This window comes from Rhamphochromis sp. 'chilingali', assembly GCF_963969265.1.
Source record: "Rhamphochromis sp. 'chilingali' genome assembly, chromosome: 8".
Taxonomy (NCBI): domain Eukaryota; kingdom Metazoa; phylum Chordata; class Actinopteri; order Cichliformes; family Cichlidae; genus Rhamphochromis; species Rhamphochromis sp. 'chilingali'.
Genome location: NC_137935.1, coordinates 5,075,454 through 5,140,582, shown reverse-complemented (window position 1 = coordinate 5,140,582; position 65,129 = coordinate 5,075,454). Strand labels below are relative to the sequence as shown.

Genomic DNA, 65,129 nt, shown 5'->3' with positions numbered 1-65,129 from the left:
TCAACACCCTGGTTAAGAAAGCCCGTCAGCGTCTCTTCTTCCTCAGAAGACTTAGAGACTTCCATCTGCCACTGAGGGTGCTAAAGAACTTGGTGCAAGTCCAAAGCTAGGAAGATTATGATGGACCTCTCCCATCCCAACAATGGACTCTTCTGACTGTTGAGGTCTGGGAAGCACTTCTGCTCCCTTAAGACCAAAACAGAGAGAATGAGGAGGAGCTTCTTCCCCCAGGCTATTCGGGCCCTGAACCAGGTGTAGGACTGGACTCTCCCACACACATCACATCACCACACGCACTCTGGTTTTTCTTCTTGCACACTTCCTATAATATATAATTTCTTTTGACTAATAACATCTTGCGTAAACTGTTATTTGCACATTTTTATTGTAAATTTCTAAGTTGAAGCTGTAAATTTTTGTAGTAACCTGTAAATTTTTTCTGTAAATCTTACTGTAAACCTACTGTCATTTAATGGTCACAGCTACAAGCGTTTCACCTCATGTCATACTGTGTATGGTTGTGTGTGTGACAAATACAATTTGAGTTATTATAATACATTGGAAGCAACTGGGAATGACAGCAGCTCAGCCATGAAGTGGGAGGCCACAGAAAATTACAGAGTGGGGTCAGTGGATGCTGGGAGCGCATGGTCCGCAGAGGTCGCCGACTTTCTACAGAGTCAGTTGCTAACGAACTCCAAACTTCATGTGGCTTCAGATCAGCTCAAGAACAGTACATAGTCATGTGATGAGCAGCTGCATCCAAGCCTTACATCATATGCTGACTGCCACTGGACTCTAGAGCAGTAGAGACGGATTATGGTGTGGAGTCGTTTCTCAGGAGTTGGTTCCATACAACTTCATGCTCCCAGCTTTGTGGCAACAGACTGTGCACCAGTGCACCAAGCAAGGTCCATAAAGACATAGACAAGCGAGTTTGGTGTGGAAGAACTTGTCTGCAAAGTCCGGATCTCAACCTGATAGAAGGCTTTTGGATGAATTAGGGTGAATACTGACAGCCAGGCCTTCTCCTCCAGCATCAGTGTCATAAATACGCTTCTGGAAGAATGGTCAGAATTCCCATAAACACTTCTCAACCTTGTGGAAAGACTTCCCAGAAGTGTTAAAGTTGTTATAGCTGTAAATGGTATGCTGATATCATATGAAACCCTGTGGATTAATAATGGGATGTCACTGAAGCTCATACGCGTGTGTAGGCAAAACATTTAACAAATGCATCCTTCACAGTTTCAGTTGTGTTTTTTAATTGTGCTTCACTGGGGCATACTTTCTATTTATTTAAATATTTAGCAATATCACCTCAAAATATTTCATTAGTGTCAGAAATAAAATTTTCTGCTCTTTGTTTTGATATATATGCTGTGGGTACAGTATTGTGTTCATTCATCATTTCTTTATATTTTGCCTCCAAGTAGCCAGACTTTCTTGAGGAACAGATCTCCAGGCCAACAACAACAACAACAAAAAACAACAACAACACCAACAACAACAACAACATTTGAAAAGGTCTGAAGATGCTTTTTGAACTCAATACAAGGTTTGGAGTTTAAAGAAATATTTCAGGAGCATTCTGAATGTTTTATCTTTTGCAGTATTTATTTTGGATGTATGTGGATTAGCATTTTTTTGCCGAGTTTTTGTTCCTTGTTTGCTTTTAGTGCGTGTTTCATGCTATATTTTTCTTTTGATTGTTTCTTTTCTTACCTTGAAAAATCTTTTGAGCTTTTACACCATGACTATTTCTGTTTTACTGCACAGGCATTTTTCACAGTACAAATGACAACAATAAATGTCTGACTTTATGGTTTTGCATTTACAGTCTACAGGCAGCAAAACCTGGAATTTGTGACGTCTTATGAAACAGGCCAGACTACATTTTACATTTCACCTTTGTCCAATATATATTTGACCCCCTGTTAAAGTAATTAGATGCCCAGTGAACACTGGAAGGATTGATGATGAAGTCCTGCTTTGTACCATCCATTCAGGGCTTTCATTACCTCATAAGAGGATGTAAACCAGCGAGGCGGCTCGACAAACTGCTGACCTGTGGATTCATTTAAGAAAGCTGTTTGAGCAGCTTCACATTTTAATCACAGAGTCCAACCTGTAGTCCCTCAGATGTTGGTGCCTTTACTTTCCTCCACACTTCTTTAATGCAGTGAAACATGAGAAAACCATCTGTTCTCAGTTTATAAAACACAGCTGAGATCTGGTTAACTATATCTTTTCCCTAAGAGTTAGAAACCACAATGAGAGGAAAAGCAGGAATTTTAAAGGACAAATGTGATTTCGCTGTATAAAGGAAATTAGTAAATATAGATTTATCTATACATGCAGAAGCAAAGCTGGAAAAGAGGAGCATGCTCAGCAAACACACACGTTTCCCAGGACAAACAAAGCCTGTAAATAAGCTGGAGAGACACCAGAAAATGAGCAAAGTATTGATCCAAATCTGCAATGGGACACAAAAAAAGCTGCTACTTAAAATGTAACAAATTTGCTTCCACTGCAGAAATAAATGATCAAACTCTCGCTGAAAGAAACCTCTAGTTATATAAATTTCTGCTAAGGCTGCAAGTGAAGTTATAATCAGCTGATTGTCATTAGAGGTTAGCAGGTTAAGAGATTAATGTAGGTTTTTCCTCAACATATTAATACAGTAAGCAAGACTATCTAAATGGGAAGATGTTTCCACCGAGAGAAACTCTCAAAGGTGACCTTTCCTGCTCATTTCCAGCTCCGTGTGTTTAGGTTTCAGGGACATTTAATATGATCACCAACTACTGTAAGAGTAAATATATGACAGAAAATAAGGGTGACGTGATAGTTTCATCTCCAGACAATGAAACCGGGAACAGAAGAGGTGTATGCACTTAGTATTGGCAGAAGAAATCTGGTAAATGCATCATATGAAAATTTGCTGTTCAATAATAAAACATTCACAGAAACGTACGTCTTTGAGAGTAAAATAAAACTTCACAGTTTAGTTCACAAATTTCATTATTATTTTTATCATTTCTGAAACTAATAATGACATGACTCTATTAGTGTGTGGGGAACAAAAAGAAAACTGTTCCCTCTCTCATCAGGCCTTTTTGAAAGCCCCTCCCCATGATGAGGACGCCACAGAGCAAAGCTTGACAGAGCAGTGTGTGCATTTGATCACTAGGGGTCAGTGTTGTGCAGATGAAACTGCAAAGAGACTGAGGTAATATCCTGGCTTTTACAGTGATGAGGGGAATGTGGTTAATGACGTAATGGTGTCGTTTACTTGTTTTTAAACAAGATTACAAATGTTTTTAAAAGTTGCAATTAATTCTCAATGTTAAGTAAAAATTTACATAATTATAGATTTACATTTTTCTTTAGTAGCTAAAGTTGAAAAGTGATACTGCAGAAAAATATGTTCATCCATCCATTCATTCATTCATTCATTCATTCATTCATTCATTCTAATCCAGATCAGCCTGATGCTGGAGCCTGTCACAGGGTGAGAGGCGGAGTACACCCTGGACAGCTGGCCAGTCTATCACAGGACTATTATACATTATTTAATCATTTTTATTGAATTCTGCTTCACTGATGTTGCTGGTTGAGGTCAAGCTATCATAATGTAATTTACCCTGTTGTGTAGTTTAATCTGTAGCAGCACAGGAAATTCTGATGAGATCATCATATACATGGAAACTAATAACTTGCTGCTGAACCATGAGTTTACATGGTTCATGGAATATTTCACTCTTATCATATCAACTAAATAGACATGATTTTACGTGGAATCAAATATGATCAATCAGTATATACTAGAAAAGATCTGTAATTGACAGTATGTTGCATTTACATTTTCTGAAGTAAAACCATTAACTTTATGTTTGTATAGTCAAAAATGTTAGATTTTTTTTATATATATAAACCCAGTTACTAGTTTAACAAACTGGTTTATTTGCGTAGTAAATCATTTTTTCACATTATGAATGGACTGAAAATACAAAATATTGCATAAATTACAAAGTAAAATTCAACAGTACTTTTCTCTTATTTTAATTGGATTAATTAGTTGGACAGTATTTGAACTTATTATTGGGTAACATTGTTGTTTATACAGATTTAAACATCTTTATTAAATATAAAAAGAAATCTGTAAAAACAGACATTTTTCATGTAACTTAAAAATATCTGTATTTTAATTTACATGATTTTATTTTTTTTAAATACAACAAAAAATTGATTATTATTGTACATTTCGGGGGATTAATTATTCTTTGATTAATACAAAGAGCTTTTTTTGTATCACAGATGTGATATAGAAGCTTAATTTGTTTTTTAAAAGTCTCTGTCTTCAGATGGCAACATAGCAAAATCAGGGCTTTCAGTGGCAGATTAATGAATATGGTTGTTTATACAGTTCTAATTCATCTTAATGCCAAACAGAGACACTTTCTCTGGGTCGTTCTCGCTGCACTGCAGTGCTGCTTGGCATCACTGGGGTGTTTTTTTCTGGACGGTAAGCATACTGTTGCAGTCCCCTTTAACAAACTCGTGAGCAGCTCTGAACCAGCTGTGATGGAAATGGTGAATTCACAGATCCCCAGAGTATGCAGATGTGTTATTCTGGGATAAGGTGAGGATGTTCTGTTTCAGTGTGTTTCTGTGCAAACGAGCTGGCCCCAGTGTTTTCTGGCATCTTCAACTCCTCACTGCAGGCATGTCATGTGCCTGCCTGCTTCAAGTCCTCTACCATAATCCCTGTCCCCAAGAAACCTAGGATCACTGGACTAAATGACTACAGACCCGTGGCTCTGACATCTGTGGTCATGAAGTCATTTGAGCGCCTAGTTCTCTCCCATCTCAGGACCCTCACGGCCCCCCTCCTGGACCCCCTGCAGTTTGCATATAGAGCCAACAGGTCTGTAGACGACGCCATCAACATGGCCCTACACTTCATCCTGCAGCATCTGGACTCCCCAGGAACCTACGCCAGGATCCTGTTTGTGGACTTCAGCTCTGCCTTCAACACCATCCTTCCAGACCATCTCCGAGACAAGCTTTCCCAGATGAATGTGCCTGATCCCATCTGCCGGTGGATCACTGACTTCCTGACGGACAGGAAGCAGCACGTGAGGCTGGGAAAGAATGTCTCGGACTCCCGGACCATCAGCACCGGCTCCCCTCAGGGCTGTGTTCTTTCTCCTCTGCTCTTCTCCCTGTACACCAACTGCTGCACCTCCACCCACCAGTCTGTCAAGCTAATCAAGTTCGCAGATGACACCACCGTCATTGGGCTCATCTCGGACGGGGACGAGTCTGCCTACAGGAGGGAGGTTGAACGTCTGGTGTCTTGGTGCAGCCACAACAACCTGGTGCTGAATGCCCAGAAGACAGTGGAGATTATTGTGGACTTCAGGAAGCACACAGCCCCACTCCCCCCCATCATCCTGACTGACACCCCCATCACCTCTGTGGACTCATTCCGCTTCCTGGGTACCACCATCACCCAGGACCTGAAGTGGGAGCCCACCATCACCTCCGTCATCAAGAAAGCCCAGCAGAGGATGTACTTCCTGAGGCAGCTGAAGAAATTCAACCTGCCAACACGGACGATGATGCAATTCTACACTGCAATCATCGAGTCCATCCTCGCCTCCTCCATCACCGTGTGGTACGCTGGAGCCACTATCAGGGACAAACAGAGACTGCAGCGTGTTGTGCGCTCTGCTGAGAAGGTGATTGGCTGCAGACTCCCATCTTTGCAGGACCTGTACACCTCCAAGACACTGCGGCGTGCAGCCCGGATCTCAGCTGACCCTTCTCACCCTGGACACAGTCTGTTTGACCTGCTCCCCTCAGGCAGGAGGCTCCGGTCCATTCGCACCAGAACCTCTCGCCACAAGAACAGTTTCTTCCCCTCTGCTGTTGGACACATGAACAATAACCACATGTTTGTCCCCGCCACTAACACATGACCCTACGCTGTGTCACTGCATCATTTCATGTTTGGCACTGATCACCACCTGCACTCATGTATATATCTTTCTACGTAGCACTCATAATTCTTATTCTCATGTATATATCTCATGTATATCTCATGCACATATCTTTCTTTCTACATAGCACTTTAATTCTTATTGTCTGCACTGAAGCACCGCAGCAATTTCCTAATGTTGTAAACCTCAACATCTGGCAATAAACCCATTCTGATTCTGATTCTGATTCTGATTCAGACACAGCTTGTCTGGGCTGTTCTCACTGCAATGCGGTGCTGAAGCTCAGCAGAGAAAAACAGTTCTTCTTTGTGAATGTTTAGCAAACATTTGCTTTAGCTGCTCTAAATTACCCTGAACTATCCCTCTGTTGCCCTGAAGCTTCTTATGGATGATCACCTCCACCTGCAGACTGTCACATATCTGCACTCCTCACTGTGCAGCTAGCTCTCTCCTATCTCTCCACCCACCTTCCTCGCTTTCCTCATCTCCTACAGCAGCAACAGCAGCAACAGCTGCAACGCGATGACTTGTCCCTGAACTTATACTGAGGAATGATGTCGCTCCAACTTTGCCTGGCACAGAAAGTCAAATTGCATCCAAGTATCTGTTCTCAAGGCTGTAGTCCCACCTATCCATCACCACCTCTGCATCACACAGGGCCCAATAGGAGCCTGGCGCTGTATCAGCAAGTTTTGTTCCCGTCTCTCCTGGTGAATCATCAACCAACCCCATTTGCCACAGTTTTATTTACTAAAGTTAAGATAAAACCTACCATATGAGCTCATAGTGAGGTTGTTTGTCCCTGTTATTGATTGAATTGTCTCTGTTTTATCAGAATTTACTGCATATTCTACATATTAATGCATGTACGTATGTGTGCCTGCATTGCTTGGACATGGTAGATTAAAAAAACAAAACAAAACAAAACTAGCCACCCCCCAAAAATATATTTGACAACATGGTAAAACTGGAATTTCTGTTTTTGGTGTGGGACCCCAGTATTTTTAGTGGCCCTCTATGAAAAAATTCTGGAGGTGCCTCTGCATGAGACTCCATCAGTCCCGCAAATATGACGATTGGCTACATTTGTAAAACAGACTGTTTTGTACCACTGTGTTTAGTCACTGTAACATTAAAACACACTCTACTGCCATGAGATCAATACATTTCTTCTAAAAATTGTATTTTTTTGTTTGTTTCTCTTGTTGTAACCTTACATTAACTCTCAAGATATAAACTTAGACAATTCTCTTATGGAAAGCATCTTGAAGTGGTTAGCAAAGGGGTTTACTGAAAGGTTCAAATTCCCAGGTTGGCTGAGACCTTTCTGGAGGTTTGGAGTTTAGATGTTCTCCCTGTGCCCTCGTGGGATCTCTTCTGTTACTCCAGCTTCCTCAAACAGTCCAAAGACATGCATGTTAGGTTAGCTGGTGATTTTAAAGCAGCTGGATGTAAGGTATATGGAGAGTGCAGAGCAAATCTTTGTCATGCCAAGAAGAAGCCATATGTGAACATATCATTGTGTTACAGCAGCGGGATAAAGAATAAAAATAGTGCAGTCTACCGGTGGGCGGTAATGTTTACCAACCACAAAGAAGAAAAAAAAAAAAAGCCGAAGAAGAGTCGTCTCCCGGTAGCCCGTCGCTAACTCGGTTTCCATGGAGATTGGTTTCAGTTTCCCGGATGTTCCAGTTTCCTCTGTTCAACATGGCGTCGGGAAAGTAAGACTTCGGCTAATATCACACAGTTTGCCCTGAAGTTAGTCCGCTCCCGCCCTTCTGATTTTTGGAGAGTTTCCAAGTACGTCGCGGGGTCGGCAGAAAAAGTTTTCCTGGGACATCCCTGGTGAGTATCCCCGCGTGGCTCTGACTTCGGTTACCGGACCGTGCTGTGGGTTAGCTTGTGGCGCGTCTCCGCTCCCCGCTGAGCCGCTAACGGAGGCTAGCGTTAGCTGCGCTCTGGTCGGTCCGGCCAGTCCGGGTGTGAGGATACCGGAGCAGCCTCCTTGAGTCTGCTCTCCTTGTGTTTGTGTGTTAGCTGATGAATCACTCAAAGCGTAGACTAAAGCGAATCGTGTCTGAGCTGTGGAAAAAAAATCTGAGGGCCACTTGTGAAAGTTGTTAAACAATTAAAATGTGAAGCTAACTTTAGGTTCAAACTGTCTTTCTTTGCTAAGATCTCATAAGCTCACAGGATGGCTCATTTGCACACCCAGGAGACAAACGGGTTCTGGTAACTCTGAGTCTGCTAGTCTGCTTTCCGATAAGTTCAGCTGGTTCCTGATAATCAGGATCACGGTGAACTTCCGTTTTCACCTGTGAAGGAGGACTGAGTTGTTTGTGTGGGCAGGCTAAAGCAGGAAAATAGGATATTAAGCTGCTCCCTCTCTCTCTCTCTCTCGTGCATGAATGAATTCTCCTTTTTAGTCTCTTTTTCCCCTCCCGCTTCTTTTCCTCTTGGCTGGCGGATGTCATGTTATGGATTGCATTTGTGTTGTGCTTCATGAGTGTGCAGTAAGAGGAAAGGGGGGTTTGTGTTTGTAAGGTCGTGCGGTTGGTGCTGGGCACACCATACATTCCTGGGATGCCAGAGAAGCTGTATGAAAGGGTCATTCCTCTCTCTCACATATGCACCATTCCCAAACAGCAGCGGGAGCATCTACATCATATATGGCAAAATATTCATCAGGAATATTCACGTGTTAAGTTGCGAGATGGGATGCAGCTGCAAGACAGCTGATATCCATCTACTAGTAAGTGAGATAAACAGTTAAGTTTATCTGCTGGAGAGTTCAAAGGCAGTGTAATGAAAAGGTGAAAGTCTTTTAAAAAGATGTTAGTGTTTATAGCACAGAAGTGGGAACAAATAACAAGAAAAGTACATTTAAATAAACTGTGGGTACATGAGGATAGGATTTAGGCCAAAGTCTTTTAACAGTATCAGCTCAGAATTTCACAATCAGTACAGCCATATTGAAAAGTTATATTTTTGTTAGATAGTAGCTAACTGACTAATATCTGTAATTACGACAACTACTACAACTATTGTAATTACAACTAATATCTAAATTACAGCCTCAACTGAATCTGAAAGAAACAAATGGCAAGTTTACTGGAAAAAATTGGACATGTGTGTGTTTTCTTTGAGTGATTGTTCATTGTGAACAAAAACACAGCATATGTGCTGAATATGAATCTAACAGTGTTGAGATAACATGGTTTTAAAATACCTTGTTAGGTCCCTGATAATTTTAAAATTATACAAACCAAAGCCCAAAGGGACAGGTGAAAGGAAGTAATTAGCTTTTCTAGCAGAAAATGTTTAAGTTGTGTTTACTTTTTCGGGTTTCCAGAACAGCTTTAATAAAAAGCATCTTCTTCTGTCTGCTGCTAGTTGTAGAAACATTGGAATTGTCTGCTCTGTGGTGAAAAACGAGGAGCCAACTGAGGTAATCAAACAGGAAAAACAGGCTGGCAGGTTAAACAGTCATCCTCACTGACATGATATGTGGACCAGATAAACCAAATCCACGCAGGTCATAGAAGCAGCAGACAATCAACAAGTGGAAAAATAAACGACTTTGTGTCTCTGCATCACACAGGGCCCAATAGGAGCCTGGCGCTGTATCAGCAAGTTTTGTTCTCGTCTCTCCTGGTGAATCATCAACCAACCCCATTTGCCACAGTTTTATTTACTAAAGTTAAGATAAAACCTACCATATGAGCTCATAGTGAGGTTGTTTGTCCCTGTTATTGATTGAATTGTCTCTGTTTTATCAGAATTTACTGCATATTCTACATATTAATGCATGTACGTATGTGTGCCTGCATTGCTTGGACATGGTAGATTAAAAAAACAAAACAAAACAAAACAAAACTAGCCACCCCCCAAAAATATATTTGACAACAGCATGGTAAAACTGGAATTTCTGTTTTTGGTGTGGGACCCCAGTATTTTTAGTGGCCCTCTATGAAAAAATTCTGGAGGTGCCTCTGCATGAGACTCCATCAGTCCCGCAAATATGACGATTGGCTACATTTGTAAAACAGACTGTTTTGTACCACTGTGTTTAGTCACTGTAACATTAAAACACACTCTACTGCCATGAGATCAATACATTTCTTCTAAAAATTGTATTTTTTTGTTTGTTTCTCTTGTTGTAACCTTACATTAACTCTCAAGATATAAACTTAGACAATTCTCTTATGGAAAGCAGGAAAATAGGATATTAAGCTGCTCCCTCTCTCTCTCTCGTGCATGAATGAATTCTCCTTTTTAGTCTCTTTTTCCCCTCCCGCTTCTTTTCCTCTTGGCTGGCGGATGTCATGTTATGGATTGCATTTGTGTTGTGCTTCATGAGTGTGCAGTAAGAGGAAAGGGGGGTTTGTGTTTGTAAGGTCGTGCGGTTGGTGCTGGGCACACCATACATTCCTGGGATGCCAGAGAAGCTGTATGAAAGGGTCATTCCTCTCTCTCACATATGCACCATTCCCAAACAGCAGCGGGAGCATCTACATCATATATGGCAAAATATTCATCAGGAATATTCACGTGTTAAGTTGCGAGATGGGATGCAGCTGCAAGACAGCTGATATCCATCTACTAGTAAGTGAGATAAACAGTTAAGTTTATCTGCTGGAGAGTTCAAAGGCAGTGTAATGAAAAGGTGAAAGTCTTTTAAAAAGATGTTAGTGTTTATAGCACTTTGTGTGGCAGACAAGGGGCATATAGAGAGTCTGTTGGGAAAGGAGCATAAAGTGTATGCTGCTGTTTGGTTTTTGTTTGTTTTTCCTTAAAGTAGGATATCAGTATTATACTTTATTATCATCCTGAAAGGAGGCTCCAGTTGGCTCTCCCTGCAGGGTAAAAGAGGGGGTTTTGTGGTACCCTGGAGGTTTCTCAAAAAGCCTTCATCCCAGTATAAATAATCAAAACTGGTCCCAAAAGATACCGCTTAGTGTTTATTCTGCTTGCTGGCAGGAAACTTATAATACTACCTGGCAGGATAAATACATTTAACAACACTTTTTTACTTAAATTTTACTACTTCATAATAATTTCCTTTGGCTAACACAACAATAAACTACAATGTCTGCGGGTAGAAGTCTGTTGGGAACCATTGCTGCATCCATCTCTCCTTCATTTCCTGCCTTCAGTGCCTGCTGGCACTATGTAACAGGGCCAAACCTAAGAGAGCCCTGCCAGTTTCAGTCACTGACTAGCAGTTTCACTGGCTGAAATGAAACCTGTTCCTGAATTTATTCCCAAGACCATATGATTTATCGAAGTGCTGTGACTCATTACTGATGATGATTGAAATGATGACACAGATCTTTGGGGGGACAAAACAAAACTAGAACTTTTGGCCTATGGGTTAGAAATGTGTCTGGAGAAGGAAGAATAAACCGACGTATAGTAAAGCATGATCATGGCTCAATGATGTCAGAGACTTCTTTGATTCCTCAGGTAATGCAAAAGCCTACAAAGTATAACAGGCAACATGTAGTAAGTAAAATATCAGAAATCCTGGAAGAAAATGTAATGCTGTCAGTGAGGAATCATTGATGGACCTTTCAGTAGTAGTACAGTGACCCAAGCATACCTCAGAATATTGGCTTTGGGTTTCAGAAGAGGATAGATAGTGTCTGTCTGAACCATTAATATGGAGAAGCTGTGGTGGGACTTGACTAAGGTAGTTAGAAAGAAGTGTACTTATAGTTACACACTTTGAGGTGCTGTTTTATGCAAAGTTTACTGGACAAAGCTAGACAAACTTCTTCCATAATAAAGGCCCATTTGGCAGCTATTTCAGTGTGCAATGTAGGCTTTGGTGATAAACCTGCTGGACATTGAATTTATGCCAACAAACCTAATACACAATGGGGCTAAAGAGTTTTTGCTTGTAACTGTATTTAGCAGTAAAGAAGAGGCATTCAAAAATATGTCTGATCACTCACTATATGCTACTTTTTTCAAATTCCTCTGCAGTTTCTGTATTTCCTTTGCTCATATTTATAATGCAAGCTGCAGTACCTAAAATCTACTGAGTCTGAAGGATTCACTCCAAGCAGATTTAAGAGTTTTTCTTGATTCCTGGCCAGTTTTTAGGTGAATCACAGCAGAGGAGTCGAGCCATAAAGGTGGAAATGATCAGAAATCACAGATGACTGTTGACAGATGTGTCCAGCAGGAGACAGAGCTGCTGGCAGGAGGGATGTTGTCATTGCTTTGATGCGAACTGACCAGAAGGGCCCGAATGCAGCTGCTGTTCAGGCTTCTTCTGTGAAGTCCAAACAGCTTTCACAGCGATGTACAAGGTGATGGCTGGAGGCAAAAGGGCAATAACAGGCAGGAGCATGAGGTGTGTGGGGGATTTGTTATTGAGTAAGAAAATGATGGTATTGGGGGGCAAAAAAAAATAAAGAAACAATTTTCTGGTGTGGTCTGAGTAAAGGGCAACAGGGTGTCTATTTCAAAAAAGAGATCAGAAAGTTGCAGCCACTATGTTTCCAGGTATGAAACTTTGAAGACATGACGGCTGTCTGGCACATTTGATTACATTTGACTAGTCTGCGATGCACGGTTTTCCTTTTTCACTTAGTTCTGATCTTGTGTGATGACTTGAGGTGGAAAAATGAACTTCTGAGCCTTTGAATAGTTGAATTGTAATCAATTCAAATTTTTAAAATGTAGGAAATTAATTTCCTTCATTTATAAATAACCGTGAAGTTCATTAGTCACCACCACCAACAGCAATTAAAGCCTCTACAACCCCACATTTTAGTTTGTAATATATAGAATAATGTGTTAATAAAAAAACAACAGTTTTGACCTTTAGTCAACAGAGATAAAAAAATAGGATACACTCCTCTTATCTTATAACTAATACTATGGCTCAAGCTCAAATTAGCAGAAGAAATGGTTGCCTAAATGTTTAATTGGGTTAAAATCTTTACCCGATGAAATGTACCATTATAGGCTGAGCTTTATAAGGCCATTGCGGAATATAGTAAGTGGAGTAAGTTCCCCCTGTGAAACCAGAAGCCTATGAGAGTGGGAGGTCTTGACTATTTAGAAGTTCTTTGTTTGTAGCCACATGTGAAGTTGCAATTACCTCCATTTTCTTTCTGTCCTGTTTGTGTCGTTGCTTGTTGAGTTGATGCTGTAGTGGAAACATTAAAATCTGACTTTTCTCATGGGGCCTGATCGCACAGATAAAACTGTGTGTGAGAGAGGAATCAGAGTTTAGTGAGTAAAAAGAGGGAGAAAAGGGGGGGGGGGGGGGGTGTTTGTGGAGAGGTGAGCTGCAGAGGTAACGGTAAAACAGATTTAGCTGCAGGCTAACAGCCAAAGATCTGCCCATACTGAGAAAAAAAACCCAAGACTTTAAAACAAGATCGTTTTAATTCATTAATTTCTCCTTTATAAGCTCTGTTTTTTTGCAAGTATATTTTATAGATCAGTGTTTAACAACCACATGTAAAATTTCTGAAACCAAGCTTGAAATCGTGACATCAAGCTGCCAAAAAAAGCTTTGGAACAAAAACCTACTTGTCTTACTTTTTCTCCCTAAACATAAGTTAATTTTTTATTAAAAATCTGCTCTGTGTATAGGGCTGCCACGATTAGTCGACTAGTCACGATTACGTCAACTATCAAAATCGTCGACGACTAATTTAATAGTCGACGCGTCGTTTGAAGCTTTGTAAGATCACAAAAGACGCAGGAATAAGTAGCAGGATTTAAGAGTGTAATAACGGACTGAAACAGAAGATGGCAGCACATATTTTTAAAAGCGCTCCGACGTTTTCAGAGACGTCTGTTACCCACTAGCTCGATAGCTAGCCGGGGGCAAGGCTCATTAGAGCCCGTGAGAACACCGGACTCCCGGCTAATCGTTTTCAAACCCACCGCCGTCTTTCGCTACTCAGGTTAAATATATATGAGTCACTTAGATAACTTAAAAATGTTATTGTTTGGCTTTTTTTTAGTATTTTATTTGTTCCTGAGTAAATCGGTTTGGCTGAGATTAAAGTTATAGTTTTTACACAGCTGAATAAACGTCAAGCAGACAGCTGATTATCAGAAGTGTGAGATGCTCGAGAATAGAGCAGGGCGAAATGGCCAAAAATATTTATCATGATATATATTTGAAAATTTGCGATAACGATATAACCGACGATATAATTGATGCGAGACAAAATACAACTCCACAACATTACTAGCGCAAAAAGACAACCTTCCATTTATTTTCACTTAAACAAGAAGCTGGTTTTTATGTACATTAAAGCTTTATAAAAATGTAACAGTGCAAATGCAAATTCCTTGCTGAAAGTTTAACCAAAAGGCATTTCCAGTAGAAATGGGCTGACATATCCTGAGCATAACCATGTATAATATCCACTGAAGTTAAAAAAAGGTGCTTTGCAACATTAAACTGCAGTGTGCAGTACGCATTTTTCGGACCATAAGGTGCACGGGATTATAAGGCACATTAAGCGAAACAAAGCAGTCAGATAAATCAAACTTTATTAAACTCATTCTTCTTGCTTCCTCCACTTCTGTACCATTCATTCATTAATGTTGAATTCTCTGGCAGCTGCTCTATTCCCATGTTGTTGCAGTATATTAATGACTAACCTCGTATTGTGGATGGATTATCTCAGTTGTTCTCCTGACTGAAGTTTGGTCCGTTTACAGCATCCTGCCATGCGATTGCATTTGTCTCTAACCATGAAGAACCTTCACGTTAACTTTTATAAGTGGAAAAGTGTTAGTGTTCGTCCTCCAGCTTCACTGTTTATGTTATGCTAACATAGCTTTGTCTCTAGCGATCACGTAGCACATCATTATATACCAGCTAGCCCAACTTCAGTAACCCTACAAACGTCACTGCTGTTTAGTTTCCTGTCTTCATTTATGTTGGAAGTGATAGCAGAGCTGTACGTTTGATTTTTTTCAGAAATCTCTCAGTCAGAACATGCTATATCATGCTTAGGTAACTAGCGAAACTAGCGAGCTAACTTCCGCTAGCTTCCTGCTAACTTCTAACTCCGTTAAATGTAATAACTTTTGTTTTCATGGATGCCTGGAAGTTAAACTTTATAGTTACACCTGGTAAAGCAGCAATGCTGATCGTTTTATTAAAGATGAAAGAATTTAGACAGTTTTTAACTCTTAAGTGATGCTGCAGCGTTGTTTGACCTGAAGATTACGGAGTTTAGGACCCAGATTACTCCCAGATTTAAGAGCATCTTAGTCCGACAAATATGACAATAACAACGGCCGCTTGCATGTTCTGCAAAAAAATGTGCTTTGTTGTGTATCTGACGGACAAACACCAAACCAGTTCCACATCACGGAAGTTGCACCATTTTTACAAACCAATTCTGGTTCATCTGTTTCACTCAACAATCGGCCATGTGCGTATGAAAACAAAGGCACTGCGCATGCGCGTTTTACTCCCATTCTATCACGATATTTCATTTTCCTATCGTTGCCTAACATTATACCGGTATTACCGTGAACGGTATAATATGGCCCAGCCCTACTCGAGAATATACTCCGGTGTCCTGTTATATTTTAGATAGCAAGGAGTTTATTAAACTTCACCGAAACAATCTGCAAATTTCATTAAAATGTAATAAACTATCATCTTGTCTTTATTTTTAGTTAGCACCTTAAACACTTAAAGCTGTAAGCTAATGATAGTTATATAAGAGCAGATGCTGCTGGTGCAATAAGGTGTACGTTTTACATCCAATGGATGATGATCTGATTAGTCGACTAATCGCAAAATTAATCGGTGACTAGTCGACTATCAAAATAATCGTTTGTGGCAGCCCTATCTGTGTAGGACTCGATTAGCTGTTTGTGGTGTGCTCCACATCCAACTTCAACCACCAAATGCAAATTATCATCTTTAAAAGTGGAAGATGTGGACATTATCAGTACATATGACAAGATTTAGGTGAAAAATCATGTTCAGGGGGTGGAAAAAAAGGAAGGGAAGATGAGGGATAGGGGAAAAACAGAAATGATACACTTACATCAGATATTGTGATTCTCACTGTAACAGGGAAAGAGGTCCAGGCTTATTGCATTAGAGGGGGGAAAATCCTCTGTGGAATGACTGAAGGAGCCAAGATCAACAGAGCCCTGTAAGTGCTCAGGAACAGAGGCAAGAACACACGAATAACATGAATAATAATAATTGTCATCATCATAATAACGCAAAAAAAAAAATCAGTATTAAAAAAAAGGAGCTCATTTTTGACAGTTTTTGGTGGTCTGTGTCTGGAAAAATTGAAATACTTTACAGTGAGTTTGTTTTGCAATTGATATCATCATTTTATCTTTTACACTGAGTGAAGCTTGAAATCTGCATTCTTAGCCACAGTTGAAGACAAAATAGGACTTTAGAGCTTCTTATATCGAGTCTTTTAACGATGGTCAAGCAAAGCAAGTCAGTTTCAGCACCATGGGGCATCATTTTCTGACATTTTGTTGATTAAATTGAATTGAATCCCAGCATGCACTTATGTTTGCTCGCACAGTTGTCCTACTTTAAGCTGATAAGGCAAGCTTGCTCATATAGAGATTTTACAAACGATATCGATATTTGTGGATTTTGGCTGTTTTTTTGTTGTTGTTTTTTTACCTGAGTTGTGCTGGTGTATGGCAGAAGTGCGAGGGCAGACACAAGGGAAAAGCAGATTTTTTTTTTTGTTTTGTTTTTTCACTTGCATAACTTTAGATACTTGGGTGTGTAACATGTTACCTTTGCCATATATGTGATGAAAAATAAGGATAAGCCTGTTAAATCCCATCAAGATGAGAAAACTACATTAGAAATTTAAAATTTGATCTTTTTTAATACAAAGGTTTGAGTTTTTCATAATCCCTTCAGTGGGATTTCTGAGGAAACCACTGAATGTAACTGGAATGCTTTTTTGGCATGGAAATGTCCAAGCTGTCCAAACGTATTAATGTGAGCCTTTGCTTGATTACGGACTACACAGTGGTAACTGCCTGTATTTTCACAGCTAGCGTTAGAAGGATATTTGCCAGCTTCTGATTGCAGTTTCTTACCTCTGCTGAGTTTGGCGGGCGGCTCTCTCCGGTAGACCGTAATTCTTGGATCAGATGAAAGCCGGCCTCGCTAAAGAAAGAGCAGACTGGCATGAAGTTTGGCTTCTTCAGCACACCATCATCTCATTGCCTCTGTTTTCCACAACATGTCGTCATTATGTAATGATGGTGCTGTTCTGAGTCACATGCTTTACACTATACCTCAATGTTTAACACAGCTCTAACACTGAAACAACGCTTTTGTTGATGGGACTGTAGCAAATTATGATGAGAGTAGTTGAAGCAGAACTATCATGCTTGCTGAGTCTCAAAGAAAAACACAACGTTCTTAAAAAACTTAAGAAGCCACTCCAGGTTGTCAGACTAGTTGTTAGTAAGCAGTGTTTTTGTGTGTGGCGATCTCTTATCTCTCAGCTAGTCCTGCAGCTTAAGTCAATAAACATCAGTGCTGTCTGTACTGCAGGTGCTCGATAGTTTGGGCTCTCAGGAGTTTGCAGCGTGGTTCAACCCTGCAGGCTCTTTGTCACGTCCTGCTGCAATTGGGGAGAAAAGTTAGTGTAAGGCCCTCTGCAACAAAGTTTTAGGCAGCTGGTACATAATCAGGATTGACCTGTTGGGGGACGACTACAAACATGAGCATGATTGGTGCAGTAAAGGCAATAAGTCGTTAACTTAATTTACATCATTCATTTAATTTTTCTGTTATTTCTGATAATTCGATAAACAAAAAATAATACTAATAAAATAATAGTAATAATGCATAAGTAAATAAAATGTCAACATAACTAGTGAAAAAATAATCTAATATTGATTGGTGATGATAAGTGTGGTTGGTTGTTTATTAGGATTACTCAAAAGGTTTGGATTAGTGTTTTTTGCTTGGAGGGTCTTGGCTGAACTGGATTAAGTTTCATAGTTGATCGGGATTCCGGAATTTTTTAGTCTTCTTCACCACGATGAGATGAGGCTAAATTGGACATTTTGTGTCATATCTTCACAAATGCAGATGAGATGTGAATAGAGATCATCTTAATGTTAAAAAGAAAATACCACAGACTAATCCCGATCCAGCTATCCTTCTGAATCCAGAAGGATCCTGGATTCATTTTTTCTTTTCTTTTTTTTTATCTGGTGGTCTTAATGAAAAATTTTCATGACGTTGGAACGAGGTTAAATTTTCCTAAACTAAGCTTCCATAAACCTCAGTACTTCTGCATTTGTCAGTATGTGCTTAATGAGCAAAGGTCCTTCAGGTGAGTTCACAGCCAAACTAGCTCGTGTTCACAGTGTGTGTGTGCTGGGAGCTAGCTGGTGTGCTCCATGTAGCGCTCTATCTCTTTATCATTGACCTTTCCACATTCCACAACCTGCCTCTGGAAGTCAGCCCTCATTGGCTGCCACACTGCATGCTTTGTTTGAAGTTGCCGTCGGGATTGGCAGGTTTGTATGTTCCTGGATCTGATACGTTGAGTGGACTAGTTCCTGCTGTATTTTTACTCTCTGAGGAATGTGCCTTATCCTTATGGAGGCTGACACTTTGTAGTCTGTTGGAAAGCTGATAAAGCGTTGGCTTCACAGCACTCTGAGAAACTCCTGATATAAACTGATCTTGTATTCTGATGGATAAATGGGTCATATTATTATGAACCAGCCAACGGACTATTGTCTTGATGCATGCTAAATCATCCAGGTAAGTAAATCCCAAAAGGTTGATTGTGTTGATCTGGACATAGTGTGTTCAGTGGGAGAAACGCTTCGTCACTCATCCAAGTGACTTCTTCAGTCTCAGCTGACTGCAGGTTTCCCTGTGATCAGTGGTTGTTGATCAATGGTCATGACAATTTGCATGTTAATGATCAAGGAACTGACCTCACAGCCCGTTGTTCCTTCAGTGGGCTAGTTTCAGTTACTGTGCAAATGTACTGTTTATAAGACTGGGGAAACCTGCAGTCAGCTGAGACTGAAGAAGTCACTTGGATGAGTGACGAAGCGTTTCTCCCACTGAACATGCTGCGTCCAGATCAACGGAATCAACCTTTTGGCAATCGAGTATTTATTAAACTACACACCTTATAATTTTATGATTTAATTGTTCTTAGCTCTGCACTGATACTACAGAATGCACAAAATAATCTACTTCCAAACTATCTAAATTAGAGTTACATTGTGAAGTCATGGAGGAAAAAACTGTTTAAAAAAGTAAACTGTGTACCTGTCAAGGGCATAAACCTGTAGAGTAGTTGTGACTAGAAACTCCAAAAACATATACATAAAAGAAATAAACAATGAGGTGGGCCTCTCAGTGTTCATGACAAACTTGTCTTTATCTTTTTACTCTTTCAATGTCAAAGATTTGCCCATTTGTGTTCTCGCCCTGAAATCTGTTTATTTCCCTCTTTTGAAACTAAGCAACCATATCACAATTTTTCTATGAGCAGCTTTTAAATGTGTTTTTAAGCAGCGATGTTAACACAATACATTGGCAAGATTTTTGAGTCTAAGATAATGTGTTTCATCGTGTAGTCTTGACATACTCGGCCTCCGCGAGTCCTCCATGTGTTGATGGTTCTGTTGACATTAGCAGGCAGACGTGGTATTTCATAGCAGGCTGGACAGCACTAATTTGAGCCGTACTGGCAGGTCCTGCCATGCCAGAGTGACTCATATTGTCATGTGACAACAAACAACAACAGAAAGACCTAAAAATGTTTCAGCCAGGAAATAGCTCATCATTCATCCTTTGTTTTAACTTTACTTGGTATTTCAGAGTAAATGAATCCATTTTAGGGCTCAAACATCATTCAAACTATAGATTTACAATAAACACAACTAATACCTTATTGATTAGTTGAGTAAATAAACAGATTAGTTGTGACTGTATGTGACTGTATGTTGTGTTGACACCAAACACAAGGCCAAGTTTTCACACAGCACATCTGCACACAGTAGCTTTGCAATGAGGCAGACTGAGGTGAACTTCAGCTTCATGTGATGTGAACATGGGCGAATCTGTTTGCCTGAGTTAAAAATATAATGCTAAAAAACAGTTAAAGGAACACTTGAACAATTTTAACCCTGAGGGCTGGACTCAAAATCCCACCAAAAGGATTGATGATTTTGGTTTCTTGGTGGCTGTTTTTTTTTTAATTGAATAGTTCATTCATCAAATCCAATCTGAGATTTAAACGTTTCCTTTTTTTTCACAAGTATAGTTCAGCTTTGAATATTTTACTTCATTTTGATTCTTTTTGAACCACTTTTGTGGGAAGATGGAGCTGTGTAGTTCAACCTCACTTTTAAATAGAGAGGATGAGAAAGGAGAGGGCCTGGAGAAAAGTAAGTGAAATTGTAGAACTTCATGATAAGGTCTTCAAATTATGTTACTGTAACTTGATTCCAGCTCTTCTTCGTCCCATTAGCTGTTAGGGGGTTTTATGATTTGATTTTATGGAGCCAAACAGTAGTTCATTTTAATCCATTATACTCAGAAAGGCTGGCAAAAGCAGGTAATACTCACTGACCAATGATTTGTGATTTTACAGGTCCTTAGCATAAAGATATGGCACACAAAGTATCCTCAATAGAAATCCTGTCATCCTTTCTGTCACACTTCAGGAATCTCCCGCCACAGGCATATCGTTACCTGTGCTGTCACATGATGTCACTCTGATTATGACAGCACTTGCCCAGTTTCAGCTCTAACCGGTATGACTGCGGTTAAAGGAATCCAGTAATAAAGGCAAACCAATTACCAACATTTAATCTATGGTTTCACTAATAAATACCACATAGTTTACTATTTGAAACTGTTGGTATTTTAAATGATGAACAATAAAGGTGGACAAAAGAAGATATTTGTTACAGATTAAACTTTGAAGTGTTTATGGGTAAAAAACAAAATACTTAAAGTTGGAAAAAAAATCCTCGATGTTTCAGTTCAGGGTTCCTTGAATGACAGGTCTTCTGCATCACGTGACAACTCAGGTAACAACACCTGTGACAGCAGATTCCGTGTGTGTGACAGGAAGGAAAGCGTGGGAGTGGAAGAAAAAAGGGACATTAACGGCTTTTATTTAAAAGCAGGCAGGACATAAAGTTGTGAATAGATTCGAGCTTACCCGTGCTAATCTCGCCCTCCCTCTCTCCGTCTCTCTCCCCGTGACGTCATGATACTGGGCCGGGTTTGCGACGCATTTTGAGTTTTTACGGCCGGGAGCTACAGCGTTCCTGTGTTTGTCTGTGTTTTCACGCTGGCGCTGAGTGTCTTCACTCGTGTCCACTTCGCTGTGTCTTTAAGTAAAGACACAGAGGCGCTCCGCGGAGCTGAGCTGGATTTCTCCGCGGAAGTAACTTTGCGGCTGCTGCAGGGATCCTCTCCGTGTGCTTTCCCTTCGTCCTCCGCTGCGTTTCCGACATGAGATCAGGTGGATAGTGTTTCCTGCTGGATAAACGGAGTACCTGTGCTTTAAAGTGAGTATCCTCCGCTATGAACGGCGTGTGAAATTTTACGTTTATCGCGTGGAAAGCCACTGAATAAGCGCGCAGCTCCTCGCTGGGTTGTTTGCGCTGGAAAGTTAATCCGAACAACGAAACTCTGTTGTTGAAATCTCCCCGCGTGGATTAACTGTGAGTCAGGAAAAAAGCATAATAACTTTATTGTTTGCCTAGTGAGGAGGGGAGGGGGGCAGTGAGAAAGCAAGCAGCAAGGGATGATTCCCCCCCCCCCCCCCCCCCCCCCCCACACACACACACACACACACACACACACACCACCCGCTGCTCCCATTCAAACCTGTTGCTCACCGCTCATGTTTGCGGCTGTCAGGACAGCTGCTGGACCCCGCTGTCCCACTCATGTGTCTTTCTCTGCACAAGTGTTGGTGACACATGGAGATAAGAGGGGGAGGATGGCGATTCATTGTGAACCTGTGTTTGTGGTAAGAGTTGTGAGGAAGCTTGGTTTAGCGGGACCTGAACACAAAACGTGAGGTGCAAGTATAATTTTAGCACTGTTTTATTTTTATTTAAAAAAAAAATATTAGGCTCCTTCACAAGGGGTAAAATAATGAGTAATAAAACTGTAACTGTAATAAAATTTAGGTTGAAGGTTCAGGATAAGCAGTTTTTCCCACATGTAAACCATTTAGGCCTTCCACTGCAGGAAGCTCAGTGGGACTGTGATTTTTAAGGCTTTTTTTCAAGTGGGGTTTATATTTAAGTTTAAAATGCTTCTTTCTCTATCACATAGCCAAAAATATCAGGGAAGTGCGGGATTTCTGGTGAGAAAGGTAACCCAGCTGCCTATGCATTTTTCAACTGGAATTATAATTTATTTATTTTCTTTCTTTCTTTTTAAAATTTGTCCAGGACTCAGAGCCTGATCTTACTTCTCTGAAAGAGAAGCATGAAAAGCCTTAATAATAGTTGTATTAACCTGTTTCAGTCATGGTCTCAGGGTTGTATGGAGTTTTGTGCATTTCAGCCACTTATTCTGCTTTCTGGAGGGCAAAAAGTGCTACAATAATAGGTGCATGTTCAACACCTCTGTTGGCCCCTGCGGTGATGCTGAAGTTTAGACTGTCGTATATAAACTCCGTGTTATGAACAGACTGACGCTGTGAGAGCAGTCAGGAGCTCCAAGGTCACAGAGTGTGCTGTGTCTCTGCACTGCATTTGTAAATCTGAGAAACTTTGGCAGAGAAGTACTGTCCTCTCTCTATCTGTGTGCGTGTGTGTGTGCAGTAGTGAGAGTACAGGCTATTAGTTATCAGCCCTGATTCTGCAGAAGAAAGCTAATGAAAGCACACCACAACAACAGTGACAACTACCAGCAAACAGCAGAGGTAATCAGAACCCTGCAGTTCGCTTTCTGGTGCTTCACTCTTTAAACCCCCCTCTGTTTTCCATCTCACTCCAGAGTTGTTACCTGTGTATTCAGCTTTGGTGATACAAAGCGTGAGAAATTTCCGCCTGACAAACATTCGGGTGAGTTTTTTGTTCTTGCCTGGCAACTCTGTACTCCACCATTTGCATTGGCAGGTTACCAGGTATCATTTAGAGATAATTTAATACCTCAGCCCTAGAAAATGTGCTTGGCTGTTAAATTTAAAGCGTTTATCAGTCATTGTGGCTTCATGTAAACATGAGAGTTCCTGTGCTTTAATTAAACATATTCCCACGGTCCAACAGCTTTAAGATAGGTCAGCAATATTTGAAGGGGCCTTCAAACTTGTGAAAACCAAATAAAAATGTACAGAACTGATCTGATATCTAATTATTTGTAAGTTTTTTTTTGTTTGAGGGGTTTTTTGTTATAGATTGAGGGACTTTTTTACTCCACATTAGCAAAACTGAATGGTCTTACTTGCAAATGTAACTTTCATATTTTCAGAATTTATTAACTGCGGCACTTTTTCCTTCTTTGGTAAAGCCAGCGAGATTGTGACATTGTTATACATCATTATATCTGAATTTCTGCTTATTTTTAAGTGTTTTATTAATGAAAATAGATATTAGTCTTTAGTTGGTGAAAATGACAATACTGGTTTCTTTGCAGGAAGGTCACTGACTAACAAGTTACTACATGGGGTGATGAACATCTGTGCTACTTGGCATAATAGTCTAATTTATAACGCTGCCTTAAAGATATAGTTTGACTTTCTGAAGTTTATCAACACCTGAGTGCCGTAAGTGCATCCTTAGAAAGTTAGCTATGTGAGGTATGCCTGAATGGAGAAAAACAATTAGCTTGGAGGGGAAAAAACTGTAATGCATGCAGAGCAGGTGTCCTTAACTAATTATGCCAATAAAATATAACATCCACTGGCGGGTGGCAGTGTTTTACCTGTAGTTCTGGTGATGTTTCCAGATATGTGTTGCTGGGTTGTTGTTGTTTTTTTTTTTTTATACTTCTGTTTTCATCTCAGGGAGGCTTTGCATTTTCTTAAATAGAATGATGTGTTAATGATTTGACTGCTTAAATAATGATGGCATTACCTTGTTTCACTATCTTGTGGTGCAAATTGGTATTGCATCAAAGTGCAGCAAAGTGCTAGTGCGTGGTTGTACTTGATATCTGTTCTTGATATCTCCTCAAGTCATAGTGGCTGTTTCTTCACACCCTGTTGATAGCTTTAGTTAAATTTAGAGGGGAAAAGAATAATACTAATAAAAATTTACTTTATAGTATCTTTCCAACTGAAAATGGTACGAATGTTTCACATATAGGCAAAGAGTCGCTGCTACCTGATTTAAAAGGAAAATAGACATTTCTGTGTTATTTATGATGAAAAGAAATGCATTTTATACTCAGTAACTTCTTAAAAATCAAAGTCCTTGTGATTTTCCTTTGATCAGGAAGACTTGAACCTAAAATCTGTTTCAGGTGCTATTTAAGATTTTGCTTTATCTTAAATAACCACTGAAAAATCAGGCTTTTCATACTGCTCCATCATAAATGGACTGTGACTGCCATTTAGCCAACTGATGCTGTTTATAGAAAGAGAGAAGAAGAGAGACATTTGTAAGTTAAATAGAGCCACATCAAACGTATGTCTGCAGTACAATCAGAGGGATCATTCCTAACAAATCCCTCTGTGTACTGTATATTTGGATCTGGTGCCAGTTCAGAAGCAGCCTTTCATAGTGCGGTCCCCGTCATTACACCGCCTCTCGATGTCTCTCAGAGTGCAGACCACCCATAATGTACAATACGTGAAACAGGCCGGAGGACAGCAGCTTCGTCCAGAGCTCATCAGCCCGGCTCTGCCCCACTGACCAGACAGGCTTTCTCACGGTTCAGCCAGGCATACAGCAGAGGAGGTTAAATTAAGGAGGGGGAGAAGATGGAAAACGCTTAAAGGGAAAAGGAGAACAGGGAGATGGAGATATTGAAGGGAATTTTGGGAGCAGATTGAGAGCTAAATGGCGGGTGGTGGGGCGAGAGGATGGTGAGAGATGGATTTTTTTTTTTTTTTTGCAGTAGGAGGGAGGGGAAAATACAGGGGAGCTGTAACTACACTGATTGTTGTGTTTAGGGAGGGATGTGCTTGTTTTGCTCAGAGAGGACAAATTATAGATGTTTGAGGGGGTGATGCAGTGCAGTCCTGTCCCATTTTGCCTATTTGTGACAACCAAACAATCAAGAGCTCAACCAAGCAGGACACTTCCTGTCCAGCCCAGCTGTGCCAGCCACAGTCAGGTCCAGAAATACTGGGCCTGTGTAATTCCTAAACAGTTGATGCAGAAAGTCTGGACTTTGTTTTAAAGTCAACTGTGGTGGTGGACAAATATTTATGACCGCACCATGTGCTGCCTAGATGTTAGTTGTCCAGTTTATTTAATCCATTTGCACATGTGAGATTGTTTTGGAGTGATTCAGATCTCTGATCCAATAGGGCTGTGCGATTTGACCAAAATCTCATATCCCGATATAAGACATCGATAACGATATAAATCACAAAAATGTAACATTTTCTGTAAATTCTGTGAATCTCGGGCAGCTCCACTTACGTGAAGTGTTTCCAGCTGGGCGTCGTGTAGCTGGAGTCGAATGTTTTAACTGATGCATGAAACGATACATGCCGTTTTCTTTGTAAGCATTTATTACACGGCGTGCTGCGGGGAAAAGCCTGTTCCAACGTTTGAGTGTATGGTTTATTTTTTTAGCACCTGGGGCTCTTTTTGGCTTCTCATCTGTAAACACCCTTCATACTCTTTCATGTGATTCAATTTATTTTGAAAAGTCTCAAAAGGATCTTGAACTTTATTGTGAAAGGTTTATGTGTAAACTAAACCAGCGGACACGCGACGGTTTTACCGTCGTTGTTGCTAACGACAACGCATAAAAACAGGCGCTTGTCTGTCAGTAGTGTGGTTATATTAAATATAAAAGAAAGAGAGAACTTTAAGAAATTAAAATAGCCACTACAGTGACCATCAAAACGATGAAAAAATATTGCCGTAAACGTTTATTTTGCAACGCCACGAAACAAACGATAGCGTAAAATGAAACGATAGATGTTTTTATATCGTCATCCGATATATATCGTTATATCGAAAAGCTTGTTAGGCAGATTTTACTTGCATACAATGAAATTGCTTTTCAAACTAAGCTTAGTTAAAACTTTTACTCACTTCTGCAAAAAAAACCCGCTTGGCTGCTAAATTATGCAGAGCATTCAGTCACTTAGTTACGTTAACCTCTGGTTGAAGTTCATATCTGTTATATATTTTCTGTATTCTCTATTTCAACTTTTTTTTTAAACAGTAAAAGCTAGAAGAGTGGTGTCTGGTTTGGTCTCCAAACACATTAATTTATGTGTTTGTTTTGAGATCAGTGGGCTTTTATAGGCCAAGATGTTAAAGAAATATGCAAAGAAAAATGCAACTTCAGCAAAATGTTTTTTTTTTACTAACAAGCATACTTATTTTTGTGCCAATAGTTTGAGACCTTTTATGAATAGTATAACAAAAAATTTTAATTGTCACTTATGACTTTGTCTTCCAGCATTCATGAAAAAAGGATAAACAGTCTTTTTTTTCATTAATTATATTTATGTTCTTGTTGTTGTTGTTGTTGTTGTTATTTTGACCCCTTTCTTAAAGCTGAAACTTGCAGTTTAATTCAGATCGTGTCTCTGTGACAGGAGGAGATCCTTCCATCAACAAAATCTGTCAAGAGGAAGTTAAAGATTTCAAAAGGTGAAGATGAGGAACAATCTTTCATGGTTTCACCTTCGTCTTTGGAGTTTTCTCCTTTGGTCTGATTTTGGCAGCGCGTAGCTAAGGTGTTGGCAGGCTGTCAGCTGTCTGTCTTGTAATTTAGTTTAAGTTCAGATCCAGTCAAATCAGCTGTTCACTGATCATATATAACAGAAAGTGTGGGTTAAGGCAGTGAGCCTGTATCCCCTTACATAACAGTAGTAGTATTTTTCCATCAATTTTGGCTGTTTGATAAACAAAAATGTACCTGGTTATTCTTCAGGTTAGTGCACTTGAATGGACCGTTTTTAACACGCTCATTCTGTGTTGTGTGCTGGGATGAATGAGTTACTGACTCATCTCTGTTGTTATTTTGTCCTGACAGGCTTGTGCAGTTATCATCTCCTGATTGAACTGCATGCCTGGACTCACTTGTCCTTTCATGTAAACTTTGTCTTTGCGCCCACACACTTAGGTTTGTTCATGCAACAGTGAAGCAACCTGTGAGAGAAGAAGGTTTGCTCTCAAATCAAACGGGATCTCTGAGGTCAGAGCTCCATAATCTGTTTACTGTTTGCCACTCGGCCTTTGTTACTTATGAATCTTATCATTTCTTGGCTCTTGAAGGCCGCAGTAAAATCTTGTTTTTTACCCACAGCCATTTGGCTCAGAGCTCCGCATATTTCCAAATGCAAGAGAAAGAAAAAGCAGAGGATTTGAAAGCCGCAGGGCTCTTTGATTCAAGGCCAGACCGCCACAAATATGAGATGCTCAATGTCATTATCAGCCCTCACATGTGTTTTTTGTACTGATTTCCTGTATGTAACAGGCCCCTGTGCTTTGTTGTATATTACAACTTAATCAGTCAGATAACTGTTTGTATTTAAATGTAGGAGTATAAGGTTTGTGTTACTGTAGTGTAGTAATCCTCCTCAGTCTTTTGTCATAACTTTTTATCCTTCCTTTAGGCAGTGCTTTCTTTCAGTTCCTTTCAGTTCAGATGCATTGACTGACTGTTTTGGTGTCTCAGCCCAAACACTAATGATAGGCCTCTGTGGTGATTTATTCTCCTCTCCCTGTTGTCACCAGACTCATTATAACTGGAAAGAGGCATTTATCATCCATGTTGTAACTGTGCTGTTGCAAGTCAGCTGCGAGTCAGTTCTGCTAATGGGAATTAAATCCAGAGTTGGGAGCTGGGTGGGGATTCCAGGGAAAAAACTGAATATGTGTTCAAGTGTGAAGCTAAATTTTTGATCTGGTCAAAAAAAGTCTGCATGCTTCAGCTTTGCTCACTAAACCTAAAGCAATAAGAGTGGCTGTTGTCACACATGACTTCCAGATGCTGTTGTTTGTTTTTTAGCATTATTAGCATTAGCACCAGTGTTAGCTTTCCCTGTCTGCTTGTGAAATGCTGACTTGTTGACTCTGTTTCTCGTATTTTAAGGTTCTGCAGTTCTTCATGTCATGTTATTTGAACAGAGGCGAGCTCCCAAAAACTGTTACTCGGCCCCTCAAAAGTTTTGTGATCAGTATTCATGCGTAGTAGGTCTCACAGTTTTCAGTGTGGACAATAAGCTTCCGAGTAAAACAAACCACACAGCAACATATTAATGACAGCATTTGTCCATCAGGGACCCTCAACAGGAACTTTTATTGAGGACAGTTTAACCCTCATCCCACTTTCCTGTTCTGATGTGTTGATATTAGCCTAACCACAGCTCTGTAGTTAGCTAGTCCAACATCACTAACTCCTGAAGTGATCATTTTATTGGAGCTGAAGAAATTTGGACCATTTTGTATTTGTTTACTTTTAGGAACTGAATCAGCGTTTGGAAATGGTGATAGCGACAGACTTCTAATCTAATTCCTCCTGACCTTCTCCAGTCATTCATACAGAGACATAAACATAACAAGCGCTTCTTGTACAGATGTCACTAAAATTCGTAGAAGAGAATAAAAAAATAGGTTAATGACCTTTGAAAATGGATCTCTCTTTACAGTTTACATTTTTATAGTTGTCCTGTAACTTCAATGGTTGTTGATATAAGAGATGATGAAGGAAAAATACTTGAATTTAAAGCAAGGAAATATTGACTAAATATAGAAAAACTTAAATTATTTGATTATTTGTGAGATTTCACTGAGCACTGAAAATTATTTCATAGAAATACAGAACAGAGTTTAATTTAAATAATTTTTTTTTTTTTACTTTTCTCTAAAGCTTGGTTCTTATTTACAGTATGAACTGGTAATGAGTCTGTATCTCTTTCTGTTTTCATCTTAGTTCATCTCTTTTCCAATGGAATCTGTCTTTGATAATCCTGTTTAGAAAACTGAGAGAACAGCTTTGCATATATAAATCACAGCTGATCTGTCTACCATTCATTTCATTAGATTTTTTATCCTATCAAGAGGAAATAGCCTTTTTCAGACACGTTCATATTACTGGAAATACTTGGTTTGTTTTAAGGGGAAGCTTCCTGGATAGAGTGCAAGGGAGGCAAAACACATGACGCTCGTTTACTAACCGTTCTCATATGCACCACATGTGAGGAGCTGTCGGCTTTAAGATCTGCTGCATCCCATCTGACTGTGTTGGGAATTCACCTACCTCAACCTCTCTTAAATAACTGCATACTTGTCATAGACTTGTGACTTAATAATAATGATAGTAATGGATTGCATTTATATAGCACTTTTCGGGGCCCTCAAAGCGCTTTACAATTCCACTATTCATTCACTCTCACATTCACACACTGGTGGAGGCAAGCTTGCTCGGAGTTCCCACTCAAATTCATTGAAGTTTATATTTGTCATGAGTTGCATACATGGCTTTTTGATGGTTGTAATCATCTCTTGTCTTTCATGTTTCTCTTGTTTCCTGCTTCACTTGTCTGACCTCTGGTAGCTAGTATCATGCTGTTCTTGACAGATATCCTAGAGGTTATTCTGCAGGTGTCGAAGGGAGGGGGAAACGGACAATAGTTTCCAGTTCCTTTATAGCTGTGCTTCCAGTCCAGATGATATATAATCTCTTCAGCAAGTTTGGGATTTACCTCAGGGTCTCTCCTAGTTAGACCTCCCCGGGACCTCGTTAGCTTGTTTCTTCTGACACAAAGGAGCAGTGTCTCTACTGCGAGCTCCTCACCCGATCTCTGAGGTAGAGCTGGGCGATAGAACGATAACGATATGTATCGCGATATAACTTTTACTCGATAGAGAAATTAAGCTATCGCGATAGACCTCGCCGCTCTTGTCCTCAAAAAAAAAAAAAAAAAAAAAAGGTCAGCCAATCCAAATTCAGTAGCGCAGAGCCGAACCAATCACAGCCACAGCGTCACGTCGCGTGACTTGTTACGTACAGCACAAGTGCCAAGCCGCACGTGTGTTTGTTTGGGAAGCAGCCAGCGGGTAATGGAGCCAGCGCGTAATGGAGGAAATGAGTGTGCCGACTAGAAAAATCAACCGAGCGTGACCGAAGAGAAAACAGATGATGGTTCCAATGCCGGAGAGATTGTCGAACGGAAGAGCCAAAGAAGGTCCGTAGTGTGAAGGTATTTCGGCTATTTCAAGTCTGACAAAAAACAGAGTAGCGTGCACTGTAAATTGTGCCGAAAGCAAGTCTGGAAATACAATAAACTGGTGCATGCGTCACACTGTGCGCCACGTTATTGTTTCGGTGAAATGAATTTCTACAATACTGTTACTGTTAATTCTACTCTCTGCAGTGTTTAAATGCTGACATATACACACAGTTACTGTCCGTCCACACATACGACTCGGTTCTGCTTCTATGCCCCAGCTTTGTTTACGTTTTCCCACCGAGGCTTCTAGACTTCTGATTGGCCAATATTTCTGCACGGTTAGGAATCTAGCGCCACCTGCTGCTTTGGCATGTTCATAGCAGCGTTTTCCTTCATTTCTCCCTTTGTGTGTGGACGGGATTATTTTTTAAAACGAAAACAGAAAATCTCCGTTTTCAAAAATACCCGTGTACGTGTGGACGTAGCCTCAGTCTCTGACTGGAAGCGCTAATTCGTCATTCGGCTTTTGTCAGACTAAAGTAACTGTTAAAACTGTTTGAAAAGCTAAGCTATACAACAAGGAGAGATTGAGAATTTCCTTTTAGTTCTCAGTTTATTTGATATTGACAAAAGTTAGTCAGTTTTGTCTGTTCTTCTGTAAAACAAACTAAGATTTATTTTTAGAATTAATATTTTGTTTCTAAGTGGAATTGACAATTTAGTCTGTTTCGTTTGTTCTATTTTGAAACTTAAACGCTTTAGCGGCTGCCTTTTGTGTAGTTTGCAATATTTGCCTTTATTTATCTGAAAAAGTCTCATGTTCCTTAAGTACATCTACCCTGTTGAACTTATTATGGGAAATAAATATTTAAATAAAAACAAGCTGCTGATTATTTCACATTTTACTTGTGAGCAACGGCACATTTAAATCTTAAAAAATATAGTTATTTGGCTTATATCGTGATAGATATCGTTATCGCCTGAAATGAAAAAAACATATCGTGATATGAAAAAATCTCATATCGCCCAGCTCTACTCTGAGGATTAACCCAGCAGACTCGTTTTTGGGTAACTAAATGAAGCTCATGACTTTTTCCAGTTGAAATGTGATACCAATACCTTGGTTTTGATTATCTGCTGGTACTGACTTCTGATCCAGTGTTAATGTTGAATTAATAAACTTTCTTCCTCACTAGGAGGAAGAGACTGTGAGTCTTTCCCTAGGGTGTAAGGAAGCATCAAGCTAAGGTTAAAATTTATTTTCGTAAGTAGGTAAAATGTATTTATTAATAAAATATTGTAGTAACAACAGGACCAAGAGGAAGCTGCACCGGTTTCTCACACTCCATCTTCCCATCAGTTGTGAATATGATGCTGAGATACCTGAACCTCCTGTGTTTACAGCACCCGCTCATCCCTGGCACACAGGGAACCGTCAACAAGAAATAAATGTTCAATCAACTTAATGATTGAACATTTGAAGATCATGAGCATTTCTACTTTGATCCATCATTTAACATTTGCCTGCGCCATTCATCGGCTGCTTTCGCACATCTGGCAAATCGAGTGAGGTTTTAAGATTTGACTGGAATACTTTTTTTTTTTTTAGTCCTTGGGTTTTCCTTTAGTTCTTGATTATTTCTATTTTCATTTTGTGTGCTCATTAAAATGCTTAGAGTACTTTGTAGGTAGGGCTGCTCGATTATGGCAAAAATGATAATCACGATTATTTTCACTGAAATTGAGATCACGATTATTTGACGATATTTATTTAACCCTTTAAGACCTACTATAGAACCAAGTCCACCAGAGCTTATATTTTTTTTTTTTACATGCTGTAGTGCCATTTGTGGGAGCATTTCAAGTTGCTATACATCAATACAACTGTTATAGCCCATATTTTAATAATATGTATGCATTAAGTCCATAGTAATTACATAAATTGCAAAAAAGTGCAATAAACTACAAAAAAAATTGAAAATCGCTTTTGTTTTGTTTACATATATTTCTACTTGGAGAAATTTAAGAGGTTTATCCCTCAAAACTTTAAATACAATAAAGTTGCAAAAAATAGTTTCCCACCACAGGAAATTTATTTTGAGTGTCTTCATAGTTTTATTTTGGAGATACAGCAATTTTTATATACTGCAGGAAAAACAAAAAACAATCCTATGATGCAAATTTGCAAAGAAAACAGCATGTGCATCATTTCACTTTGGGAAGTGTTACGAACAGCTGATAGGAACGGCAAAGCGTGTTTCTGGAATATTATGTTTTTGTTCCTGCAAGCGCTTTTTATGCAATTTTTGCAAAGCTATATGTGGAACGAAACCGTGACCGAGGACAAGCTGATGGCATAAGATGTAAGTACAGCTCCTCCGGTTTCATATGCAAAACAAATTATTGCGCTAGCTTACACGGTTCAGGTTCTACAGGGATTTAACAATAGTTACGCAAAACGGAGCGTGCTGCTCTGACCGGCTTTAAAGGGTTAACAATGACTTTAAAAAAATAATATAAAATAGTGTGCAACACCACTGAAGTTTTTTTTTTTAAACTCTCTTTTCAACCAACGGCAGTCACTCTCCAAATAACTTCTGCTTAGCTTTCCGAGCTTCCCTCGGGTCCTCTTAATCAGCGGTCTCCAACCTTTTTTGCGCCACGGACCGGTTTATGCCCGACAATATTTTCACGGACCGGCCTTTAAGGTGTCGCAGATAAATGAGGGAGGGGCTAATAATCGGCTCAGTCATTTTTAATGATCGTTGAAAGCCCAGATCGTAATCGTGATTAAAATTCGATTAATTGAGCAGCCCTATTTGTAGGTACAGTTAGTTTTTTTCTTTGCCGACGTTGATCCTGATTTTTCTGTACTGATGTCCTCTGTCTGTGCTGCGTCGTTGGCTCTGAACCTCTCATTTCTCAGTGTGTTTCTAGGCGGGTCTCACTTCACTTCAAACGCTCCTGCTGTGAAAGACTTTATTACCACAGCAGCCTGTGAGCTCAGCAACATGACTCATGCTCTGTTAACTTGTGACCCGCCCAGATCACCCTCTGAATTGCCTCATCACGCCCTCTATCCCCCCCATCCTTACATCCCAGCATCTTTTTCATCACTTTGTTTTCGACTTTCTCCTGTTTTTTGTTCTTTTCATGAGCAAATGGAGCGAATGGGCACAGTATTTTGTAGAAAGCAGCTGTTTTTAACAAGCCAGCTGAGTCATTACATCCTCAGAATCCTTCTTGTGCAATGAAGCCGTGTAAGATTTTACTGTCCTACTATAAATATACTACAACTGAATTTTTTCTTAGTCATAGACTCTCGGAGTGGTGATGGTACACAAACCAGCCACACAATGATGGTTGTTGGATTGTTGTTGGATTCAGACTTTTCCCTATCACTTAAACTGTTCAACTAAACTAATAATGAACACGACTAATAATGAATAACCAGAACTGCAAAAGACAGTGAGGAGTAATGCCAGTGCTGAGAGGGACCCATCAGGCTCTACCTTCTGTCTTTATATGCAAGCAGAGGATCGTTTGCAGCAAATCACAACGACTGATGCTGAATGTTGTTCGCAGAAACAAAAATCACACAGAAGAAAATAAGATTTAGCCTTTTAGATTGTGATATTTGGAGTGGGTATAAAATTGATTTGGTTCAGCACATCTGTGTAGTTCAGAAAACATTTACTGTGATTTTAACATTTTTTGCACCGCTTCATTAAGTACATCAAAAAAAATCATCAGGTGATTTCGCTGAGGTGGGAACTTTTCAGATTTGACTTTTTTAAATATGTAATGAGCACGCCGCTCCACCTCACCTGTCAGTCACCTGCTTTACCTGATTCCCCTGCTTGACTACAGGGAGTGGCTCTTTTCATACTGGATCCAGACTGCTGTTTTCTAACATATGCTGGTTTTTGTTTCAGTCAACCACAACAGCAGGTGATTTTATTAAGGTCACTAGCTAAGTGTGGACATCTGTCAAACATGAGAAAACATCATTGGCGGGACAGACTGCCAGTTTATTACATGGCTTTTTTTCCACTTGCACGATCTGTTGAGCCTCACGTGGGCCTGTGCTCATGTTGTCAAGTATCAGGGACACGTGGAGGCTTTTTCTGGGAGCAGGATGGCAGAACCCTCAGCTGAAGTAAAAAGCGAGTGTCAATCCTGAGTCGGGCCTCACAGTCCTTCCAACAAGTTAAATATCGAAAATATTAAAACCACTTCTTTATTTCGTCGTCTTATGGCCATCTAATATGAGTCCTCAAAGGAAAATGTTGCAGGATGAGATAAAGGGCGTTCTGAGACATCCTCCCACTTGCACACGGTGATAAGTTGAAATCACAATTATTTTTAAGTGATAAGTGCAGAATCGTGTATTTGTCTGTTTTATCTGGCAAAATGTGAGCTGTTAATGACTCACTACAGAGTATGTACGTGACACGCCGCGAGTGCTGCCAAAACTGGCCAAAAATCACATTTGATTAATGGTTAAAAAGAAACAGGATTTTGAATCATTTGACTCTCGATTAACGTCTGCGAGAGGCCAAAGCAGTACAACAAAAGATGACTCGATTAGTATGTTTGTTTCAGCCTAATCGTGTTTTTAAAAACGAATTGAGTCTGTCTCTCCAAAAACACACAAATTTACACTGACAAGCAAAGCAAAGATTTAAATACTTTTTTACGAATAAAAATATCTGCTAAGAAAAAAGCACGAGGGCTCTCAGAGTTGACTTAAAGTACTTTTGCTTTGTCTTAATAGTAACATTGGTAGGAAACACCCGGTTATTACCTGCAGATTTCTTGAAACTGTTTGATATTTGAGTTTACTTCTGCCGAGCTTGAAGCTCCAGCAATTCTTACTGTGTAGAACACCTTTATTTGACTGACCGGTTTCAGTTTGTGGACTTCATCAGGTTCATCATAAAACAGAGAGCCACATGGGGGAGAGAGAGAAGCGCTTTAAATATGATAAATGAAAAAAGAAAACTTAAAATAAACAAATGGTATAACTGAGTGTTTAAAGAACAGGTAAAACAGAACACATGATAAAAGGAGCTTAATCAAACATACGATGCAAATTAAACCCGAGGCATTTTAAAACCATGACAAGAAAATTGAGACTTTTAGAAAGTGATTCATTGAGAAGACTTCATCCACAGCCTCTAAAACCCTTAAATGAGATGTGACTTTCAAAGCTTGACAGCAGTTGTTTTCGAGCGTCGCTGCCTGTGAGCATGCATGTGTGTTTTACATATTTTACTTGGGAGTTTTACATTTGCATTTTCTCCTTACTGTTACTTTCTGTTAGCCTTCATCCCTTTCCACCTTCCTCCACACAGGTCTGATGCTCGGCCACAGCTGCCATCATGTTTGCCAAAAAGAAGAAGTCTCGTATCCAGATCTCAGCTCCGTCCAACTTTGAGCACCGTGTGCACACGGACTTTGACGAGCAGGAGCAGAAGTTTGTCGGGCTGCCGCGGCAATGGCAGTCACTCATCGAAGACACGGCGCAGAGGCCCAAACCCTTTATCGACGCGACCATCATCACTACTGTAGAACCGCGAAAGGTGAGCGAAAATCAGAGATTGAGTTTATCATACTGATTCTTTAGTGATAGACGATCTAAAATATTCTCGTGATTGTAGTTTTCAGTCATTTTATACAAAAACAACACACGCTGCCAGCCCTGTAACCTGCTAAGTTTACAGATTGTAATGCATCCTCCTTTCTTTTTTTTTAAATCTCCAGACCATCGTACGCGGCAGCAGGATGGGAACAGAGTCTCTAACATGGCTGCTGGATGAGTTCGACACCATGTCCGTGACTCGCTCCAACTCCCTGCGGCGAGGGAGTCCTCCAACACACCCTCGCAGGGACTCGAGCTCTTCAGGAGGAGGTGGAGGGCAGGAGAACGGAGATCCTCAACACAGACACTACTCAGACAGACAAGACAGGTGAGACGATGAACTACAGCTCCCCGTGGAGTGATAATCGTGCACATTTGCCTCGTTCCAGATTCCTCGGACGTCGGATGCCGGAACTGCTGAGTGCGAAAAAATGGAAAAGCAGGGTTTGTTTTGCCTCTTAGCAAGGTAGAGCAATTCGTCCATTGCTACCAATACAGCATAAAACAAAACACCACTGCAGCACGTTCATGGATGCATCCTAATCTCTGGACTATCCATAGCTTATTTAGTGAGTCACAAATGCACAACAGTGGCAGTACAGATTACAAGTTTTACATATTTTAATACTGTTTACGTTCACTGCCACCATTTTGGATTGTTAACTCGGGTTGATGAGGCTGAGATAAGGGCGTGTTTCAATTCTGACTTCCTCTGGAAGGCACCATTACTCCCTACACACCAAATGTTTTCAGGACCAGCTAAAAAAAGCTTACTCATGAGTATTGGATTACTTAAGTAGGAGTGAAGAAACTTAGTAAATTGTCATGAAATCTAAACTATACTGAAATGATATTGTGTACTTACCATAAATGTTCTTTTATATTTTAAGTAGTTTTTGTGTTAAGTTTCAGTTTTTGATTACTCTGTTTGTTTATCTTTTGTTTTGTTTTATTACGTGGCATTTTTTCAGGTTGTCAGCACAGTCATGTGGACATCCCAGTCTCAATAAACATCTGCAGCAAAGGAAAAAAATAAAGATATTGTCTGTGTTTTTTTATTTTGTGTTATTTTATTTTTGTATTTTATTTAAGTGCAAGATCTTCTTTCGGATAATTGCTTTTCCATCTTTGTTGGTGGGATAACTAAAATGTATACCACACCCCTTTATAGTTTTTTTCACTTAACTGAAATGACCTCCGTTTACAAAAAATAATTAAACAGAAAGAAAACTGTACGGGAAATGTCTTTGCTTTCGTTCTTCTTGACACAACCTGCCTAATGAGGCTTCAGTCCTTTTGTTCATTCAGATTTGGCATGTCAACATGACCGTGAGTCATCTGTCTTCACTGCAAGCTATGTTTATATCATAAAATCTATTTTGAACTGACAAACACCCTCTGTAATAAACTGTAATAAGTAAAAATACTAAAACTCAACATTTTCAAACAGTAAAAACTCAACTGGAAACAACTTGAAAATAAATAAAATGCAAAATAAAAGAGAAATGCAAATTAATGAAATAATATAAAGTTATTATAAATCTGTTCTGTATTTACATTTGTGTCGATGTGATTTTCAGAGACCGACTCAGACAAGACCAGCAGAGCGGAGGTGACCCCGGCCACCAAGGTCAGCGCGGAGTCCGTCCTCCTCAGACAGATGAGGTGATCCAGGGCCGCCCCCAACAGCAGCCCCGGGGTCAAGAGCCCAACAGAGCCCAGAGGGACAGACAAGGCCCCCCTCCTCCCCCTCACAGAGACAGACGGCCTCGGGACAGAGACCAGGTAGACACGGAAGAACCTAGATTCACATTCACAGCTGTATTATTATTTTTAAGGCTGTTTGATGCTCAGTTCTTGCCCAGTTTTCTTCTGATTGACTCCCCCCTCACAAACAGAAGGCGTCATCACATTTATCCAAAATTAGGGGGAAAAATGTTGAAACTGAGTAATCTGAAGCCTTTTGCTTCACACTGATATCATGATTGGAAATTTGGGCATGTTTGACATGAACATTATAACAAAAGGTTGATTGTGGTTCAGTTTGACCCCTTGCTCCTTTAGCCCACATACTCTCGCAAAATAGTGATTCTTATAGAAGTTGCTTAGCCACAGAATTAAACGCTGTATGAATGTGTGTGAGTGGGTGAATGAGGCTTGTAGTACAAAGTGCTTTAAGTGCTCAGAGTAGAGAAGCACTATGTAAGTGCAATTCCATTCACCATTTATATTAAATATTACAGAAAATAAAAGCGTAACAGGCAGTACAAGCACCTCCTCTCTGTCGGTCTCTCCGTGAGTACTTCCCATTAATTTACTTTCTCTGGATTTTTCCCTCTCCTCAGGATCATGGGGCTCAGCGGGATCAGCCTGGTGACCACAGGCCAAAGTCCAGCTATGTGGCACGGGACAGCAGTCCTCAGTCTCCCAGAGACAAGAGGCCTCTCTCAGGACCCAACATACGCACCCCAAATCTGCCAATGTCTGAGGGAGTGATGAAAACTGCTCAACAAGCCACTCGGCCGTTTAACACATACCCGCGGACAGAGAGCGATGGCGGGCGCAGCCCCACTGGACAGGTAGGGGTGGGAACCCTCAGGGAACCAGTGATAAAATCACAGACGTGTCTAAACTGAGCCTGCTGGCAGATCTCCAGATCAGATTTAGCTGCTTTCTTTGTGACGGTTACCATAGCTCCATAATAATCCTGACACTTGTGCACCTCACGAGATGTTGGAAGATGTTGTGACAGAAAAGCTTCATCTAGATTTAAGTTTGTGCTTAAGTTTGGCTCTCTTTTCCAGGTGGGTCGACACCATGAGTCCTCACCTCAGAACGGCCCCTCTAGCGGCTCCGTCCGAGGTTCCTCTGGCTCCAAACCCCCTATAAGCCACCCACACCCTCATCACTCTTCGCACCCCATCCTGGCCCCCGAGTCCTCCCAGCTCCCGCACACCCCTCACCCCAACGTTCCAGCCCCACGACCCCCTGTACCCTCTGGGCCCGCTGCATCGGGTGCTCCTCCTCAGGGCCGCTCACCACAGAGGGAACCCCAGAGAGTTTCCCATGAGCAGTTCAGGGCGGCACTGCAGATGGTGGTCGATCCGGGCGATCCGCGGACCTACTTGGATCACTACATTAAGATCGGTGAGGGCTCCACAGGGATTGTGTGTATCGCTACGATGAAAACCACAGGAAAACTGGTCGCCGTGAAGAAGATGGACCTGAGGAAACAACAGCGCAGAGAACTCCTCTTCAACGAGGTAAAAGATCTGTTTGGCAACTTAAAAAGGTCAGAGTTAACATGCCAGATTATGGCAAAAAGTACACAGAAGTAGGGAATGTAGAGCGTTTGGTTATTCCAGTTGGCTCGTTTCCTCTGCACTTTTTACTGCACTGATGGCCATTGCCTTAACCAGCTGTGAGGTCACTGATCTCTGGAGATCTGTAATTGATATACTTTTAAAAATTTACACAAGGCAGTGTATGAGGTTTTAGGTGGCTTTTATTTTGAAAAGGGTCCATGGTAAACGTACAAACCCAGAAAAGTTAGGACACTGTGTTAAATCTAAATAAAACCAAAATGCATCCTCAGTCAGATTCAATTATGTTTTTGTATATTTAAAATTTATGAAGTTTGATATGTTTTTAACACAATAAACAATCAAAATTTAACCCAGTTTAATCAGCACGGTAAAACATTGTCAATACAAATGTTGCATTTGTATTTCAGAGGCATTCAGAAAGCTGGCTGAACCAGAGAGGAGACGAGATCTTTCTCTGTTCATACAGATCTGTTTTTTTTAATAGTCTCAAATCTAAAAATAATATTTGATGCTTTCCTGACACCAGCGCATTTTTCCAAACACAGATTTTTATGTTAATACATCAGAGTGGTAGGAAATGCGTGAAATCTCTCCCCACACTCGAGTCAAGATAAAACCAATACAGTAAGTAAGAAGTCGCCTTTAGACACATCTCAGCAGCCTGCGCTGCCGCCTGAAGCGTTGTGGGGTTCACGCTCCATCTCGTCTTCACCTCAGTTGCAGATTTCCGCCTTGGATTTTAAACACTGGACTCCCTTCATGAGTGACGAGGCAGGGCTTCAGTGCGATCAAAGTAATGTGATGATCCTTCCTCTCTGTGTGGTAACTGCAGGTGGTGATCATGCGGGACTATCACCATGAGAACGTGGTGGAGATGTATAACAGCTACCTGGTGGGGGATGAGCTCTGGGTCGTCATGGAGTTCATGGAGGGAGGAGCACTCACGGACATCGTGACACACACAAGGTGAGAGAGAAACTTTATACATCAGTCATTTATGCAGCACCTCGCAGTATTAAATGGCTATAATAATAACAATAATAAGAGTAAAAATCCACCTGTCCATTTTTCTAATCACTGAGCCATTTCAGGGTTTACTGAGTTCTCCCAGCTGCAATAGTGATATTAATTACCAATATATACACACACTAAACCTTAATTTATGCATATGCAGTGAATAAACATAGAGCCTATCTAAGTATCTGACACTGATGCAAGCATGTGTGCACATGTTGATCTCCATGTTTGCTGTATGACCAGTAGCGAGGCCGTTCAAGGCTTTATGAGTGATTTAATAAAGTCTCAAAATGAATACAAACTTTAGCTGTAAGGCGGTGAAGTAAAGCAAGAAAAAAGGTGATGTCAGCTAGTTTCTGTTAGCTTAGCTCCAGTGTTCAAGCTAATGAGGACTGAATGCTGGAATTTAAGGAGGAGAAAATTAGTTCCAATTTTTTTAACTGTATAGATTTGTTTTTTTGCAATGTTTGCTAGTTGAAAGAAACCAAAATACTTTAGGCACTGTACCCATTATATTCCTTTTTCATATGCTTTAAGCCATTTACGTCTGCCCCTTATTAAGCTGTTTGTTCACCAGATATGATTTCCGCCATAAGGGGGCGCTGTCTCCTATCTATTCAGCACAGAAACGTACTGCATTGCATCTATGTCATTTTACATTGTTTTCCACGCAACAGGAGTGAGAGTGTTTGGCAGACTGAATCATCTAAGTCTAAAACGCATAGGGGCTTTTTTTTCTATAAATGTCATGAAGTAAATTTGGATTGGTGTGATGGGAATATTTTGTCATGTCACGTAAATAATTTCTGTCCCTCTGAAAACATTTAGGTAATACATCATGATGGATGTGCTAGTTTCACCACCCTCATCTTGCTGTTTTTATATACAGAAATGCTTAACGGTAAAAGACCGATAACCTGCATGAGCTAATGAAACAGTTCTAGGTCTTATTTACCAAAGTCACTGAAATCTTGCCCAGGCAGGTGGTTATTTTAGGCCTGGAGACTTGCAGTACACTGATAGAAATGATGACGATGAAGAGGAAGCCAATTTGCTCGTTAGTTTACAGAAGTAGGAACATTCAAATTTATTAACATATGACCAGAGAATAGTGAATAGGGTTTAAGCCCCGCTTGTGAAAATGCTAACAAACTGTGCTGATTGTTGTAGGTCAGAAAATGTGATGTTGTTTAAGTAAACAATGATTTGTTTGCTAATTTTGTCAATTTTCTTAAATTTAATCAGATAATTTAATTTCATGTTATTTGGAACTGACTGTGTTTTAGCTTTAATATCTTAAGTTTGTACTAAAAGAGGTCTTGAAGTCTTAAATTGCATTTGTGTTTACATGTAGACACCCTGTGTGATGCGTATTATTGTAGCTCAAGAACTTTTCACTCCTGACTGTGAACTGAATCACAAAAACTGGTGTCTCTATTCGTCTGCAGGATGAATGAGGAGCAGATCGCCACAGTGTGTCTGTCCGTCCTGAAGGCGTTGTCTGTCCTTCACACACAGGGTGTGATCCATAGAGACATAAAGAGCGACTCCATCCTCCTCACTCATGACGGACGGGTATGTACTACACTTCTGTAAGAATCAGTTTAAGTTCCTGTTTTCAAATCAAATCAAATCACTTTTTATTGTCACATCACATGTGCAGGCACACTGGCACAGCACATGCGAGTGAAATTCTTGTGTGCGAGCCCCACAAGCAACAGAGATGTGCAAACACAACAACACAAACGAGCAAAATACAAGAATGGCCAACCTGAAACTAATAAATATATGTACAATATATAATAGTGTATGCATTTCTGGATGTGTATACTAAATATTTTCCTGTGTGTGTGTGTGTGTGTGTGTGTGTGTGTGTACACACATTTTTACAAATTAAATAGTAATAAAATAATAATAATAATAATAATAAAATATACAGAGTTGAATATGTGCAAAACAAGTGGCATTTATATACAGTATGGAGTGCATAATGTTGAAGTTCCAGTAGTGAAGCTGAGGTGTCTATGACGTGTTCAGCAGTCTGATGGCCTGATGGAAAAAGCTGTCTCTCAGTCTGCTGGTACGAGACCGGATGCTGCAGAACCTCCTTCCTGATGGAAGTAGTCTGAACAGTTTATGGCTGGGGTGACTGGAGTCCTTGATGATCCTCCCCGCTTTCCTCAGGCACCGCTTCCTGTAGATGTCTTGGAGGGAGGGAAGCTCACCTCCAATTATCCGTTCAGAGCACCGCACTACTCGCTGGAGAGCTTTGCAGTTGTAGGCGGTGCTGTTGCCATACCAGGTGGTGATGCATCCAGTGAGGATGCTCTCAATGGCACAGCGATAGAAGGTCCTGAGGATGCGGGGGCTCATGCCGAATCTTTTCAGTCTCCTGAGAAAGAAGAGGCGCTGCTGCGCCTTCTTCACTGTTTTGTTTGTGTGTACTGACCACGTAAGATCCTCAGCCAGGTGTACGCCAAGGAACCGGAAGCTGCTCACTCTCTCCACAGCAGCGCCGTTGATGGTGATGGGGGTGTGTACTTCTCTGCACCTCCGGAAGTCCACTATCAACTCCTTTGTCTTTGCGACGTTGAGGGTGAGATGGTTGTCTTGACACCAGTGGGTCAGGGCGCTGACCTCCTCCCTGTAAGCCGTCTCATCACCGTTGGTGATAAGACCCACCACTGTAGTGTCGTCCGCAAACTTCACAATGATGTTGGAGCTGTTAGTGGCTGTGCAGTCGTAGGTGTAGAGTGAGTACAGGAGAGGGCTCAGTACACACCCCTGTGGAGCACCAGTGTTCAGTGTGATGGGGGATGAGGTGATGCTGCCCAGTCTGACCACCTGGCGTCTGTCAGACAGGAAGCTAAGGATCCAGCTGCAGAGGGAGCTGCTCAGTCCTAGATCCTGCAGTTTCCTGTCCAGCTTCGAGGGAACGATGGTATTGAATGCTGAGCTGTAATCTACAAACAGCATCCTCACATACGTGTCTCTCTTCTCCAGGTGTGACAGGGCAGTGTGTAGTGTCAGGGCTATGGCATCATCAGTGGACCTGTTGTGGCGGTATGCAAACTGTAGAGGGTCCAGTGAGTCGGGTAGTGCAGAGCAGATGAAGTCCCTGACCAGCTTCTCGAAGCATTTGCTTACGATGGGGGTCAGGGCTACAGGTCGCCAGTCGTTCAATGAGGAGATGGTGGAGGATTTGGGTACAGGGACGATGGTGGCCATTTTGAAGCAGGCTGGGACTACAGACAGAGAGAGGGAAAGGTTGAAGATGTGCGTGAACACTCCAGCCAGCTGAGCCGCGCATGACCTGAGGACGCGGCCGGGAATCCCGTCCGGACCAGTAGCTTTGCGTGCGTTCACCTTCCTGAAGCACTTCCGCACATCCTCCTCAGACACAGTGTGCGCACTGACGTCATCCGCGGTGCGCACACTGTCCGGTCTCATGGTGTTCGCTGTGTCGAATCTAGCTGGTTTTCCCTCTAAAGTCTGTGATCGTGTTTAGTCCCTGCCACATACTCTGAGGGTTGTCAAACTGTTGTTCCACCCTGTCCCTGTACTCACGTTTGGCTGCTTTGATCGTCTTCCGGAGTTGGTAATGTGCGTGTTTGTAGTCCGATGTGTTCGCGGAGGCAAAGGCGGTGTTCCGTGCCGCGCGAACATCTCCGTTAATCCAGGGTTTTTGATTTGGGAAGGATTTGACTGTTCTGGATGGGACGACATCTTCCACGCATTTCCTGATAAATCCACAGACTGAGTCTGTGTATTCATCAATGTCTCTGGCGGCCACGTGAAACATTTCCCAGTCCGCGTGATCAAAACAGTCCCGCAGCGCAGACTCCGATTGGTCCGTCCAACAGTGCACCGCCCTCCGGGTTGGAGCTTCCTGTTTCAGCTTCTGCCTGTAGGCGGGCAGGAGCAGGATGGAGCAGTGATCTGATTGGCCGAATGGGGCGCGGGGGAGGGCTTTGTACGCATCCCGGAAAGAGGTGTAACAGTGGTCGAGTTGCCGGTTTCCACGTGTGTTGAAAAGGATGTGTTGATGGAGTTTTGGTGAGACTTTCTTCAGGTTTCCCTTATTAAAGTCTCCGGCTGTGATAAACGCCGCCTCTGGGTGTGCGGTTTCCTCGCTGCTGATCGCGCTGTACAGTTCCCTGAGTGCACGGTCAGTGTCGGCTTGTGGGGGAATGTAAACAGCCGTAATAATCACTGCTGTAAATTCCCTCGGTAGCCAGAATGGCCGGCACTTAATCATCAGGTACTCCAGGTCCGGTGAGCAGAAGGATTTGACCGGGTGCACGTTCGCATAATCACACCAGCTGTTGTTGATCATGAAACACACACCACCGCCTCTGCTTTTCCCAGTAAGATCCTGTGACCTGTCCGCGCGGTGCACAGAGAACCCCGGCAGTTGTATTGCGGAGTCCGGTAATACAACTGCCGGGGTTCTCTGTGCACCGCGCGGACAGGTCACAGGATCTTACTGGGAAAAGCAGCGTAACACTCAATAAAACTTCTCCGGAAGGAACAAGCGTTCAGATGTTGTCAACATTTTCCACAGAATTAATTTGTATTTCTCTGCCATTGCTCTGGCATGTGCATCTGTAAATGCAAAAAGACAAAGTCATAGTACTGCATACGCTTTGTGACAATAAATATCAGCGATAATCAGCTGACTTTCATGTCAGTTCCTCTCATGAAAAGAACTTTACGATGATAACCTCGCCCAGCTCTGCAGCCTCAGTGAGCTCCGCACATCAGCGTGTGAACTGGTTCTCCAAATGCTCTGGTTTCTGGTTAGAGCGACCCTCAGCTCACAGTGGATTTCCAGAGCAGAACAAAAACTGTCTTCTGAAGGAATGTGGGATTTGAGTCACTGAATAAGAGAGCAGCTAAATGCCACTTGGTCATCCTGCCGGTGGGGTCGCGATTGGCAATTGTTAGCTGGTTTGCAGGGACTCACCTTTCAAAATAATTTTGAGGAAATTAAAACCTAAACAACGAAGAACTGCTTTAAATTATGTACGAATGTCTGACATGTTTTTTCCATAGAACCGAACAGTTTTTTTTAAATGTTGGAGCAACACAAGAGAAACCCCAGCCAGCTGATCGGTCAAAGTTTCACAGGAAGGTGAATCATATAGTTCTGTTTTTAAAACAACGGCCTCACACTTGTGGTTTTATGTCAGACCACAACGTAGTTGCTGAGAAAGCACTTTTTTAGCAAAAGACTGTAACAGACCTTTTATCACCGAGCGTCTTCTATTAGTCATACGAAGAAGAGCACAAATATCATAAATCGCAATGTTGTGCATGTCTAAATATAGACTTGCACATGACCGTTGAAGTATCACCAAAGGAGATTCGTTTCCCCTCAGACCCTCGTATGCCTCGGCGGTGCTTGCAGAGGGCAGGAGAGCCCATCGATAGACAGAACTCGCTGATCTCCTGAGCGTTACTGGGGCTGGGACGGCTTGAATTAAAACTTGTCCTCCACTCGATTATGTGGGTCACAGTGACAGAGCCTTCTATGACAGGGGTGTTGTTTCTCTGGTCCTATGATCACTGAGCTCTCCACCCCCACCCTCAGTTCCCTTACTGGAGTTTGCACAGTGTTTTTTTTTAAATTTTTTATAATGTGGTGCACTTTCAGTTTAGCAAGTGTAACCCAGGTTTTTTTTTTTTACTATTCAGAAAAGAGCTCACAGCTGCTGAATGTGCTTGTGTAAATGTGTCTGGTCAGTATGGGGCTGTGCATAATGGGCAACTTGTGGGCTGCAGTTTTTTGGGGGGAGTTTTTTTGTTTACTCATTTGCATGTTGAGTGTCGGATTAATCTGTCACAGGAAACCATTTTAAACTAAATAAAACACGTTAAGCGTGAGACTGTCAATTGATGAGGTAGAGCTTTGTGGCTGGCTCACCTCTCCATAGGTCTCTTTAAGGATTAAGACTTTTAGGACTTTGGGCTTATGCTTGACGTTGAGGTGAAGGCGTTTGGTACTTACTCATGATGGTTAAACTTCATGATTAAGAGATGTGAAAAAGCCTTGATGTCAAAGCTAGCCAAATAAACATGCCCGCGTATGTACTGCACACGGAGTGGAGCAGGCAGCAGTCACTCAAACGGAGAAAAAGTGTTTTGGTAAAATATAAGAAAACATTCATCCAAATACTGTCAAACTTGTCACTGCCTTTAATCCAGCCTGCACCAGTATACCTGCCACGTTGAAAGTGTACTAGATATAGAGAAAGGGCAGAACAGTCAGATGTAGAGACATTCAGAGTAGAGATGAGCCTGAAATGTCAAATACGAGGAGTTTTCAAACACTTCAAACAAGGGAAGAGAAGAAATTTCAACCCAGGCCTGTGTTCATATCCATGTAAAACACTTTTATGTAATAATTTCATTCCCTTTAACAAAAAGGCTGTCTCTCCTTTCTTTTTATTCTTAGTTTTAATTTAAAAATTATTAATTATTAGCTAGTTATACAGTGAGCACAGTTGAAGTATGACTCTTTTCTATTTAAATGTGAGGGTGGGGGTTTCCCAGTAAACCATTACTTAAGCAGAATGCACTAACCACTAATATTAATAGCATTATCAGAGTTGTTTTCTGCTGTAGCGCATCACGCTGTCTGCTGTGAGAAAGGACTATGGCATGCGCCCGTAGTGGTGCAGCTTTATCCCTTCTAGTTAAATTTAGTCTCTTGAGGTGCACAAACTCTGCAGGATGCACTGCAGCCACTGACAAAACCAAGCCCACTTCTTGCATGAGTTAAAATAAAATGGCAGCTAGAAAAAGGAACCAGATGCCTCTTAACCACTACTGCATCTGAGACAGATGCCCAATCGCTTCCTGCCTGGTGACAAGCAAGTTTCTACTTTCTACAGAAAATGAAACCACAGTTAAACCAATAAAAAAAGGAACTCATCCTCTGGTGTGTCATAGTGCGCGCGCGCACACACACACACACACACACACACACACACACACACACACACACACACACACACACACACAAACGAACTGTGCCTCTAAAACTGAAGAACTCTGCAGGTCTTGCTGACTTAATGTTTTAATATCACTGCTGCCAGAATTTTCTCACATAGGATAAGTTGATGTAACCGTGACGCTGAATGCGTTCACTGTGTGTGTTGTAGCTCTCTCATCACATCATGAAATCAAAATTCTGCAGAAATCCACACACATTTCTTCATAGAAGACGAGGCTCTATATTGTGTACGATGAAATGCCCAAAAATCAGTTCCTCATTAGAAAAGTTTTTTGTGCTGTTCCTGTAGAGAAGCGGCTGCCGTGTATTTCTGGCGTCGTTACACCTGCAGTTTCTCCTGGCATTGTGATCATCGTCGTTTGGTGGTTTTGTTTGTAATTCTGTTCACATCTCAGTTAATAGCTCATCAGCACAGAACAACCATTTGCCTTATTATACAGTAAATTATTAAACTGGAGCTCAGCAGTTTGCCACCTTTCCTTTTTTTCATAACCTCATAATCATCTTTGATCTGGATTCACACCCCTTTAGTCAGAAAGTGCAGATTCAGATCACGGATGCTAGGCTGTCTGTAACAGCTGTTAAAGCTGCAATCAAGACCACACGTTTCACTGTAACTCTTCAGCCCTGCAGGGCCGAGTTGGCCCACCACTTCTTAATTCACGTTTAATAATTAGAATAAATTCCAATGAGAGGAAGCCTGCTTATACAGTGTAGTGCGTATACATTATACACAGACGGAGGTCTTTGCTGAGCCTCTTCTGAGAGCGCACTTGCTGTGCAAGTCACACATTTGATGCTTCTGCATAAACCACTTTGCGCTTGATCACATCTGATGAATGCTTGTGGGTTGATGTCTTTATGAGCTGTGGTTTCGCCATCCCCTCAGCCTCCAGATCTATGCATGACCAAGCGTTTGTCTGCAGTGACACCAAAGCGCTTTGTCTACTCTGTCGTGAGACAGATAAAGCACCTGCCAGCTCTGTTTAATCTTCCTGTGAGACTCTGTGTCCACAGTTTGCTGCAGTAGAATATAATGAGTAAACGAGCGTTAACATGGCAGAAATGTTTCTATTGTAATGTCTCCAGTAGTGTTTTGGTAGCTCTAATGACCTTCAGATTGTTTCATTTATTTATTGTATGTTGTGTTGGCTACTTTTTCAAACACTGCAGATTCTACAAACACAAAGTGTTAGCTTATTATTATTATTATTATTATTATTTAAATTTCATCTTTGGAGGGAAAAGGGCTCTAAGGGAGGGATTATATTTGCTTACTGACACAGATGGACACCACAGATGAGTCATTCCTGTTCTCCTTTTTTCCAAGTAGACTTGGAGTCCATCTGTAGGGTTTGTGTTGGTTCGCTGTAGTTCTGTTGGAGAAGTCCTCATGGTCCCAAAATACTGGTGGGCACGCAGATGTTTGCTTGCAGCCTTGTGCTCAATGTCTGATGAGGAAATTTACATCACTTGAATGCAAAACTTTTAACACCCACACAAATCATCATCACCATCTGACAAATCTTATTAGTCTAAATACGGAATGCTGTTGAAACTCAACTATATAAAATACTCACCCATACAGCACTAAAACTGAAAGCACAACTTCCGTACATGTCTAAAGACTGCAAATGTATGAAGGGTGGCAGGTCCTCTAAATGATTTTCTACGAATATTTTTCTTTACCAGTGTAATAATAAACAGTATAAACCCCCCACAACCTTCTTAGAAGAAACAAGTTTAAGCGTATAACCAAAAATAAATAAATTCTCACCGTTTTATTGCCTGTAAACCAGCCTCATAGTTAAAAACATGGCTCAGGTTAACATGAGTCTAAAGTGGCATGTCTAAGGAGTACACTTCCCAGAATAAATTGTTTCCCCGTTGTAAGCAGAGGATGTCTTGCTCCATCCTAGCGATTAGCTATGCAGTCATTTTATTTCCAGTATCTGTATTAGTAGTTAAAGTTTCAGTAAATTAAAAAAATCAAGTCAGAGTGTCATCTGTTAGCACCCTGAATGAACCTAAACGGGTTACAATAAAACATGAAGCACTGACGTGCATGCAGGCTCTGGGGGAAGTAGCGGTCTGCTTATTTGAAAACCGTAGTTTGAAGTTCTCTGGGTGGTCTCGTTCTCTCACGGAGCGCTTCCTGTTGGCAGCTGTGGTGTTTTGGTGCTGGGCTGGGTTTTACTTGCTGCTTGTGGTTTGGCCTGGCAGGGGAAGCAGAATCAGCCAAGCAAGAAGCGTTTCTCGGCAGAGGGGCGAGAGTGTTCGTTGCGTCTGAATGCACCTGCGTGCTGAGCGCTGCATTTGTGTGATGGTTTCATCCTCCTACGGTAAGGTCAGGCAGTGGGTTTTTGTTCTGGGTTGTGCTGTATCGTCTGCTGGAGCTCAGTGACCATCGTGTTCATGTTTGTGTATGGTGGTGTTCACACATGTGCAGTGTGAACCACTTCTCCTAACAGGCCGTTTCATTTCTCTTTGTGAGTAATCTGAACCCAGCAGCCAGCACTGTGGCAGACACTCAGCACAAGGCTCAGTGTCTGAGTGTGCAGCCATGCAAAAACGTTCTCAGAAAGAGGTGTGGATGGCAGCGATGCCTGACTGACATGAGGTCATGTGTGGTTCATCAGATAAACTGTGTGAATATTTATTTTTATGCGGCTGAAACAGTAAACCGATAACCATTCTGGCTCTGTTACCAGGAGTCTATTATCTAGTATCCAAGTGGTGTTTTACACAGAATCAGATTGTATATGTGTGCATCATGCAGGCAGGAAAGTACACCCACACTTATCTAAACAAATGAATGAATAATTGCACACACACACTTGGGGAACTTCAGATCAGCTGAGCTTAAAGTCACTTTCAAATTCAGTCCACTAACTCCACCATCTTAATCTGAAGGTAGCTGCAGTCTTAGCCTTTGGCGTCTATCTGACCCATAACTGAACCGTAAAAGATGTTTGTAACTTCCAGGTATGAAAGGTGCCCAGCTGGGATCACCTTGACTCTATAGAGGTTTTGGGGAAAACATGCCTCAGCTCTCTGTCTCTGTAAACTCTTATTTGTTAGTTTTTATTGAACTGAGTGAACATGAGGGATGAACCAGGGCATCATCATTGGCTCAGTATCATCCCTTCTTTGGTCAGATTGTGTGGAGAACATCAGACTTCATTCATCTTTTATATACAGCTTACACTCTGACTGTAGGGTGAGTGAATGATATCAAGTCACTAGGTGGGGAAACATGACACAGGAAGTGCTGGAACCAGCTGTTTAGCAACAACAGAGCGTTCAAGATAAGAGCTATGGGGACTGCCCACAAATGAGACTCAAAATGAGCACGAGCTGCTCGCTCAAGTAAAGTCTGTTTGAGAAAAGCTGTTTGATGTTAACAATAATGTTCCTGTTTCTTCTTGTCTTCTTCTCCTCCTTCCTTTCCATCTGCAGGTGAAGCTGTCCGACTTTGGTTTCTGTGCACAGGTGTCTAAGGAAGTTCAGAGAAGGAAGTCTCTGGTTGGAACTCCATACTGGATGGCACCAGAGCTCATATCCAGATTACCTTACGGACCAGAGGTAACACTCTGGCTGTGTTGTCTGTCAGGATAAACCTGTATTTTTGTCTCCACCCCTCACTGGTGGTCTCTCCTCTCTGTGTCCAGGTGGATATCTGGTCTCTGGGTATCATGGTCATAGAGATGGTGGATGGGGAGCCACCGTACTTCAATGAGCCGCCACTCAAAGCCATGAAAATGATTCGAGACAACCTGCCACCCAAACTGAAGAATCTGCACAAGGTAGAGCAACAGAAGAAAGGGCAATAAGCTGAAAACACCAGAAATAAACCAGACAGATCAGCTTTTAATAAAACCAGCCTTTGTATGAAACACAGTTGAGTTGGCAGAATTTAGTGTTGCAGTTTCACCTTAGTGACAGAAACACAATCAAAAGCACAGAAATTTTAGTTTTATATGAAAGCAGAACTTCTGCTTCCACAAGAGGAAGAATGGAGTGGTGGTGTTTATGGCCACTGCTAACACAGGTGTGATTATAATTTGTCCTTATTTTAATGTTGCATGAGCGAAATGACATGCAAGGTGAAAGGAGTGTTCAGTAATCTGCAACTTTGATTTCTACTTTGTGTCATCAAGCAACAATGACAGAAGTTATCTGTGGCCTGGCTCAGATCCTGGTGCTGATGCCACCTGAACTAAAGAGTCCCCAAAAGTTGCTTCTGTTCGTCTGGATGTAGCGTTTTCAGTGGGAGAAACGTTTCATCACTCATCCAAGTGACTTCTTCAGTCAGTCCAAGTTACTTGGATGAGTGATGAAACGTTTCTCCCACTGAAAACACGACTCACCAGATGAACAGAAGCAACTTCTGGAGATTTACCTACCTGGATGATTGAGAATGCATCAAAACGAGCTAAAGAGTATCACATCCATCAGGGCAGTACGCTTTCAGATTAAAAGCAGTGTTCAAAGGGAGCTAAGACTCTCATTTCCTTCTCGATATTTTTAATTCTGGGCACTCCCAGAGTAACTCTACATGATTCACAATTCAAAATAATACTACTTTTATTTATTCTGGATCCCTCGGTGCACACTGTCTGAAAAAAGCTGCTTCTGTGCAGCTTCCATGTGCCTGAGATGACCGTATCAGGCATGTCTGCTCTCAGGGACATAAAAACAGTTTGAGACTGTTTTTGAACTAAAATATTTGAGTCTTTGGCTTGTAACAGTGTTTTTCCTGCCTTTGGGGCTTGTAACTTCATCAGCATCTAAACACAATCGGTAAACATTAAAGTACAAGCTTCAACTTTTATTCATGTTTTAACAAAACAAGTAAACTGTGAGTAACTAACCAATGTGGTTAAATGAAGCATCTGATTGGTTGTTAGATTAACAGCTGGATGTTTTGGCATCAAGCAATTAAAATCTTAACTCTAGCATCAGTAACACCTGGATGTCTCTTTTCTCCCAGGTCTCCCCTCTGCTCAAAAGCTTCCTGGACCGGATGTTAGTGCGAGACCCGGCTCAGAGGGCCACCGCCAGCGAGCTTCTCAAGCACCCGTTCCTGTCGAAGGGGGGGCCGCCGTCCTGCATCGTGCCTTTGATGCGGCAGAACAGGATGAAGTGAGATAATACGCGCCACTAAGACGCCTGGACTCTGGAGATGGTGTTACAGGATACTCCTGCACACACAGGAGTGACCCTCAGAGGTCACAGACAGGAGACGTGAAAACAGGGTGTGCAGGAGTATCCTCTGTGAGTCACTGAACTGCGAGAGTGAATTCCATAAAACAAACAGAGGCAATAAGGTGGAGTGTGTGTGTTTGTGTGTTTCATACATGTGTGTGTGAGCAGCAGAGGAGCCTCCTGTAAACACTTTTACCTGAAGAGCCTCAATTGGAAAGATTAAGAACTGTGGATCTTTTTTTCCTCCTATCTGTGGCCCTTACCTGGATTCGAGGTGTGAAGGTGAGGTTTTGCACACCAGTCTGATGCTTTGAAGGAGCCGAGAGCCCATTGGCTGATTTTTAACATCACTATTGGACAATCTGTAAGCCGATTTTCTTTCTTTCGTTTTTTTTTTTTCCTGCATTCGGAGACTGTCCTCATCACAGCCAGAACTTACTACTGAGAGAGGAAATCTTGTGGCTCCGACTTTATTCTGTAGCCTTAAAAACACTAATTTCCTGTCGTAAACAAGCAAACGTACACTAAGTGAAAAAGTAAACACTGGAGTCGTGGTTTCAGATGAATTTTCTTCTTCTTTTTCTCCTGAAGTACAATGAACATAGAGAGCTATATCACTTGTGATGTTATACTATCTGTTTTGTGATTGTTTTATTGTTGTTGTAAAGTGTTTCCTGGTTTATTTTAGAGTGAGATGTGGTGATTTTTTTTCTTAAGCACTGTTGATGAGAGATAGAAGCTGCACTCCCAGTTTGATTTTGTTTTGTAGAGAAAGACCACATACAGCACACACAGCCCCTTAAACCTGGGTCTGAGTGTCTGAGTCACCCCCTGGGTTTGGTTGATTTTCACTCGTGTTTTTAGAACAGTAGGGTTTAAACACTCAACGCTCACTCGACAAACTAGAAAACGAGCCTGACTTGCTGCTCGTTGGCCCGTCACTGAGCTGTTTTTATTCTGTGGTCCTTTCATGTCTTTGTCCAAAGTTTCCAGCTGCTGACATTGTTCCTCTGCTCGTTTCGTGTTTGATTGCCACTTTGAGTCCACTCTGAAATAAGATAATACCAGGTCTCTGTCACGCAGAGGCTTTTATTTATAGGACGATGTTAACACTACTCCACCTCACAAACAGAAGTGTCAGCCATGATTAAGAAAAGCAGCTTCGTTGTCGATGAGCTGTGCTGCTCACGCTCCAGCGGAGAGTGTGTCTGTTGGAGATGTAACACTCGTGTGAAAATCTGCTTCCAGCTGCTAATAATGTAGAGATGTTTAAAAACTAAAGGAAGCACGAGACCTGAGGCACAGATCTACCCTTTAAGGGACAGGTTACCAAAATCAGGCTTGTTCATTTTTCCTCTGGACTGTTTTGCTACTTATGCATCTGGATCATTTTGGTGCGAGTCGTGCTGTTTTGGAGATATCAGCCTTTGCTTTAATATAATTCAACTAAATGGTTATTAAAGTGCTGCAGAGCTTGCCATCATTTTACCCGGTTACTCAAACGAACAGTTTGTTTCATGGGGGAACTGTTTTTTTTCCAGTGAATAGAAGCATGTGGCCTGCTATCGTTACAGCTCAGCCGAGAGGGAGGACATTAATGTTGTGGTGCAGCGTCTGTTTATTCAGCTCTTTGGCTGCACAGAGAGAGGAACTGTGCAAATTCAACCAGCACACATGCTTTGGAGTGTTTGCGGCCCTCTAAAAAGCCAACGGGGTTGGGTCAGATGCTGATTGGTTGATAATCTGACACAGCAAGAGAAGAGAACAGCAATAAAGTTCCTCGCAAAGAGGAAGAAATGCAACCAAAAGAAACTGATGAAAGTGGAAAGTTTTCATTCTTTTTAACACTCAGTTTAGCGACAGAGAAGAAAGAGAGAGGGTGTGTATTTTGACTTCTGTCACCTAAAAACAGTCAGCTGCTGGAGCAACAACAGCACAGAGTTTACCATATTTTTTGGCACCACTCCCTGGTAACAGTACAAGTTTCAATATGTAAATGTGGACCTGCAAGCTCTGCTGGTGCACAACCATTAGCCTCTCGACACGGGCCGCTTACGCTTCCTCCTGGAGAATGATACGCTTTCAGATGTGGTTTGGTTGAGAGAAAATAGTTCCTGCATGAAAATTCTTGGTTTTTGTATAAGGGCACTTTTGTTGAGCTTATCGTGCTTTCAGGACTATTTAGTTCCACAATTTTCTAAATCCATGTTCTCCAAACCTGCACAACTCGCACCAAAACAATCTAAATGGGTAAAGAGCTCTGATGGGTAGAAGAAGAATATGGAAATGTGATTTTTTTTTTTTTTCGGCCTGCCCTTCCTCTTTTAATTTTCTTGCAGCTCATAGAAATCATAACCGTTACCAAATGATGACGACTCAAGTCCCAAATTCCTCCTTAGGCGGCTGAAATCGACTGACAGTATCACAGTTTGGTAAAAATAAACTAAAACCTAAATATGAAAAAAAAATCGAGATCTCTTTAGTTTCAGTGAAATATCAAAGTAACCCGAGGATTGGGCTGTCTACACAACCACATTACAGCAAACTGAAACATGAAGACCACTCAGGAAACTGATTTTAAATGAAGAATTTTTAAATAAATAAAGATATAAACTAATAAATGAAAACTACTTATAATAGTTCAGTTTGATTTATTTTTTTTGGGGGGGGGGGGGGGTATGCTTCTGCCCTGGCAATCCTAAGATCAGTAAACAGAAGTCATTCCATGAAAACTTCCGTTCTTCCCGCCTGACCTGCTCAGAATCAGCTGATTTTTCATCATGTACAATAACTTTAGTATATTTCATGAAGCCGTGCATAATTTTGCCTTCATGCTGTGAAAGCTTTTTCGTCGCAGACCATCAAGAGTACAAAACTTTGCACTTTTAATGAAGAGCAAGCCTCTGTTAGGGGCTGTAACTCTGAAAGTATGAAGGTAAAATGTTGCACAGCTTCATTCCATAAACTGAAGTTGGTGTAAAAAAAAAGCAGTCAGCTGATTCTGAGGGGGTCAGGCTGACATTTTCAGACTTAACTACCCATCTGAGATCTGTGCAGTGTGTGACTGTGAGCAGTCGTTCTTAGAACGATGGAAGGAAAGCTGCTTCTGCTGTGTTCCAGCGCCCTGCAGGGAGACGGAGATAAACAACCTGCAGACGCATTCCTATCTCGGCCTGTTTCCATTCCTTCTTTGTCTTCCAGTTCAGCCTCCACATCCGACCAGAACTCGGTCAGGTGGCTTTTTATAAACTGCCAACCCAGAATACTTCCAATCGATGGACACAGGGAAACATGTAGCACACTTACAGGTGCCTTCTGCTTTTTGGAAACACTCCTGGAGGTGTATGATTGGGTGGCCTTTAGCACATTTACTGTACTTGACATAAATGTATTGTTAACCATGCTGACGCAGCAGCTGTCTAACTGACATATTTGAAGCTTTGTACAAAGAGCAGCAGCACAGAGTAGAAGCACGTCGAAGCAGGAAGTAGGTTTTAGTTCAAGCTCATTGTTTCCTAACATTGTTTATCATTTCTGCAGAGCACAGCTAGCTGCGGTTTGAAGATGGTTAAAATGACACCCTCTTTTCCAGCTGCGCAGGACTGGAGTATTTTGCAAGTCCAAAATAACACAGGGTGCAGTTCATCCTCCATCTGAGAAGAGCTGTTTTAGCTCCACCCCCTGTAACCCAACTAACTTCTGATTAAGAATAATTTTTTAACCAATCATTTCATTCACTATCCAGCTCAGTGTTCGAGGCTGTCCCACTTTAATAGGGTGAGAAACGGGGAACAGATGTGACAGTTTGGATGACTATTTGACTGCTCAGTGAAAAAATAGTTTTAAATTATTCACGCCTTCCCTTTTTTTAGCGATAGACTGTATATAAAAGATGTCTGACTGTGCATAAACTGGATAATCGGCATCTGACTCTAAAAATGAAATCTTTACAAAAAAGACCTCTATACAGAGTAGCTGCCCCCTTTTGGACATTTAGAAGAACGCAGGTGTAAAGCTTTGTTTTTGACACTGGATTGCTTCTGTGGTTTTTATCAGATGTGACATCAGTGAGCCTTTATTCTGTTTGCCAATAACAACAATAAAAGAAGACAACCTGCTCCTGGTGTCCAGGCGGCAGACCAGTAGAGCCTCCGCACTGATGCTGACGTGTCCAACTCCTTAATGAGGTCCTCTAATCTTTAACAAACCCCAGCTTTAAAAAAAAACAAACAAAAACAACAGCTTATACAACCCTGGTGATTTTCCTTTGGTTGGAGGCCAAAACGTGTTTGGAAGCAGCTGCTCGATATTTGAAACTTTGGCCTTGTTTTCAGGGATTTTTCCAGTCTTAAAACGAGCGTTTACGCACGTGAGAACATGTCAGCAGGGTCTGCGTTACCTTCACTGGTAGAAATGTGTGATTTCAGCTTACTTAAGACCATTTCATAAACAAAAACCGTACGCCTGTGTTAATGATACCCTGGTTTTCTTTGGCACAGGCTAAAACCTGGAATTTCTGCAGGTTTAACATCCACTGCCCTGACAGCACAGATGTGGTAGTATATAAGGAAAGCAGAACCGACCCTGCTTTCATGATGCAGGCTGAAGGATTTCTCAGTGAGAGCAGCACCACCCCGCACAGTTTCACGGTTTTTCTTCTGTGGTTACATTGAAGATGCAGACTCCGTTAGGCGGCACCTTAACCTCGGGGAAAAGCTTTCTTTCAGCCGCTTTAACCTCTGATCATATAATAATGTGTTGAATTTTTAGCTTCAGGCGCTCAGCACTGATGTGCCCATGCCTTCCTGCAGTTTTTCATAAAAGTGGAGGCGGAAAAAGAATAATTTCCACCCCATGAAAACGTGCGTTACGATATTTTCCATGCCCGGGTTTCAATCTGCATGTTTTTGTGCCACCACAGGATGAACGTAGGTTAATTGTAAACCTCGTCCCTGCCGCTCTTTTTTTTTTTTTTTTTTTTTTTTCCTTCCTCTTCAGAAGCATCCGCTCAGTTGAAACGTCTCGCAGGCGTTTTGTACTTTGTCTTCTTGGCAGCTTCCCAGGCTGTAAATTATCATCTGGATGTTCTGTGGTGAAAAGTGGAGCAGGCTGGTAATGAGTCACCGAGCGCAAAAGAGGAATGAAATGCCGGACTGGATGACAATCTTTATTTAGTGATTGAAACACTCTGAACTTCGCTGTTCTCTGTTTTGTGTATCGATCCCAGATCAGCCTCTAAATTCAGCTTTAAACTGCACGTTTTCACACTGATTAACACGAAGACTGGCCTCCTGCTAATGCCGCTGATTCTTGTTGGGTTTTTATTGGCTGTGTTTCTTGCTGAACTTTGTTAATCTGTTATAAGTTGCTGGTTAAAATGACTGGATCATACTGGGGGCACTGGAAAAGCAGAATAAGAGTCCAACTCTTAATTGTTTGTTTTGAAGCCACATCAGCCCCAACATTAAAACCACTTAAACCTCGTCCCTCATCCTGGGCAGCTCTGGTCTGTCTGGGCAGGAGGCTTTTTTTTCAGATAGCCAGTGGAAATAGAACCTTTTATACGATTTAGAGTAGGACTGCATGTCTGGCAGCAGTTCTTTGGGGTCTCTGTGGATCAGGCACCGGGCCGGCTCAGCTTTTAACACATCAGAAGGTCATGGGTTTAAACCCTGGCTGTTTGCTTGCTCTTCCAATGCCTCCTAGGGTTTCTCTGGAAGAACAGTGTAGGCTATCATCTTCCACATAGAGACAGGGGAGGACATCCAGGAGGCTTCCCCAGCAGGAGAGCCTCGTTCACCTGTTCAGCCAAAACCCGTGACCAAGCGTGGATCCGCTGAACCACAAAAGCTGCACACGGTCGTAGCTTCTGCCCTCATTTCTCCTTCTCCTTAACTCCTCCAGTCTGTTTTTCTGTGTAAAATGTCTCACCTGCCTGTCCTCCACGCTTCATCGTGCCTTTCACACACTTTCATCAATGATAAAAAACTGAAAAACAATAGCAGCAGTCAGAATCGCTCTCGTTTCATGGATGAGTCGCTGCTCCACACGTGCACTCATTCCAGCGAGTGCAGGAGGCGACATCAGCATCAAACTGTATTGAAGAAGATTAAATGTAAATATTAATTTAAAAATATTGATTAAATGAATTGATGCAAGAACAAGATTCTCCCAACACTGAGAAACGTGTTTGTTTAACACAACCAAAAGAAATTCTTCAGCTCAACAAGAAGTCTGTGTCCAGCTGTGAGAGACGGCAGCTGTCGGGGAGCGCTGCCAGGAGCAGAACGTGTTCAGGTCACCTGTGAGAGGTTTGAATTTTGTGGCTCACTGACACCTTAACCTAGATTTGCTTTAGTTCGTGCTTTCCGGTTTAATCGGTCACTTCACTGCCCTCAAAACTGCGATACACAGAGAAACTGGCACGCACGAGACCAACGGCTTCAGTCTCGTAATTTTTAACTTTGTTCTGCAAACGTTTCACGTGTTTTTCTTGCAGTAGAAACGTCTGGTTCGTGAGTCGAACAGAAACATGTCCACGATGAAGGTCTAATATGAAACATTGCAAGTAAATTAAATATGTTTTTGGATGTTAGTGCGCAGGAGTCTGTTCATAGCTGTTTTTAAGTTTTTCTTTCTGTTGTGTGTGGAGTTTTTGTTTTGTTTTTTTAATTGTCCCAAACAGCGGCCCTGATCCCGGGTCAGATCGAGTCCCTTTTAGTCTGGTGACAGTTTTTTGTCATGTTGTAAAGACGCTCTGTTTTTTGTATCACCCCCGTTTGATCAGCTGTCCTTTATCAATGTGAATCTTGTTCATCTGGTGTGCCAGATGTTGCTTAAGTAGCCGTAACTACGTGTCCGTGGACCAGATTGTACTGCTGTGTGTGCAGACACGTCGCAATTTCATGCCTTAACATTTACAGCCACTACTTGACAGACAACTAACTGACTCTGACGCTTGGACCGCTGGTGATGGGGGAGAAAGACACTTCCATGATGCTTTATCCTCTTCTCATCTCACATATCTGAGGGGTCTTCATCATTTAAACATGCTTAAAATGACAGCTCTCACTGACATTCCTCACAGACATCTGATTGATTGATGGGGCCAGGGAAGAGGTCCGGTCCAAAAGGATTTTTTTTCAGGAAGCAGGGCTGCTAACTTTCAATTTTCCTACAGATCTGTCAGAGGCGTCCTGTGGATCATTTTGTTAACAGAGTTCAGGGTTCAGTGCCTTTCTTTGAGGCATCGTTTTTAAAAGTTTTCCTGCTTCTTGGGAAAACTCCTGCAGGACCTTCCTCTGGTTTCCACAGCGAACGAGTAACTGACTGGAATACAACAAACGGCCTGTTCAGATTTCCACTGACTTGTTGAATATCTGATTTTGTTGATGTGTTGTTTTGTCAGACATGCGAGCGACTACCTGCACCGTTTTTGTAAATGTCACTGGTGTTGTAAAAACATAGATTTTACTCTGCAAATTTTACTTTTTTGCAAATACAGTTTTTGTAAAAGATCCACAGAGTCTGTGTGTTTCTTATTTCCTTTCTTCGTGTGCCTGGTGTGTTTGAAATGTTGGTCGTGCATAAATGTGTTTACATGGTGGAAAACAAACACGACTCAAAGAGCTTGGCCCAGTTACAGATCAGAGGTTATTACAGAGACACGGACCAGAATTCATTTTAAAGATGGCGTCTTCATGCTTTGGTATGTGGCTCAGTGCAGCTTAACCCTTCCTCTATGACAGCAGCTTGCGGCTCTTCTGGCCACGTCTGAGGTCTCGATGACCTAAATAAGCAAACATGACAGTAAAAAAGTTTTTGTTACATTCTCATTTCTAAACATATGTTACCTGAAAACTGAATTTGAAACATTTAAATTAGTGTGTCAAGCTGGCTCCTCATTCTCGTGTGGTGGCAGTTAAACAATAACAAACGTACGCGTCTGTTCCCGAGTCGTCCTTCACTCCACTTGAGTTTAAGATGCGAAGAGGAGTAGTTCAAAGGCCTGATAGGATCTCATTATCCTAACGCAGCTCTTCACTCTCAGACTCCAGGCTTAATTATAGGTTCATAGTTTGTAAACATATGTTACAAGTGGCCATGGCTGTGCAGAGATGTTTGAAGGGGCGGGTGCTCAAAGTTACAGGGACACATAGAACCAAGCTGAAGAACAACAACCCAGAATCACATCATACTACATCACTGTCTTCAGGTGGGGGACAATGTAAAGCAAACGTAGCCTATGTTTTACCTGATGGGTACAATGTTGCTGCTGATCGTGCTGGAGGGCAGGCCTGTGTTGATCTAGACATGATGTAGACATTAAAAAGTCCACAGGAGAGATGGTAGCTGATTAAACAGGTGTTAGGAGATAATAATGAAATGCAAAGATTGGTGACAGCGCTTGGAACCGTGATCCAGAATTCTTCCCTTATTATTTATTCGTAGTGCGATAATAATAAAGTAATAAGAATTAAAAAATAAAATAAAATCATAAATATAAAAATGTATTTATTGCCAAAATAATGTATTTATGATGTTGATTTGTTTGACTATCCACTCTGTGCAGGCAGAATGCTTATTAAATGTTTAAACTGTAGAGATGTAATAATTCTGCTGCTGTAAAATCAGCATTTTGAGATATTTGGGGCATTGGTTAATCGTAATCATGTGACTGATGCAAGCCAGATCCTTTTATTTAGCAAAAATGTGATTACTAGTTAAATGTTATTGTTGAAGGGCACAGGCAGGAGTCCACATGCACACACAAATTTAAAAAACAAAGTAAAAAAGGGAAAGGGGCTGGTGCCAAAGCCCCCTGCACGTGCCTGCAAGTGACTTTAGCTTGCAACTAAAGGGGAAGTCCACACAAGGAAGATATGCATTAACTGTTTTATTGACACGCGGTGGAAAGGATCAGTGAATCAGTGGTGACGTATATGAGCAGAAAGTCTGAAGTCCATCAGGCAGGAAGCGAAAAAAACCAGGTCAGCTCAGATACAAACACATCTGCTCCGCCCACAATTTAAGCAGTAACTGTAACGGAATACAGTTACTCATATTTTGTATTTTAAATATGTAACACCGGTACATGTATTCCGTTACTCCCCAACACTGTCCATAGCAGTGGTGTCAAACATAAGGTGCAGGGTTCACAATCAGTCCAACTAAGACTTCAATCCAAACAACTTCCTGTGAAAAGGGAGTTCTTCCTCCCTGCTGTCAAGTGTGGGATTTTCTCCTAGTATTTGAAAAGCAGTTTTATTTTCCTGATTTCTGCCTTCAGAGCTGCTGAGTGTGCCACAGTCACAGTCATCGGTTTATAAGCAGGAAGTTGTACATGGATGATATGCAATTAGTGCAGAGATGTTGCCACAGTGAGGCCAAAATCTGACACCTGATAAACTTCTTGTGAGTTTGCTGATGAGCTGATACAGCCACCAGAGGAAACCTTGATAAATAAAATAAAAAAATCACTTGTGCAGCATGCAGGGAGTCAGTGCCGTTTTATTTTTAGTATTTCCGTCAACTCGCCCCGCCGGCACCGTGTTCTGCAGGCTGCGGCTCGTCGCTTTTACTGTCAACAGTGAGACTGAAGGGTGGGTTCCTCCAAACAATGACAGCTGTGTTTGTGGTCCCTGTGGGCGTGTGAACCTCAGACAGATGGGAAAGAAGAAGTGAGGGGTTTGCTTGTTTGTATGTTTAGATCTTGTGCTATATTCAAGATGAGTGTGCATCTGTGCCTGTTGGGATGGGTTACCTAAAACTTGGAACCAGGTTGTTTTTGAAATATGTAAAAAGAAAAACTGAATTTGGATACTTTTTATACTTGTTTTTCTTCCTGTATTCATTCTGCTCCTCTCTTCAGTTGAAATGTGGTTGTTCACACACACACATTTGTGTGCAAGAAAGTCCATTTTATAAAAAATGAGGCCTGAAAAATTAAGTTACTTTAACCTGCAGGGGGCGACTCCTCTGATTAGAGACAAGTTTCTGCTTTTGTAATCTGTGACCCCAGTAAACAGTTTCCTGGTGGGTTTACAACCTCAGTCATTAGCTTGAAGCCCTCCTTAGAGCAACCTGATGGTGGATTTGTAAAGTGTGGTCTAATTTGGTCATTAAAGAGCCCCGCTTTACCCGTGCAGGAGAAATCATGGCTAAACTGTCTGTTTCTGATCATCATGAAAACATCTGGTTTCAAATAAGTTCCAGCACTTCACCTGCGGTTTGCTTGTTTTGACCCTGCGCCCTTGTCTTACTAATGTTACTCACAGTTTCACTAATAGATGACTGTATGAGTGTTGATGTCACATAGTGGTTAGTGAAGCTCCGTCATAAAGACTCAATTTGAAAGTCATCGTTTCCATCTTGATGTTTTAAAACACTAGAAATAGGTCGATCTAACTGCGACACCTAGGCCCATGTTCATGAGGCAGACACTCGTGAATCACCCGCCCTGAAGAATCCCTCCGTGCTGACGCAAACAGGGACATTTGTAAATGTGGATATCATGTTTTATAAAATAACACCTGAAACTAATGAAGGAGACACCAAATTCATGAAAGTACTCACCAAAGTCATAGACCAAAGAACAGGTAGAGTTGTCAATTTTCAACCAGAAAAGTCGCCCTCTGCTGGACATTTGAAAGAAAAAAGGTTTAAGTCTTTACTTACAAAACCCGAATGCTACGTCCATCTTTTAAATACAGTCTGTGCGTGCAGCTGTCTAGCCTCCAGCAGGGGGCGACTCCTCTAGTAGCTAACAGAAAAAACACATCTATAGAAGAATAGTGGGAATTTTCCTGCTTGTTACATGTAGATTATTCAATTCTTGTGAAACACAGCATGATTTACAGTTTTTGCCTAAATTCATGGGTATCTTGTGTAACATCACTACCATAACACCCATGATCTGTTGCCATCACTGACATGATTCCCAGGGTGTAGTAACACGGCTTTTGACTTACCTGACTATGAGCTGTAGTCTGCTTTGTGTTTAACAAACATGTTAAACAGGCTCAGCTCATTATAACTGCGAGCAGCTCAGCCCACTGCTTAATTAAATGTGCTTCCAGGAAGTCACTTCATCGGCTTTTCAGCTCATTTTAATGTTTCTTTGTATATGTTTATTTTTATTTTGGAACCGGCCACAGTTTCCTTTTCCTAATTGTGCTAAGAGGAACTAAAGCGTTAAAGGGTGTGTGTGTGTGTGTGTGTGTGTGTGTTTGTGGCTTAAAGAGAGCGTTTCCAGAATATGACGGCAGGCGCGCAGGTGGGCGGTGTTTGGAGGCAGCAGCAACCAATGGGAGGCCTATGTGTCGCTGTCAAACACAGCTGATCGATGAGTGAGGGGAGAACAGCCCAAAAGGTCCCACTTGTTGCTGTGCAGGAGCAGCGATCGTCAGCTGGTCGCGGAGGTCTGATCGACCCTCGGTTCGCGCCCTGAAACCGGTGAGGAAGCACACCAGGAGTCCTCGACAGCCCTGCAGCCGCTCCGGTGCACGATCACCCCGCCGTGCCTCGCTCTCAGCCCTCAGGTGAGCTTTTTTCATATTATTTTTGACATTTTCACTCCCTTCCATTGCTCCATTCACACCGAGGAGGTGTCGGGCTTTGCGCTTACCTGCCCGGTGACGGCGGGATAACGCAGGTGTAAAGACGAACAGCGAGGACTTCCCACTGTGATCTGGTGTGTGGGTGTTTTTCTGATGTCGCTGGATCCACACACAGCAAACATCGGCGGTCACAGCAGATCGCGCAGGGGCGCTCGGTTTCTGTAATTGAATTATTGTTGCGGTGACAGAAGAGCGGCTCCTTCACAAACGACCGAAGGGCCTAAAAATAACAGGTCCGTCATGCTGATGATGATGCGGTGGAACGGGGGAGATTTTTACATAACAAACAGTGTTTGTGCGCAGAAATCTGTAATCCGACAGGAGCTGTGCAGCTTTTAAGGACAGGCTTTTAGTTTCAAGGCTTTCCAGGAGTCCTTGAAGCCTCTTCAAGGGTTAATTTGAATGGGTTTAAGCTGTCAGGGCTCTGCACTGTAAGAGTGTAGGTCTACAGATGAAATATGACTTTAAGCACTTTCCTGCTTTTCTCTGCCACATTTCGTGAACATTGGAAATGATGCGAGCTTCAGATGTAGCAAAAAACGCCTTTGAGTAATGAGGTTATCACCCTCAAGCGCACTTGTGATGTTACCGATGTATTGTTTGGTTGTGAGGTGAGGAAAGTGCTCTTTGAGTCACGTTCATTAACACCAAGACCGTCAGATGTGGACTTGTGATGGGGGACGTACTTTTCAGTCAGTTTTATTTATATATTGCATTCATATTTATTTTTATGTGAGAGTATTTATGCTAAGGTTTTTTGCAGTCCGGCAGTAATGCGTTAATTTCTTTATGCTTGCGTGAACGAGGAGTCTTGACTCTTGAGGGACTGAGGAGGCAGGATGAAGGAAAACCAGTGTATGAGTTGTTCTGAGTTATTTTCTGCTTTCCTTTGTTTTTATGCTGCTTGTTGAATGATAAAAGAAGCAATCTGAAGGCGTAGCTGGGCCGATTTCCACATTATTCAACATTA

The 65,129-nt window shown here is 41.5% G+C and overlaps 2 protein-coding genes across 5 annotated transcripts in view; both read left to right on the top strand.

Annotated features, from left to right (window-relative positions):
• Positions 1 to 7,698: 7,698 nt before the first annotated feature.
• pak4 (p21 protein (Cdc42/Rac)-activated kinase 4) lies at positions 7,699 to 57,526 on the top strand. Of its 4 annotated transcripts, XM_080889554.1 has the most exons (12): positions 18,623 to 18,789; positions 26,747 to 26,801; positions 35,686 to 35,913; positions 36,095 to 36,300; positions 37,553 to 37,757; positions 38,318 to 38,551; positions 38,777 to 39,235; positions 40,131 to 40,264; positions 41,764 to 41,890; positions 50,793 to 50,918; positions 51,005 to 51,139; positions 52,327 to 57,526. In XM_080889554.1, exons 3-12 carry the CDS (start codon positions 35,713 to 35,715, stop codon positions 52,480 to 52,482), a joined length of 1,983 nt encoding a protein of 660 aa, XP_080745680.1. In that variant the 5' UTR covers positions 18,623 to 18,789; positions 26,747 to 26,801; positions 35,686 to 35,712; the 3' UTR covers positions 52,483 to 57,526. The 4 variants fall into 4 exon arrangements, with proteins under 4 accessions (XP_080745677.1, XP_080745680.1, XP_080745679.1 ...); XM_080889551.1 differs by lacking the exons at positions 18,623 to 18,789; positions 26,747 to 26,801 and adding an exon at positions 7,699 to 7,853; XM_080889553.1 differs by lacking the exon at positions 26,747 to 26,801.
• A 6,395-nt stretch (positions 57,527 to 63,921) lies between these two features.
• Positions 63,922 to 65,129, top strand: part of LOC308401738 (sushi domain-containing protein 6) — a 12,989-nt gene continuing 11,781 nt past the window's right edge. The window contains exon 1 of the mRNA XM_080890117.1: positions 63,922 to 64,081. The gene's annotated coding sequence lies outside the window, so the exon portion shown is untranslated. The remainder of the gene's footprint in view (positions 64,082 to 65,129) is intronic.

Coding starts and splice junctions, on each gene's coding strand:
- pak4 (XM_080889551.1), top strand. CDS start 35,713: ATGTTTGCCAAAAAGAAGAAGTCTCGTATCCAGATCTCAGCTCCGTCC. Junction 35,914..36,094: donor CTACTGTAGAACCGCGAAAG/GTGAGCGAAAAT, acceptor TTAAATCTCCAG/ACCATCGTACGCGGCAGCAG. Junction 37,758..38,317: donor GGCCTCGGGACAGAGACCAG/GTAGACACGGAA, acceptor CCCTCTCCTCAG/GATCATGGGGCTCAGCGGGA.